The 72,089-nt window shown below is 41.8% G+C and overlaps 1 protein-coding gene across 1 annotated transcript; it reads left to right on the top strand.

Annotated features, from left to right (window-relative positions):
* Positions 1-30,169: 30,169 nt before the first annotated feature.
* FGF9 (fibroblast growth factor 9) lies at positions 30,170-63,707 on the top strand. Its single transcript, XM_032150665.2, has 3 exons — positions 30,170-31,283; positions 40,131-40,234; positions 60,241-63,707. The coding sequence occupies exons 1-3, from the start codon at positions 31,007-31,009 to the stop codon at positions 60,484-60,486; spliced, it is 627 nt and encodes a 208-aa protein (XP_032006556.1). The 5' UTR covers positions 30,170-31,006; the 3' UTR covers positions 60,487-63,707.
* Positions 63,708-72,089: the final 8,382 nt, after the last annotated feature.

Genomic DNA, 72,089 nt, shown 5'->3' with positions numbered 1-72,089 from the left:
ACATAATATGGACACATATAGAGACTATATCTTCTGTGTAGAAAGATATAGGTATTGAATGAGTTGCAAAATGTGTGTGTGTGTGTGTGTGTGTGTGTGTGTGTGTGTTTTTTTTTTTTTTTTTTTTTTTTGAGGCAAGATTTCTCTCTGTCACCCAGGCTGGAGTACAGTGGCGCAATCTCGGCTCACTGGAACTTCCACCTCCCCGGGTTCAAGGTATTCTCTTGCCTCAGCCTCCTGAGTAGCTGGAACTACAGGGTGCACCACTATGTTTGGCTAATTTTTGTATTTTTTTGGTGGAGATGGGGTTTTGCCATGTTGGCCAGGCTGTTCTCGAACTCCTGACCTTAAGTAATCTGCCTGCATTGGCTTCCCAAAGTGCTGGGATTATAGGCGTGAGCCACTGCTCCTGGCCAAGTTGCAAAATAGTTTTAATATAAGAAAACAAAACTTAAGACAACAACTAAGTGGGCTCAAAGATAAGCTAGGTCTTTCCCACCATAATAATTTTCTCTCCTTGAGCATAATTGACTGACACATCTGGTTACTTTTGTTCAGAAAAAGAAGAATGAGAAAGTTGGGATGTGGTTTAGATTTGTTTGGATTTGTGTATGTATGATAGCTGTTGCTTTATCATCTTAGAAAAGAGATCATGAAGGATGAGATAAAATCACAAATATGTCTAGTGTACTAAGTTTTAAAAGAGTCGTGATTGGCATTTTTAGGGTTAAGCATTTGTCTCAACTGTAGCATGCAGACACAGAAATTGCTCATGGAATATGATTTCTCCAGATCATCCCTTATTCAGTCAGAATGAGGAGCCAGTGCTGAATTCAGCTCCCAAATGACCAACTTCACTTCTGTTATTTGTGCATGAAAATAATTGTAGGTGCAAAAAGGGAGGGGAGCTTCCAAGCGACTGGCCTTAGGTGTGCTGTGCTAATAATGTCCAGGCAAGCTGGGGCCTGCAACAGTCATTCTCAACTTTGGTTTGAGTCATTTCAGTGACTTGTAGCTTTAAAGAGGAGGCGGTGCAAAGACAAACAGCAGACCTAATGGTGTTTAAAAGAAGAGCTTTCTATGGACTGAATTTTATTCTTTTCATTGCAGAATTGAGAGATGGCAAGCAATTCACGAAGCAGCTATTTCTGGTTTGAAATACAAGTATGGTTTCCCATTGGTTAAACAGTTGATGTATTTTTTCAACACTTTGCCTAAGAGTTCATAATGTGCTTATAAAGTAATGGTTATTGAGGGAGTTTTTAAATTCCCCAAGGAGCCAATTTTTTGTTGTTATTCTCCAAACAGAATGGGAATTTGCTTAAGACAGCAGTGGTTACCTGCACTGATTCCTAAATCAGAAGTAGGGGTAGCACAGGAAGTCACATTTGCACGTGATCTTTGGGTTAAGAAGCAAATTCCTCAACTTCAAAAGCTCAACTGAATCCTTTCCTTTGGAGAAATAGAAAAAAAATCCAATAGGCTTCATAAACCTTCTTGTCCCACACTGACTCAATCCATAGAATGGAACTGATCCATAATTTAGGGGTACCAAGGTGAGGTGATGGCGTTAGGTGCAGTTTTTGGTCCACAGAAAACCTCAAGCACGTGAGCAGAATGGTGACCCCTGGCAGCCACAGGACTGTGAGGACGACGTGCCAATTACTGAAGAAAACAAACAGCCTCAGTCTCTACATACCCATCAGGAGATATGAAAAACACAGTGCATATATTTTTTAATTTAGTGCATTTTTGCTGCTCAATAAATGTATAATAATAATAATCATTGCATTTTTATTAGACACTGTGCATTTATGAGCAAGCTTGGTGGTCTCTTTGGGCCTCTGCCAAGGTCTAATGGAGCCTTCATAGTTTCTCAGATTCCTCTTTTTAAGTTTTTCTCTCCTTTTTGCATAGTCTAAGGAAAAACAGCAAAACTCCTTAGCATAAAGAAGTGAAGAAGGTAGTTTTTAGTTTATCTGAGAGTCAATCTACCCCAGCTTTTCCAAGCCAAGGAGCTTCTTAGAGAAATCACAGTGCTCTATAGCAAAAGTTGAACAGAAAATAATCACCCACAAAGGAAAAGAAGAATGTTAGCATTAGCCTTTTGTTCCAAAATTGGTTTCTACTCCCAGTCTCAATATTCATTGACCTATAATGCCAAACAGTATGCATTCTTATCAATAATTGCACAGCTGGAACTTGGCACAGAAACACCTCTTTGCTTTTTAGAAACCAGAAATGAAACATGGGTGAAAGCCAGTTAATGCTGTAACATCAAGGCTGAAGAATATAAAATGCCTTGAGTGAGTGATAGAAGTTTGGAAAGTAGTCACTTTCCAATAGTATGTCTATCTTCCAGATAGACATACTATTTGGCATTATAGGTCACAAAAATAATTTTATAGAACTTAAAAACTTCTCCCCTTATATTCAAGCAGATGGCTTTAAGGTCTAATCAAACATCCTGATAACCAGTACAATCATGATCAGGAGGGGAGAACTTAATTTTTTGGCACATAACCTTAATTGGTACACTTGTCAGATACCATCAGACCTAGGACGTAGAAGGGAGAGACAGGGAGATTCATTTAGCCAGACAACAAATCGTCATTGAGTGCTTAATATGGACCAGCCCGCTTTCTTAAGACTTGGATACATCAGCAAACAGGACAAAGAGTTACACTTGGGTGGGCATGGGGAAACATATTCTACTGAACAGAGAGTTCGAGGAACTCTAATATATAGTGTAAGGTTGGAAGGTGAGGAAAATGAAAATGAAATGAGATCAGTGTTACTCAGTTTGGGAAGACACAGTTAGAATGAGACTTATTGATGGTATTCACATATAGGAAGAATTGTTATCTTGGTGACCATCTCCATTGGAGGATAGTACAGAATGAACCAGGCCAAATGCTAGGAAAGAAATCTAAACTCGAAGATGTGGAAGAGCAACAATGAGAACTAGCATGCAACGTTGATGCAAGGAAAAACAAGAGCTAAATTATATGTAGTCTTCCTGAAACTGGAAGAGGTCTGGGTTCTCCAGAGAAACCGAAATATATATAAAGACATTTGCTGTAGTGAATTGGCTCATTTGATCATGGAGGCCCATAAGCCCCAAGATCTGCAGTTGGCAAGCTGGAGACCCAGGAGAGACTGAGATATAGTTCCAGTCTGAGTTTGAAAGCCTGAGGACCAAGAAAAGTGATGGTGTCCATGTCTGAGTCCTAAGGAGAAGACCAATGTCCCAACTTGTAGGCAGTCAGGCAGACAGAGAATTCTTTCTTCCTCAACCTTGGTATTCTATTCAGGCCTTCAATGAATTGGATGAGGCTGCATTAGGGAGGGCCATCTGCTTTACTCAGTTCACTCATTCAAATGCTAAGCTCATCCAGAAACATCCCCACAGACATACTCATTCATAATATTTGATTGAATATCTGGGCACCTTGTGGCCCAGTCAAGTTGACACATTAGATTAATCATCACAGTCATGAAGAATCTTTTTTTGAAACAAAGTCTCGCTCTGTAGACCAGGCTGGAGTGCAGTGGTGCGATCTCTGCTCACCACAACCTCTGCCTCCTGGGTTCAAGTGATTCTCCTGCCTCAGCCTCCCGAGTAGCTGGGATTACAGGTGTGTGCCACTGCACTCGGCTAATTTTTTGTATTTTTAGTAGAGGTGGGGTTTCACCATGTTGGCCAGGCTGGTCTTGAACTCTCAACCTCAGGTAATCTGCCTGCCTCAGCCTCCCAAAGTGCTAGGGTTACAGGTGTGAGCCACTGCACCCAGCCCATGAAGAATATTTAAGCTTTATTTATTCTATCTTAAAAACTTGAAACAGCTGTAAGCTTATTGAACATAAATTAATACTGAATCATTGTTTCAGAGAGATACATACAAAATAGTAAACCATACATAGTTCTGTGCATCTAGAGAACAAATACATTTTGTGTCTAACTTGTAGGTAGATGAATGGGATTATACAGAGGGAAAAGTTTTTTCCGTCTGAGGTAATGAGTACTGTAACATCCATGCACGAGGCTGGTTTATCACTTCTAGTGTGTTGTATGCACACACATAATGTATATATGTGTGAGTGTGATATAATTTATCGGTTTTTGCAAGATGTACAGTCAACACATCTTCCACAGGAGAAATGTTTGAGATGTTCTTAGAGTGATGCCATCTCTTGAAAGTTAGACAGGTATTGAGATAGCAGCTGGGTTATTCTGGGAGCATAATTAGTAAACGTTTGAGCAGAGGTTCAGATCAGGGGCTGGTGAGGCCATTCTGTCCACCTTGCCTCTCCCTTTGCAGCTGTTTCTATTACTAGATTGGAACTTGACACCTGGCATTATGGCAGAGCTTCTTGAGGGCAGAGACCACGTCCCACATAGTGTTGGATCCCTAGCATCTAGCACGGGGCTGAGCACTTAATGGGCGCTCAGTCCAGGTTTATTGGTCTGAGCCGAATTCTACAAAGTGGCAAGGAAAGCCTCCTCAAGGAGAACTGTAAGACCAAGAACTATGCTAAAGGAGCCGTCATTTGGGGCAGGCCTTTCAGCTCAACTCCACGGCATATCTTTTGTCTTCTCCAAGCCCCACTCCCTGCAGTTGTGCAAAGAGGGGTGTTCACGTCAGGAGGGAACTGTGCTCAGTTTTTAAGGATGTTCATCATGGCATTGTCTGGAAGACTGAAAAACTGTTGACAATCCAGAAATCCACCAGTAGGAGAAGTTCTTAAATCATGGTACATGGATACTGTGGAGAATGAAGTGGCCATTAACAAAGAATGAGACAAGCCTGAAGGTTCTGACGGAGGAGGATATCCAGGGAATAGTATTAATTTTTAAAGATCATGCTGAATATCAATATGTACACTTTGTTCCTAGTTAAAGGAGCAACCCTATGCATATATGTCAGTACTTCAAAAAAGTTCTGGGAGGATCTGCACCAAGTACTAGTGAGTGCCTTTGAGACAATGGGAGGGGTTGTTTAATTTTACTTCCCACACTTCTGAGTTGAGTGTTTTAAAACAAGCTTGCATTACTTTTGCAATACCCTATATATTTTGTATGTGTATTTTATATATATATATATATACACACAAATATGTATATATTCCTAGATAAGGAGGGTCCCTCAGCCTTATGAAAACTTCTATTTTAGTAGCCAAGAATAAATATATACATAAATATCTTAAGCATTTATTAAATATTTAATAAATATTTAGTAATATATATAACTTAATAAATAAATACTTAAGTATTTATTATTTCTTTCTTTGCTTTTGGCTAAAGCAGAAGAGTTCTCATGAGGGAGCAGCACCCTCGTTCACTAGTGGAAAAATCCTATTTTCTCTGACTGAAAGCCCTCTTATTTGACTAGGCTTGGATTTCTTTTGGTGGAGAGTAAAGAGCAGTGTCCCCAAAGGGCCTCTCTGGGATTGTGTCCAGGATGGGGAGGCTTCAGTTCAGAAGGGCCACTCTCTGTTTAGCACGAAGGTCTGTAATGTCTGTGATTTTGTTGTCCCCTGAAGTTAGGGTCTTGGCCCTGGGCACCCTAACATGCAGTTGGCTCAGGTACTTACAACTTGGTGATGAGGCTGGCAGAGTGTGCCAGGGGGCCAGTTACAGCTGGTTTGCAGACTACTGATGACGTTCTCAAACTAGACTGACACCTGGGGAGCTTTACAAAAATTCATGGAGGTGGGGTCCCCCTGGACCAATTTACTCAGGATCTTTGAGGGTAAGGTCTGGCTCCCACATGATTCCAACACTCAGCCAAGTTTTTGAACCACTAGGTTAAGAAGGAAGCCAAGTAAGAGAATGCAAGTCAATCAGCAAAAATCACAACAGGTGAAACAAGTCAAAGGCTACACTGTATAGCACAGTCTCTCCAAGTATGCGTTTCCTAGTCACCATTCCGAATCACTTAGGGTATGCATTAAAAATGCAGCTGTTTCGCTCCCCCTACCCCCGACCCCGCCCAGAGAAGTTGAATTGGAATCTCTGCGAGGTTGATCTTAGGAACATGCATTTAAACAAGGATCCCATGTGATTTCCAGGTAAAGCTCTAGAGTGCTCTGTCCCCAGAGAGTGGTTCAGTAGCAGCATCCTCATTTGGCAGCCAATTAGTTATAGAAGGCTGTTGACTGTGAGAAAGAGGGCGTTTGATAAACTATTGAATTAAGCTTAAGAATAATTAGTTCATCAACTTTTTCAATAGAGGAAACTTATTTCAGTAACTGATTTTGCAAAACGAAAGAAAAATTTTCTGATTATGTTGGTTACTGCAGTTGTAATAATGCTGTGGCTTCAGAGTTTGTCTTTATGTGGCACCTTTTATCTAATGATCTTAATGTGTTTTATAGTCATTCTTCTTATAATAGTTCTGTTGGAGTTTGTACTGTCCTCACTTCTCAGTACAAAAGTAACAGATTCATAATTTTTTTATTCTGTATTTATTTATTTAGTATACTTTAAGTTCTAGGGTACATGTGCACAATGTGCAGGTTTTTTACATTTGTATACATGTGCCATGCTGGTGTGCTGCTACGCCCATTAACTCGTCATTTACATTTACACCAGTAGGAGAAGTTCTTATCCCCTCCCCCTCCCCCCACCCCACGACAGGCCCCGGTGTGAACACCTGTGTCCAAGTGTTCTCATTGTTCAATTCCCACCTATGAGTGAGAACATGTGGTGTTTGGTTTTCTGTCCTTGGGATAGTTTGCTCAGAATGATGGTTTCCAGCTTCATCCATGTCCCTACAGAGGACATGAACTCATCCTTTTTTATGGCTGCATAGTATTCCATGGTGTATATGTGCCACATTTTCTTCAGATTCATAATTAAAAGTCATATCTTGGCAATAAGAACCAGTGTTTCCTCGGAGTTTGTTGCAGTTCATGCATGCCATATGGTACAGGAAGAATATTTTTGTCAATATCAGAGCTTTAGACTCCAATGGGGTGGCATTTAGACATATAAGTATTGTGAACAGATAGATGTATTGTAGGTTTATAACTGAATTCTGAAAGGTTGGTCCCAGACATGGATAAACTTAAAATCAATACTCTGTATTTTTACTTTTTGGTGATTATCTTCAGAAGTGACTTTATAAAGACTTTCTCTGATCAAAACTTTATTTTACAGGTGGAGAAAAGTAGTTCTGAAAACATGGCTTTTGAACTTGTAGGCCTTTAAAAAAATTGTAATTTGCAGGTCCAGTGTTATTTTTTTCTGCTTTTTGCTTTGGAAGATCTAAATAAAGCAAGCCAAAAGTTTGAGTGAATTCTCAATTAGCATTCTCTACTAAAGGGGAGGGAAATCCCAGCAGTAAGTCTGACATGAGTCCCAAGCAACTGTAATGTTATGTCACTCCACACATAGTCCTGAGGTACACCCAAGCGTAAGACCTACTCCTGGAATTTCCTTTGGATGCTAGCAACAGTCTCTACAGAGTGTCAACTGGTCTCCCTATGCCATCTTGACTTTCAGAAAAAATAGCAATAGTGGAACATTATTTACCAACACAGGTCTGTACTTTCCCTATTCATTTTGTGGTCAGCATCAGATCCTGATTTCATATTTAAATGCTTATTAGTTTAGAAGTGTCTGGAATCAAGTTTCCATCAATAATTTAAGATTAATTGAAAGCACTGCCTTACTGTTCCTCAAGTCACTCTTAGGGGGGATTTGGATGAGATGATCACAAAGTTTCCTTCCAGCCATATGATTCTATTTTATGGTTTAGTAAGTGAGGACCTGAGCACTCTAACTGGGTTCAAATTTATAGGCTGGGATGAGTTATATCTCAAGGTACTATAAACATTCATGTCTGTGATTGCAGAGACCTGGTCAATAGTATTTAAGAAACCTTTCCATGGCACTAAACAATCTTCTACCACACTAAAATGCAATCATTTATAATATATCTGTGTGGCCGAATTGCGGGCCTGATGGCCTTTGGATTGAGACATGGCCGCTTCCTGGTTCTACAGCAGCTTCTGGCCTTTGGCCTTGAAGTGGGAAATCTGTTCTGCAGATCTTGGACTTGCCAGTCTGCATAATCATGTGAACCAATTCTTTATAAGAAAATCACTCTAGCTTTATATATATCTTTATATATCTCCTATTGATTCTGTCTCTGTGGAGAATTCTGACTAATATCATGAGCAATGAAAAACACATGTGCTTTTCAGTGTATTTTCAGCCTTTTATTCTCTCAAGCAACAAACGTATTGTTAGCAGAAAATATGTGCTGTGTTCATTGTACATTGGATACATGGGGTGTGAGGATGCTACTGTTACAATCTAAAAAAACTTCCTCTTATTCCTCTTTTGAGACAAAATAGATTTTGAAATGAGCAAATGGTGTTTAATGTGTAAGTTCAATTCAAAAATGTTAAGTGAAAATTGAATAAATCTCCAGATATATGTAACTTTAAAAATTAATAACATAGGCCGGGCATGGTGGCTGACGCCTGTAATCCCAGCTCTTTGGGAGGCCGAGGCCGGTGGATCACGAGGTCAGAAGATCAAGGCCATACTGGCTAACATGGTGAAACCCCGTCTCTACTAAAAATACAAAAACAATTAGCCTGGTGTGGTGGCGGGCGCCTGTAGTCCCAGCTACTCGGGAGGCTGAGGCAGGAGAATGGCGTGAACCCGGGAGGCGGAGTTTGCAGTGAGCCGAGATCACGCCACTGCACTCCAGCCTGGGCGACAGATGGAGACTCCATCTCAAAAAAAAAAAAAAAAATTAATAACATAAGTTATGTTTCCTGATAAACTAATTAATGGCAGGTTGGTAGACATGTTATACATGTGATTGTATTTAAAGTTTTAATAGTTTTACTATAGGCAGTAACAATAACTTTCACTAATTCAGGAAATTAGTATTTTCACCTGTTTTAAAAAAGGACACATTTTCTTCCTCTTATCCTTCCAAAATCACTCAAAACTTTGACACAAAAGGCACTTTCAGCAAAGCCAGCAAACTAAAGGTTAAGAAAATTTAACGTTTATTTTCTTTTTCTTTTTTTTTTTTGATACGGAGTCTCGCTCTGTCACCCAGGCGGGAGTCCAGTGGCGCGATCTTGGCTCACTGCAAGCTCCGCCTCCCGGGTTCACGCCATTTTGCTGCCAGCCAGGATGGTCTCGATTTCCCGACCTCGTGATCTGCCCGCCTCAGCCTCCCAAAGTGCTGGGATTACAGGCGTGAGCCACCGCGCCCGGCTAGTTTATTTTCTTTACAGACCTGTTTTTTGAGGAACGAGACTGAAATTTGTGGCAGAACTCCTACTAGGATGGTGTAGACTAGGGTGTCTCAACCTCAGAGCTAATGATGCAAAGTCAACTGATTGTAAATGTTGATCGCATCTGCTGAGATAGAGATGAGTGTTCGTTTGACTTTAGTAAGGGAGACGATCCTAGATAAACTGGGTGAGCTTCATCAAATCAGTTAAAAGACCTTAAAAACAGAATCAAGTTTTCCCTGAGGAAAGAAAAATTCCGCCTGTGGACTGCAGGGTTAGCTTCTGTCCCAGAACTGCCAGCCTGCAGCCTGCCCTACAGATTTCGGTAAGTCAATTAATTTCTTGTAATAAACCTCCCTCTCCCTCTCCTTTCTTCTCCTTTTCCCCTCTCTCTCTCCCTCCTCCTCCCCAGACCCCTCCTTCTTCCTCTTTCTCTGTTTCCCTGGTGGCATCCTGACTGATACAGTGACCCTTAATGCTCACACTGATTTACAATGGGAGAACCACCGCCATTGTTATTATTAAGGGACATAATGAGGACAGGACTTTATCTCATTTATTTTGTTTCCCCCTGGAGGCTGGCGTATGGCTCTCAATAAATGATGAATTGAATGAAATCATTGTTAGCAATAATTGCAAACAGCTCTGGAGCATATAAAACACTATCTGCTAGAAAGTAGGTAATTTGTTTTAAAAAGGCATTATTTAACTTCATATATGTGTATAGACATATATATATATATATAAAGTCCTGTGATTCTGTTCTATTTTGCCCTGTTTTCCAGAGTTTCAGTAGTGTGATTCTATTACTTAAATGATTCTATTACTTAAATAATGAAATACACACATATATACACATATATTTGTATTTCATATGTATGTATTGAATATATGTATATATGTATTGAATATGTGTGTAAATATATATGTGTATTTCATTATTTGAGTAATAGAATCACACAGGTGAAACTCTGGAAAACAAAGCAAAAACACCAGTAAATTCATGATCTTGACATCACTAGTGCCAGTATTTTGGGGTATTTCCTTCAGGTTTCCCTCCTGAACCCCTACCTTATTATGCATTTATTTTTGTATAGTGGTAATCATACTATACTTATATTTTTTCCCTGCTTTTCCCCCTCGTTATTAGTCTTCATATACATCATTTTTTCTCTCTTTTTTTCCTGTTGAAAATATATTTACTGTTTAGATAAAATTAGTTTATGCTTATTAATAAGATGTAGCTAGGCCGAGGGGGGGCAGATCATCTGAGGTCAGGAGTTCGAGACCAGCCTGGCTAATATGGCGAAACCCCGTCTCTACTAAAAATACAAAAATTAGCCGGGCATGGTGGTGGGCGCCTGTAGTCCCAGCTACTCAGGAGGCTGAGGCAGGATAATTGCTTGAACCCGAGAGGCAGAGGTTGCAGTGAGCCGAGATCACGGGCATTGCACTGCAGCCTGGGCGACAAGATCGAAACTCTGCCTGAAACAAAACAAAACAAAAGGAAACAAAAAAAAAAACAAACCAAAAAAAAGATGTAGGCGTATTGAGCTGTGTTTGGATGCCATACGCTAAACTATGCATTTCGCATGGTCTATCTCTTTTTATCCTCAAAACAAGTATGTGGTGAGCGTTACTGCCATCCCCAGTGTGCAGATGAGGAAATTGGTCTCGGAACGATTAAAGAGCTCCCTCAATCTGCCGGATGGGAGAACCTCTGAAGAATACGCTCCGCTCCTTCCACCTTGCTGTACTGTCTCTTTTTGCTAATTTTACGTTATATTTTCTTTTTTCTTTTTTTTGAGAAGGTGTCTCGCTCTTTCACCCAGGCTGGAGTGCAGTGGCGCGATCTCGGCTCACTGCAGGCTCCGCCCCCCCGGGGTTCACGCCATTCCCCTGCCTCAGCCTCCCGTGTAGCTGGGACTACAGGCGCCCGCCACCTCGCCCGGCTAATTTTTTGTATTTTTAATAGAGACGGGGTTTCACCGTGTTAGCCAGGATGGTCTTGATTTCCTGACTTCGTGATCCGCCCGCTTCCGCCTCCCAAAGTGCTGGGATTACAGGCGTGAGCCACCGCGCCCGGCCTTACGTTGTTTTCTTTTGTGGATGAAGGGATATATGAACTATGGGAGAGCATTCCTTTTCATCTTGTTCTGTGAAAAAGAATATGTGCCAAGACTCAACATCTGGCTTCATCTTTTACCATCTAGTTTATGTGTGTTTCTTAAACTGAGCAAAGTGAACCATACCTTTTTTCTTTTAGGTGCATGACTATTGATGTTTCACTTCTATTCATGTTTTCAAATTTAGTTCACATTTCAATAATTTTTACTGAGGATAAAGCCATGGAGTCTGTAGGCTTGGAGTCCGTCACTGGTAATTATACCATTTGAAATCCACATAATCAGGTACGTATTTGAAGCCAACAGAAAAAGTACTACAGGGTCATGTAATCCAAGTGGAAGGATGCAAAATCAATGAATACATACATTTTGGTTATTGTTAAGGAAATGTTCAAAGATTAATATTGGGCACCATCAGGGGAGTTCTTATGTTTCAGGTGAGAAGTGATTCAAAATACAGATTTCCCTCCCTGTTTGGTTCTGCTTAGAAATACTAAGAAATTTTCATTGTCTTTTCACTGTGTGTTCAACACATTGAAACAAACAAACACTAAAGTCAACAATCCCAGATATGGGCGATAATTAAAATATGTACATGATCAGATTATAGCACTGCAGAGAAGGAAGGATTACCATTACTGGCATTTTTAAACACAGTTTCACTTCCTTTGTCCTCAAGTAGCTCCTGTGTATTGCAAGAGTGGCCATATTTTCCTATTTTGCTTGGTACCCATGCTATTCAATGATTCTTTAAAGGCTTATATATAACTTGAAATTAACTGTGTGTCTTCTGGGTCTGGCTAGTTCGTGAACAAAATTTGCTCTCCTCTCCCCTCTGATTTTTTAAAAAATTGTGCTAGTGCTGATGGAGAAGTTTTGAGCATTGAGACGTTTTGGCACTCCTTCAGAGGACAATACATAAGGGCTGCTGATCGCTATGCCAAAGACTAGCTCAGCTGAGTAGCAACTACCCTGCACAACGAAAGGAGCTTTGCTGGATTACAAAAGCTATCTAGAAGATACGTAAGGATGTTTTCCATTCCACTTCTTTGAAACATCAGCTTGGAAAGGCTCTCTGGAGAGGTAGTAAGCACAAACAGATCCTCTGAGTTCTATGTAATATTGAGAAGCCAGGATAGATGTTAAGAGGTGAGCCTACACACCAGCATAAGTCACAGAGTTAACGTGCCAGAAGGTTCATATAGGGTACAATTGTAGCCTTAGAAAAATCTGGAATGCTATTTTTGATTTCCTGTTCTCTCCAGTCAGCAACCAAGTGGAAAATGCTGCCTGAGGTGATGGTTTCATAAATATTATGAACTTGCCTTTACCAAGATCTAGGAGAATGATTCAGGAGTAAGTTTAAATCTCAGCTTGAATCTGCATTCATGCAGTCTTATAAACAAAGACTAATAAGTGCAACTCTGGGCCGGGCACGGTGGCTCACGCCTGTAATCCCAGCACTTTGGGAGGCTGAGGCGGATGGATCACGAGGTCAGGAGACCGAGACTATCCTGGATAACACGGTGAAACCCCGTCTCTACTAAAAATACAAAAAAAATTAGCCGGGCGTGGTGGCGGGCGCCTGTAGTCCCAGCTGCTCGGGAGGCTGAGGCAAGAGAATGGCGTGAACCTGGGAGGCGGAGCTGGCAGTGAGTCGAGATTGCGCCACTGCACTCCAGCCTGGGCGACAGAGCGAGACTCTGTCTCAAAAAAAAAAAAAAAAGCAACTCTGTTGAAGATTTTGGCCTAGTGCATTTCTTCCATTTATGTGTATGTCCTTAAATTAGAGAGAGTGTAGACAAGCTAGGCCTCAGAAGAACCTGGAAAAACCCTCCTTGCCTTTCACATGGACAGTTGTGCTCAGGTGGTGTGACTTCAGAGACTCCCTGCTGACTCAGAAACCCTGGTTTACCTACATCACAGACTTAGTAAAAGGTTTTGTTGAGATAGTGAAGGTGCAAGACCTTTGAAAACTATAAAACACTATGAAATATAGGGTAGAATACTTGATATAATAATTTTCTCATTTTCAAAAATAAAATATGAGACTACTACTTTTGGACAGAATATAGCTGGTCCTACTGCAGCAACTAGAAAAAACTGGAGAAATTACAAAAATCATATTTTTTAAAACCTGAGAGTTGTGAAAGAAACGAGTACTAGATGAGCTAAAATTACAGAGGGGGTAAACTGTTCCAAGGTAAGCTGATGATTGACAGTTTTATTTGGCCCTAGGGGCATTTGTTGATTCTGGACACAGGATGAGGATTGGACTTGGTTCAGGCAGAGGGTCCTTGTGAAGGAAAGACAAACCAGCAAAGCTTTAACCAACATGAGGCTAGTGTGATGAGTTGGAAACTTGGAGTGGTTCAAACTCAGAACTGATTTTCTTCACAAGATATTTGCTGAGTTCTTAGACTTTACAGGATACCGAGCAGTGAGTCTGAAAATGTCTAAAGTAAAATGAAACCTCCCACAGGCTTATGCTCTTAAGAAACAAGAAGCATCTAGAGGGTAGAGCCTGCTATAAGCAATGACTGTTTTCCCCATTAAGATCTTTGCCAGATGTTGAAATTTTCTAGGGCCAGGAGACTGGTGAGCTTGTTTGAAAACCTCTGAAGGGTAGAGATAGATTTCTCACAATCTTTCATGATTGAGGAACTTGATACCCACCAGACTCTCCATCAAAGGTCTGAGAGGGGTATACCCAAGGGACAGGGATGAACCAAAGATCTATGAAGTCTTACTAAAACTGTAACCAAGCCCCACCTCAATTCAATTCCTGATTGGATTAAGGTGCACAGCCTCTCACTCAGTCTGTCTAAAAGAAGGAAAAAAAAGACATATTCTCTGGTGGAATATAACGTGGTTTGGTGGCTCCACTTTTATGCACAATGTCTGGCATAACAATTAACAATATATAGACATACAAAAGGACAAGAAAATGTGAATGATAATAAAGAGACAAAAAGACAGCAGAACTAGACCACGTGATAAAACTATTAGAATTAGTAGATAGGAACTTTTAAAATAATGTTCAAGAAAAGAAAGAGAGAGATGGAAACAACAGATGAAAATATGGAAAATTTCACCAGAGAATGAGAATGTATTAAAAATTCAAATAGTCTAGAATTGAAAAAAGCCAATATCTGATATTAAGAGCTAAGTGAATTGGTTTAACAGCAGAAGGGACAAAATAGAGACTAAGGTTAGTGAATTGGAAGACAGGTCAATAGAAAATACACAAACTGAAGTCCAAACTGAAGCACAGTGAGAAAAACTAATAGAAAAAAAGGTCAAACATATACATAATTACAGTCCCAGAAAAAGAGAAGAGAGAGAATAAGGAAGAAGCAATATTTAAAAACATGATTAAAATTTTCCAAATTGAGAGGACGTTAATTATAGATTTAAGAAGCTCAGAAAACTCCTAGGAAAGTAAACACAAATTTTATCTAGGGACAACACATTAAACCTGCTGAAAAGTTAAATACTAAAAAAGAAAAATCTTAAAAGCATCCAGAGATAAAAGAACACATCACCTGCAAAGTACAACAATAAGACTTGCAGCTGACATCTCATCCAAAGATACAGAAGTTAAAGACAATAAGATGACAACTTTAAAATGGTAAAGTAAAATAACTGTCAACCAAGAATTCTATTCCTGGTGAAAATGTCCTTAAAAGGTGAAATGAACACATTTCAGACTAGCAAAAATGGAGGGAATTTGTGGCTGGTAGGCCTCACTAAAAGAAAAACCACAAAGAGTTTTTTAAATAGAAGAAAAAAAAATGATTCCAGATGAAAATAGGGAAATTCAGGATAGAATAAAAGAAAGCACAAATGTAAGTAAATACAGGCCATAACAAATAAAAGTTGAGGTTCAGAACCATGTTTTATATGTAGTATGCATGTCCCAAACAAACTCTAGCACAATGTCTTACACAAAGTATGTGCTCAGAAAATTTTTTCTGGATATTTTCTCCTGAAGAAATTCTGATCTAATTATAAAGGCAATTATTTAATGATATGAAATTTTTGTTGGCAGAGAGATAATAGGAGTTAGATGCTCTTCTTTAATAATTTTCTTTTTACCATTTTTCTTTCTTTTTCACTCATCCTTCATCATATTTGATATATGACTTCTATTTAAATCACATCTGATATTATTTTATTCTTAATATCCATTGTATTAGTCCATTTTCATACTGCTATGAAGAGATACCTGAGATTGGATAATTAATAAAGAAAAGGAGGCTTAATGGAGTCACAGTTCCACATGGCTGGAGAGGCCTCACAATCACGGTGGAAGGTGAAGGAGAAGCAAAGGCACATCTTACATGGCGGCAGGCAAGGGAGCATGTGCCGGGGAACTGCACATTTATAAAACCTTTATAAAACCATCAGATCTCATGAGACTTATTCACTATTATGAGAATAGCATGGGAAAAAACTGCCCCCATGATTCAATTACCTCCTGCTGGGTCCCTGTCATAATATATGGGGATTATGGGAGCTACAATTCAAGATGAGACTTGGGTGGGGCACAGCCAAACCATATCAATATAATTTATACTTTTATAGTTTTCCTGTTCTTCCTATGTCTTATGTTTTAAGGTCATACTTACTACAAAAATGGTAACTTGGTAATTATTCATTGAATCACAAAAAAACATAGAACTATAAGAAGTAAAGCAGACCAATGCTCCATTATTCTTAGTATCCTCATTAATGAGGATAACAAAGGCAGGAGTTGGAAACAAATGGAGAAGAGAATATAGGCAGATAACTCAGTGAGAGTCGGAGTATAAATTAGGTTTAAGTTGGAGAGAAGTAGAAGCAGAGGAACAAGGTGTGTGTGTGGGGTGTTGGGAGGGAGATAGGGTTTTGGAAAAGGATAATTAGTGATAGAAAGTATTGGGAAAGGTAAAGACTGTGATTCTAATGAGAGTTACTTAAGTTCCAGGCAGAGGATTTCATAACTGTTATTCAACACTGCTTGGCATTTGTTCTGTTTGAAAAGTGAAGAAACTGCATTGTGCAGCCTGTGGATTCTTTTAAGGGAATCGTTATCCATCACAAGGGTTGCTCACCATGCTTAGAGTAACACTCAACTCCTGAGCAAGGCTTATATGGCACGATGAGATATGGTCCATGTTTATCTCCGACTCATTTCACACGTCTGGGCTCCTCACTTATTCTGCCACTGCTATTTCTTTCTACGATCATTTCAAGCTCATTCCTGCCTCATGGTCTTTGTGCTCAGTAATCCCTCCACTAGAATTCCCTTTACAAAGTTTCCCCCGTTATCCATGGGCTATACGTTTCAAGACCCCCAGTGGATGCCTGACCCCGTGGATAGTACCAAACCCTACGTATACTCATGTTTTCTGATAACCAAGATGGCTACGAGTGACTAATGGGTGGCGAGTGTATACAGCATGCATCTGCTGGGCAAGGGGATGACTCATGTCTCGGGCAGAATGGAGCAGGACAGCACAAGAGTTCATCATGCTACTCAGAATGGTGCATGCAATTTAAAACTCATGAATTGTTTATTTCTGGATTTTTCCATTTAATATTTTCAGACTTCAGATGTCAGTGGGTGGTGGAAACTGCAGAAAGTGAAACCTGGGATAAGGGTGGATGACTATACCGAAATCTTAGCAAGGCCAGCTCCTTTTTGTCATTCAAGTCTCAATTTAAGTGTCATCTTCTTAGAAAGCCCTAGAAAGCAGAGCTTCAGCCCCTTCCACAGCACAGTTTTATTTTCCTAATAGCACTCAGTACTATCTAGAATTATCCTGTTGACTTGCTTATTGTTTCTCTCCACAGAATGTAAGCTCCACAACAGCGAGGTGCTTGCCTGTCTTATCATTGTAAATATGTCAGCCAGTAAAAATCATTATAACTAATTAAATATATAATCATTATATTACAATTAATTAAATATATAATAATTATAATATTATGAAGGAAAATAGTGATAGTAGGTGATAGGTGAAGGATTATTTTAGAGTGATCAAAGCAAACTTCTCTGAGCAGTCACAATTCCATAGAGAGCTTACTGAAGCCAGGGAACAAGGCATGGACAGTTGAGGGAGAAGCAATCCCCCAGTAGGTCTGCTAGCAGATGGGAACGTGCCAGATCTTGAGAAAAAACAGGGAGAACCATTTTGCAGGAGTAGTGTGAACACGTGAGATGGTGGTAGGCAATGGAATGATAGCGGGAGGTGGAGTCAGCTAGTGAATGCTCTTGTAGGTAATCTGGTATGAGGGTAACAGAGCGACGCGACTGGGCTTATGTTGTGTGGCACATGGGTTTAACGCCTATCCAGGGAGACTGTGAGGAAGTCACTGCAGTAATCCACAAGGGGAGATGCTGGTGGCTAGAGCCACCATGGGATCGGAGAAGATGGCAGAACATGGTTGGACTTTGGATCGTCTTTGAAAGCAGAACTGTTAGGGTTTGCATGGGTGGCTGAGTGGATGCAGTGCTGTTTGCTGAGACAGGGAACACCTGCAGCCCAGGTTTCTGGGGAGAGAGGCTGTGGAGACGCAAGAGCTCCAGGTATGTATTGTTGGGTTTTGCAGGTCTCCTAGAATATGGAGCGGAGGTGCCAGGGAAGCAGCTGGGTAAACACTGGAGTAGGGAAGGGCTAGAGATGTAGTTTGGGAAGCCTCAGTGAGTGGATGGCATGTAAAGCTTTGGGAGTAGATGAAATCTGGGAAGTGAGTATAGGGAAAAGAAGAACTCTGAGAACAGAGCTGTTGGATACTCCAAATGCTGGATATCGAGAAGAAGACGCAGCCAAGGAAACAGAAAAAACGATCTGTGATGTAGGAGTAAAACCTAGAATGTGTTCATCTGTCATAAATGACAGACGAAAAAATAAGCATATGAAAGCCAAGAGAGTGATTAAGTCTGCCAAATTCTGCTGAGAGGTCTATTGAGTAGGTTGAGAACTGACCCTGGATGTACGTAGTTGGACATTAATTTCAGGAGATGATGGCAGTACCAGTGAAAAGCAGTTTGTTCCTACTCATTCTTGGAGAATACTGGGAGCATCCCACTAACTTCAAGAAAGAAGCAAATGTTAAAGATGTCTTTGAAAAAAAGTAAGAAAGTCATCTCCGCTCACACGTTCAATGGAAGCTAGCTATGTAATAGATTAAAAAAAAAACTGTTTTAACTCATTCTTACATTCCAGTGGACTAAGTAGCAGAGAACACAGGCTATGGTGTTGAAAGGTCTGTGTTAGAATGCTGCCCATTGCTTCCTAGCTGTGTGACTTTGGTCAAGCATCTTAACCTCTCAAAGCCCCAGTTTCCTCAACTTTAACTAATAGAGATAACAATGTTGAACTTGTAGTGTAATGAAGTTAAATGAAATATGTGAAGTTCTTTTACATAGTGTGTATTTGAATTGTTGTTAATATTATTATTTATGCCCCGTCTATATTATGAAAGTAGGAAAAGTTCAAATGGGTTATGCTGGAGTGAGACCAAAAGAAGAGTGAAGTGCAATGGAAATGAAGAGGGAAATGAACAGGAGGAGGTCACATCAGGAAGCTGGGCAGATTTACTGGCCATAAGGCTGGACTCAGAGAGGGAGATGGGACAGTTTGAACCAGCAATGTGATGTAATGTGGGGACAGTGATAAGTGAAGAAAATCCCAGAGCTTTGTCAGCCATCTTTTTTGACAGGAGAAATAGAGAGAGGCTGAAAAGTAAAATGACCAGGAAAAAAAGCCAGGCATGGCTAAGGAAAGACAAGAGTTATAGTGGAAAGCTGGAAAGCAGCAGACCTTGCCAAGCTCCCCAAAGGCCTGATGAGTCTGTCTTTTCACATTTTTGGAGATGTATCCATGCACACATCTGGGGTGTGTGGGGGAAAGTGGTCCCTAATTATGTCGTTTTCTGCGGTTGCTCACAAGATCTTTGCATCAGACACGGTACTTCCATGCCTTTCAGACAGGAATATGTAATTATAGTGAAAAGTTAAACTTTATTATATTTGTAAATAAATAACACATTCAATAAAGTGTATTAGTGAAAATTCTCCCTCCCACCCCTTGTCCCCCAGCTATGCAATTTTCTTTTCCAAAGGTAGCCAATGCTGTTGTAATTGTTTCTTGTATATATTTCTGGAGATATTACTGGTACATGTAAATATAAAAAGTTTCTCCTTAGGACACAAATAAGGCATACCATATACACTCTTCTGGAATGTATTTTTTCCTTAATATTCTTTGACAATTAGTCCCTACCAGTATCCAAAAAGCTTCCCTATTTTTTCTTTTAACAAGCTACATAAGATTCTATTTTATAGGTTTACTGTAATTCACTTAATCAGTCATTCTGGATGGACACACAGCAGTTTGCAATCTTTTGCTACTGCATAGAGTGCCACAGTGTGGAATCTTTGGCACACAAAAGTCTGCATATGCATGCATAGACATATATAAGGTAAATTATAGAAGAGAAATTGCTGAGTCCAAGGGTCCATGTACTTGGAATTTTAATAGATTTTACCAAAGTGCCCTTCATAAAGACTGCATCAATTTAATCTCCATTAGTAATATATGACAGTGCCTGATTTCCCAAACTCTAATACACATTGTTTTATATAACTTTTTAATATTTGTCAAATTTATAGGCTAAAAATGGTATACTGACATAATTTTATTTTGCATTTCTTTTATTATGAACAGAGTTAAGCATAGATATTAATGTTTAAGAAACATTGCATTTCCATTTCTGTAAACTGATTATTCTATTCGATTGTTGACATATTTTTCTTTCAACACTTTAAATATTTCATTCCACTCTTTTCTTGCTTGCATGGTTTCTGAAGATAAGTCCGATGTAATTCTTACCCTTGTTCTTCTATAGGTGTCCACTTTCTGTTGCTATAACAGAATACCTGAGACTGAGTAATTTATAAAGAAAAGAGGTTTATTTAGCTCATGATTCTGGAGGCTGGGAGGTCCAAGATTGGGCATCTAGATCTGGTCAGTTTCTGATGAGGGCTTCGTGCTTCAGAGTGTTATTACATACACTCTATGTAATAACATGGTGGACTATGGGTGCATGCAAAGAGAAAGATGAAGCCAGCTGACCTGCTTTGTAACAACCTGCTCTTGAAAGAACTAATCCAGTCTCTTGAGAACTGCATTAATCCCTTCATGAGGGCAGAGCCGCCATGACTCAAACACCTCTTAATGGCTCCATTACCTCTCAGTACTGTTATGCTGGGAATTTAATTTCAGCATTAATTTTAGAGGGGACAAACCACATCCATAGTATTCTGCCCCTAGACCCCCAAAACTCACATACTTCTCACATGCAAAATACAATCATTCCACCTCAATAGTACCATAAATCTTAATGTGTTCCAGCATTAACTCAAAAGACCAAAGTCTCATCTGAGACTAAAGCAAACTGCTTCCAGCTGTGAGCCTGTTTTTACAAAACAAATTATCTTTTTTTGTTTTTTTTTTACAAAAAATTTTACAAATTTTACAAAACAAATTTTTACAAAACAAATTATCTACTTCCAAACTACAATGGTGAGAGATAGGCATGGGGTAGACATTCCCATTCTAAAAGGAAGAGGTAGGTAGGAAGAAGGGAGTAACAGGCCCCAAGCAAGCCCCAAATCCAGCAGGGAAGACATTAAATTTTTAAAGCTCCAGAATAGTCTTTCACACCATATGTCACCTCTTGGACACACTGGGGTTGGGGTAAACTCCTGAGTCTTCAGGCAGCCCCACCACTATGGCTTCGCTGGGTACAGACTATGTGGCCACTCTCCCAGTGCCTGTAACTATCTCAGGCAGGTGTTGCATGCTGCTGATGGCTCAACAGTTCTGGGGTCCCAGTGGCAGCCCCACTCCCATGGTTCCACTAGGCATTGACATGGTGGGGACTCTGTGGCAGCTCTACCTCTGTGGCAAGTTTCTGCTGGTCCCGTAGGCTTTCGGTGACATCCTTTGAGATCTAGGTGGAGAAAATCATGCCTCCAAAGCTCTTGTATTCTGCACACCTGCAGAGTTAGCATCACATGGACACCACCAAGGCTTACGGTGGGTGCCCTCTTGAGCAGTGGCTCGAATTACACCTGGTGTCACGTGAGCCTTGCCAGGGCAAGGACTGCTTCCCTGGGATGTGGGGAACAGTCTGGAGGTGGCCCTAGGCAGCAAGCCTTTTCTGCCCTCAAGGCCCTAAGGTTCTGAGTCCTCGATGAGAGGAGCAGCCTCAAAGATCTTCATAATGCCTTCAGGACCATTCTCCCATTGTCCTGATGAACAAAACCTAGCTTCTTTCTGTCTGTGCTAATCTCTTTAGCAAACAATTGTCTGGCTGCATCTTTGTACTGACTTTTTGCTCCCTACATGGCCACACTGAATTTTCCAAATCTTTACCCTCTGCTTCCCGCTGCTCCTGTAAGTCACTGTAAGTGGCCAGAAGTAACCGTGCAGTATCTTGAGCACTTCCGTGCTTAGCTATTTCTTCCACCAGATATTCTAGTTGTCTCTCTTAAATTCCGCCTTCCATAAAGCCCTAGGGCATAAACACAATGCAGCCAAGTTCTTTGCAACTGAATAACAAGGATGCCTTTATTCCAGGTTCCAATACCCTGTTCCTCATTTCCATCTGAGACCTCATCAGAATGGTTCTTCCTGTCCATATTTCTATCAGAATTCTGGTCACAACCACTTAAGTAATCTCTAAGAAGTTCCAGACTTTCCTTAGTCTTTGTCTTCTTCTGATCCCTCACTAGAATCTCCCTCAATGCTCTGCTCACAGTATGGGGTTTTTCTAACCGACTCCTTCAAATTCTAGACACTACCCATTACCTGGTTCCAAAGCTGCTTTTACATTTCCAGGCATTTGTAATAGCATCAACCCCAATGTTGCTACCAATTTTCTGTCTTAGTTTGTTTTCTGTTGCCGTAACAGAATACCACAGACTGAGTACTTTACAAAGGAAAAAGGGTTCTTTAGTTTATAATTTTAGAGGTTAGGCAGCTAAATTTGGTCACCTTCTGGTGTGGGCCACACGCTGCATCATACGTGGTGGAGAAGTGAAGGGGGAGGCAGGTGCGTGCAAAGAGAAAGACGAAGTGGGCCAACCCATCTTATAACAACCTACTCTTGAGAGAACTAACCCAGTCCCATGAGAACTGCATTAATCCCTTTGTGAGGGCGAAGTCCCTATGACTCACCTCTTAAAGGTCCTATTACCTCTCAATACTGTTGACATTGGCAATTAAATTTCAACATGAGTTTTGGTGGAGACAAACCACATCCAAACCGTAGCAATAGTAAAGGTGTCCCCTGCTCCCCTCCTCCACCTTAGCTTCTTTCAAGATATTCTCTTTATTTTTGACTGTCTGCAGTTTGAATATATGCCTGGGTGTAGATTTTTTTTGGTATTTATCCTGCTTAGAGGTCTCTGAGCTTCCTAGTTGATGGTTTGGAGTCTATAATTACTTTTGAAAAATTCTCAACTATTATTACTTCCAATTTTCTTCCATTTATTTTTCTTTTCTTTCTGGCATACCCATTAGAATATTTATACTTTTTATAATTGTCTCACAGTTCTTTCATATTCTGATCTATTTTTTCAATCTTTAAAAAAACTTTGGATTTTAGCTTGAGAAGTTTCTGTTGACATATCTTCAGGCTTCGTAATCACTTAATCACTTCTTCAGCTGCGTCCAGTTTACTGACAATCTCATCAAAGGCATTCTTCATTTCTGTTACAGTCATTTTGATTTCTACCACTTCTTTTAGATTCTTCCCTTTAGTTTCCATCTCTCTGTTGACCTTACCTATCTCTTCTTGCATATTGTCCACTGTTTCCATTAGAGACTTTAGCAAATTAATCATTGTTATTTAAGTTTTCAGTGTGATAATTCCAAAATCTCTGCCGTTTTTGAGTCTAGTTCTTGTTTTGTCTCTTCAGACTGTACTTTTTTGCCGTTTAGCATGTCTTGTAATTTTTTGTTGAAAGCTAAACATGATATATTGAATAAAAGTGACTGAGGTAGATAGGTCTTTAGTGTAAGGTTTTATATTTGTCTGGCTAGGGGTTAGGCTGTATTTACTCTTTGCTGTAGCTGTAGGTGTCAGAGGCTAAAATGTCCTCTGATGTCCTTGTTTCAGTCTGCCCTGTTGTCTTTGGGATTCCCTAGAGATTCCTGGTGTCTGAGTCTTGCAGTTCTTTTAGTTCTAGTGTAGTGTAGTTCTAGTGATGTAGTGGTAAGGTGTGGGGAGATGCGTTATAGATTACTATGATTAGGGCGCAGTCTGTTAGTGAGCCTGGGCTGGGTGTTTCCCTGTCTCCATGCTGAAGTCTAGAAGGGGCTGGGGTTGTGTATTTCCCCTTCTCCAGGTTGGTTAGGCTCTGCTCAAATAATTTTCCTTGAGGGCAGGCCTTGCTAAGAAGAGAGAACCCTGGGCATATTTCGAAATGGTCACTTTTCCTCTCTTCTTGAGGAAAGTAGAAGAGGATTTTTCTCAGATCTTCACAGGGAGAACCTGGTAGGGTTCCTGAAGGTAAAACTCAGGAAAGTGTGGGGACTTCTGTAAGAAAATTCATAGGAGAGCTTTTCAATGAATTCTTAACTCTCAAGCTTGTCACAATGAGCCTCCAGCAATTACAGTTTAAAGTGTTCCTACTGATACCAGCTCCAGCTGTGGGCTCCTACTCTTCTGCTTCTGCTCTGGTAAGCTGTGATTCTCTGTATCTGCCTGTCTGCCTTTCCAATTTTCAGGGCAGCAGTTTTTCCTATGACCTTAATTCTTGATGGATCTAAGAAGAGTTCTTGATTTTCAGTTCATTCATCTTTTTCCTTGTGTGCATGGGAATGATGACTTCCAAGCACTTAACTTGTTGGATCAGACACCAACTTTTCTTATTGATTTGTAGGAGCTTTATATAAACAGGGTCAGATGAGTGCACATATAAAAATGTATATACGCTCACGTACACACAGACACAGATACACACACACATATATCCCCATCACTCAAACTGGAGTGCAGTGGCGTGATCACAGCTCATTGCAGCCTTGACCTCCTGGGCTCAAGAAATCCTCCCACTTCAGCTTCCCAAGTAGCTGGGACTACAGGTGTGTGCCACCACACCCAGCTAATTTTTTAATTTTTTTGTAGAGACAGGGTCTTGCTATGTTGCCCAGGCTGGTCTCAAACTCCTGGACTCAAGTAATCCTCATGCCTCTGCCTCCCAAAGTGTTGGGATTACAGGCATGAGCCATCGTGCCAGCCAGCTTTTTTTTTTCTTTTTTGAGACAGAGTCTTGCTGTGTTGCCCAAGCTGGAGTCCAGTGGCACAATCTCAGCTTACTGCAAGCTCCGCCTCCCAGGTTCATGCCATTCTCCTGCCTCAGCCTCCCAAGTAGCTGAGACTACAGGTGCCTGCCACCATGCCTTGCTAATTTTTTTGTATTTTTAGTAGAGATGGGGTTTCACCGTGTTAGCCAGGATGATTTTGATCTCCTGACCACATGATCCGCCCGCCTCGGCCTCCCAAAGTGCTGGGATTACAAGCGTGAGCCACCGCGCCCGGCCATCATTTATCTTTTGAATTCATGTTTTTCTCCCATGCAGTTAAAAAATTTTTTTTTGTGTGTGGTTGCATTTATCAATATTCTCTTTTAGGCATTTGGATTCTATGATATATTTAAAAAGGCCTTCACAATTCAGATCATAAGGAAATTCTTCCATTGTTTCCTTTAGGACTTGTTATAGTTTTATTTTTTACATTTAAAATATTTGCATTTGGGTTTTATCCTCATGTAAGTATGAAGAATAAACACTTTGTGCTTTTTAGTTGTTTATTCTTTTGTTTCAAAACCATTTACTCAGAGTTCACTTTTTCCCCATTAGTTGATCATCATATATAAAATTCTAATATGTATTTGGATCTATATAATTTCTATTCTGTTATTGCTTTATCTGTTTATTCATAGGCTAATATAAATAATTCATATGACACTTCTAATTATTATAGCTTTAAAAATATTTTAAAATATTGTATGGCTAGTTACTCCTTAATTTTTCTTGTTAAAAAAATTTCTTGTCAATTTAAATTTATTTTTCCATATTACCTGTAGCATCAATGTATCTAATTTTAAACATCTTGGCATTTTTATTGTTATTGTTTTTAGATTAATATAGGAAGGATTATATATTTATGAAATTGAATTTTTCTAAGAACATGATATGCCTTTCAATTTGTTCAGGGCATCTTTTGTATTCCAAGAAATATCTTAAAATATTTCTTGATCAGGCCGGGCCTGGTGGCTCATGACTGTAATCCCAGAACTTTAGGAGGCCGAGGCGGGCAGATCACCTGAGGTTAGGAGTTCAAGACCAGCCTGGCCAAAATGGCAAACCCCATCTCTACTAAAAATACAAAAATTAGCCAGGCTTGGTGGCACATGCCTGTAATCCTAGCTACTGGAGAGGCCGAGACAGGAGAATCACTTGAACCCGGGAGGCAGAGGTTGCAGTGAGCCAAAATCAGGCTACTGCACTCCAGCCTGGGCGACAAAGTGAGACTCTGTCTCAAACAAAAAAACAAACAAGAAAACCAAAAAAACCACATATATATATGTATTTCTTGGTCGGGAGCAGTGGCTTATGCCTGTAATCCAAGCACTTTGGGAGGCCAAGGTGGGAGGATCTCTTGAGCCCAGGAGTTCGAGACCAGCCTAAGCAACATAGTAAGACCTTGTCTCAAAAAAAAAAAAAAAAATTTTTTTTTCTTCATATAGATCTTGTACATTTTTTTGTTGTTGTTAATTCTACTCCTGGGGATCTTATGTCTCCTTTCCTTCCTTCCTTCACTTTCCTTTCCTTTTTTAAAAATCTATTGTAACTGGGGTCTTTTCCTTCCTTCATTTTGTCTTCTAACTGGTTGTTGTTCATATACACTCAGTGTAACTGGTTGTTGATATATACAAGTATATATGCCCATCATTTATTTGTGTATTTTGAGAAGACATGCTATTAAAAAATTTAAAAGTATATACCTGTTATAATTGAGGGCAGTGTTATACAATGAGGGTCTGATCTCTATGAACTTGGCTCCACCATTTATTGGCACTGTGGCAATAGGCATGCTACTTAATTTCTATAAGCCACAGTTTCCTCATTTATAATATGGGATAAAATAATACCTCATAGGACAGTTTTCAATATTAAGAAGATAAAGCACAAATGCACTTAGCAGGGTATTGGAAACACAGTAAGCAATCAATAAATGGTGGCTACAAAGGTTCTATCCCCTCACCATGAAACTCAAACCTAGTTCCTGGGGGTCACATTGGGAATAGACTTCAACCTTCCCAAGCCATTCCCCTCCATCCCATGCTCCTTACAGCTCCTAAACAAAAGCCCATAAGTAGATTGAAGGGCTGTGGAGTGGGGAGGAGGAAAATGAAGGAAACAGATGGAAGGGCAGAGGCCCAGTGACACCTTTATTGTAGAGAAGGAATGAAATGACTCTGTACTGATTTGCATCTGGGGGTCCAGGGAAACTGAAGGAAGACAAGCTAATGAACAAAGCGGGGAAGGTGGACCTTTTCCAAAGGGCCACTTCAAATTTGCAGAGGACTTTATAGCTGACAGGCCACTTTAACCTACACAAACCAGTCTTCACAGCAAAGAGCTGGGACCTGTGAGGAGAGGGCCCGTAGCCACACATGGAGTAGGCAGAGGGTCAGATGATGTGTTTCAGATCTGCGGACTCCCATTCCAGCGCTCATTCCTCTTCATAGCCCTCTTTTACTTCTCTTGTCATTTATTCCCATTTGGGCCTAAGTACTAAATTGACAACAGAAAAGACAGATGACAAACATGATAGAAAACACAGGAAAGGGGAAGAAAGGAAAGTAAGAGGAGTTAAAACGTTTTGAGAAGAGCGAGCCTCAGGGAGCTTTGGGATTAAAATCAATAACAGTATTTGCTGAATACTCCTGGGAACTATATAAGGAATAGTGTAATGATAGCGACTATGTCTTGAGGGTCTATTGGTGTGCTGCTTGTTTTATGTGCATTTTTTTTTCCCTTTTACTCCTAACAACAGTCTTTGGAGGCAGGAGTTATTAACCCAATTACACCAAGTGTCTCTAGAAGGCAAGGCCTCAGTCTTCTTTGAGTACTAACATCTATATACTCACTGAAGAAGACTTGTAAAACATACGCATAGTCCTGGACATGGGAGTTCATGGTTTTGCCAGAGCTGTGAAGGAACCTTGAGGATGTCAGCCCTAACGAGTGGGGTGAGTACAGGAAAAATGTGATGTGGCCAGTGCAAGGAAGGACATTGTTTCTCTTACTACAATGAGAAAAACAACCAGACCAAATCAACCAACAAAACCAAGCAAGAGAAATCTGATGGGGAAGGCAAACGGGCGAGGAAGCAGCAAAAGCTTCTTGCAGCTGGAGTTAGGGATGCGGCTGAAATGTGGATCAAGCCAACTGCAGTGGGGGAGGCTGCTCAACCTGGGAAAGTGCTCCATCAGCTACTTCGCCCTCTCTCCCACTGCTGCAACGCTTTTTAAAGCGACAGTCACACGCTGCAGGATTCGGAAGCGGAAATGGTCTTTGCTCATTGGATGACAATCTAAATTCAGACCGAAAGAATGTGGTTGGACACAGCTGGTGGAAATGGTCCCAGTCTTGTCTTCACTGGAAATGTCCAATGTCCACGTGCTGCTCGTTTCTCTTCTTATGAAGCGTCTCCCTGTCTCTGGGCCTGTCTCTGTTTCTTCCATCGCTTTTTTCCCCACTAAGTAACCATCCCGGCGCATTGTACCCAACTGGTCGAGGAACGCCCCTGCTGTACCTATCGCTGCTAGCTGCCTCGGAGATTAATGCGAGCGACTCGGGTGGTTTATGAGAAGTGACACTTCCTACCCAGCTGCTTGTATCTGCCGCCGAGCAGTTAACGTTAAAGCCCGCTCTGTACCACCGCGGATGTGACTGCTGTAAATACCATGGGGCAGGGCTCTCATGCTTCAGAAACACGTAAGCAAGACGCACCGAGCCAGCCCCGGACACCCAATGACCCTGGACTGCGGCAAAGGGGGGTGGGAAAGGAAGAGGGGAGGACCACCTCGCTCTTCTCTCCTTCCTCCTCGCTCGGGCCGGAGCACGCCTTCCTCCCCGGAGGGCAGGGGAAGGTCGCTCCAGGTCGCTGGCACCTCCAGCGCTCCCGAAATCTGCAAATTCATCGCTCCCTTTCGTCTTCAGGCGAAGCCCTCCCGTCCGGAGTAGGGCCAGCCCCAGTTATGCATTTCCAGCCTTTAGCTGACTACTAAGGCGGATCCGACTTCTCCCCCATAGACAGGTTTTGATTCGCTTCCCCACCGCAGGGGTTCAGTCTCTGCTTTCGACTTTGCTTCTCAGTTGCACGCCCCGCAGTCTGGAGCTGCGCTCAAGTCTCGGCAACTTTCACCATCTTGACCTGAGAGTCGGGCCGTTTCTAAGACAATGTGAACAAAGAGGAGCAAGGGAGGGAAGGGGGGGCCCGCGGGAGGGCTGTGGGCGAGTGTGTGTGTGTGTGTGTGTGTGTGTCGGGGGGCGCCGCGCTCCGCGCCCGCCGCCACTGGGGATCCGGGCACAGGCAGGCTGTCCCGGGCGCAAAGCGCGCCGCCTCCAGTCTCTCGGGCGGGCCCGGCCCGGCAGGGCCCCTGGCGGCCCCCGGAGGCGGGTTTCTTTGTCCCTGACTCCCGCTGGGCGCGAAGGCCGCCGGCGGCTAGCAGAAACCCGAGCCCGCGCAACGGAGCTCAGGCTTCCACGTGCGGCCCCGCAGGGCAGAGCAGGAAGGAGCGGCTGCGGCCCCGGGGCGCCCCGCAAGCATCCAGTGGCCGGCCCTCCCAGCTCCGCGGCGGGCTTCGGACGGTGGAGTGAAACACTAGAACTCGCCTTTCGCTTTCCCGAGCCGATGCAGGGCTTGGGATGGCGCCGCTCGTCCTAAGCAGCGTGGTTTGGGGGCGAGAGGAAGCCTACAGGAGCGCTCCCCGAAGACGCGCGCCCGAGTCGAAGTCGGGGACAGAGAAGGTTCTCTGGCGCCCCCCTGCCGACTGCTTTGCGGCCGCCGGGACCCGAGCAGCGGGGCAGGACCTAAACATAGCCCCAACCTAAAGATGCCCAGCAGAACGCTCCAAACAAAACCGAAACGGTGCCCGCATCTGCGTGTGTGTGTGTGTGTGTGTGTGTGTGTGTGTGTGTGTGACGGGGGAGAGGAGTTGATCTTACCTGCAACATAGTTTGCGCTTCTGTGTGTGTGTGGCCGAAGAATGGAAGAGAAACTGCCATGGCCATCCAAGCCCATTAAATCAACTCCCCTTCCCTCCGACTCTCTCAACTCAGTCATATTCTATAATACAACGCAAGGTTACAGAGCCCCAGTGAAAACTAGTTTCCCAGTTTCACTCTGACCCTCCATCAATGTAGCCAGCTAGATTGTAGGTTACCGGCTTCTATCCTGCAGGAGAACTTTGAGTCTCGGGAGACTCAGGGTTTCTTCCTCCCGCCTCTCTCAGTGCATCTTTCATTTGCTTTTCTTTGTAAAGCCAGGGCTCCTCGGCTGCCTCCCAGAAAGTCCTGCGCTCTGGCGCGCCGCACCTCGCCTGCCGCAGAGCGGAGCGGGCTGTAGGCCGGGCGCTAGGACCGCGGGGAGCCCGGGCGGCCGCGGCGCTACCTTAAACCCAGCCCAATGCCGCTGCCTGCGCCACTCTGCGCGCCGGCGGGGGCTGCGCAGGAGGAGCGCTCCGCCCGGCTACAACGCTCCGCGAGCCGGCGCGGCAACACCTGTTCGCGGCAGCCTGGGCGGCACGCGAGCTCCCGGACGCGGCTCTCCTCGCTCGCCGCTCGCCACCCGTTCTAAGCCAATGGACATCTGCCGAGCCTATGGAGAATCCTGGATACTAGCTTTGGACGCCTAAAGTTTCTTTTTCTTTTTGTTTTATTATTATTATTTTTTGGACGGGGGACCGGGAGGGGAGATTTGTCGCCGCCACCAACGTGAGATTTTTTTTTCCCCTTGAAGGATTCATGCTGATGTCTGCAGAGTCGGTTAGAGAGTAAAAACAGCGCATGCCTTCCTGGAGTCAGGATCCGTAAATTCTGACGTAGCCCGTGCATCTTAAAAATCCCTATAATAACGCCTAGGCATTTAAGTTGCTATGGTCATTCTGATCTCAAACCAAATGGAGAAACTACGGATTTTTTTTCCTTATTACGGTCGGATGGGATGAAGACCTTCCTGCCTGCTAAGAGCTGGGGATCTACCTATAGAGATACATAGATATGTTTATCAGTATGTCAGTGTGTGAGTATAAAGTGGTGGTTTCTTAGACTATCAGTGGTTTGACCTTGAACCTGTGCCAGTGAAACAGCAGATTACTTTTATTTATGCATTTAATGGATTGAAGAGAAGAACCTTTTCTCTCTCTCTCTCTCTGCAACTGCAGTAAGGGAGGGGAGTTGGATATACCTCGCCTAATATCTCCTGGGTTGACACCATCATTATTGTTTATTCTTGTGCTCCAAAAGCCGAGTCCTCTGATGGCTCCCTTAGGTGAAGTTGGGAACTATTTCGGTGTGCAGGATGCGGTACCGTTTGGGAATGTGCCCGTGTTGCCGGTGGACAGCCCGGTTTTGTTAAGTGACCACCTGGGTCAGTCCGAAGCAGGGGGGCTCCCCAGGGGACCCGCAGTCACGGACTTGGATCATTTAAAGGGGATTCTCAGGCGGAGGCAGCTATACTGCAGGACTGGATTTCACTTAGAAATCTTCCCTAATGGTACTATCCAGGGAACCAGGAAAGACCACAGCCGATTTGGTAGGTATATCATTAACCCTTTAGTGTCCATGAGATGACATGTTGAAATTATAACTACCAAGAAGGTGGTGGCCGGGTGGGGGACGTGGAAAGGGTTCTCCCCTCCTCCCCTCTTTCTCTGTGTCTCTGTCTCTCTCTCTCTGTCTTGCCAGCTCCGAAAAAAAAATGCCTCCGGAATTGCAGATCTGCTGTTGGCACTGATGCAAGTATACACTGAAAGGCCCCCTACTTTTAATTTAAAGGGGGGCATAATTTATAAATATAATACAAGCTTCCAGTTCTTTTGCATCAGATATACGGGTTTAGGAAGTTTCTTTTGAATGGACTGATTGCACGAGTTTAAAGCTTTAATCATTAACTACTAAGAACTTAATGCAATTTCTTGAAGGCAGTGGGTATCTTGTGCCCAAATTAAGGTTTTTTTCTTTCCCCCTTTCCTCTAGTAAGTATACTGCTTGAATTGTATATTAAGCGCATTGTTTATTCCCCCCTGTGAGGGTCTGAAAGCCCCATAGACGAAGGTTGCTGACGGATTGTCCTGTTGGGAGGACTAAAGTCATATTTTAGGCTCCGTGAAAAGCAGGGGCAGAGGCTTGGGGAAAATGACTTGGGAAGAGGCAGGACGCTCAGGGGTTTTTGTCTTTCCAGCTATCAAGTGATAACCTCTGCTTTTAAATTTCCATAGTGTGCAGCCCTGTGTAGGTCTCCTGCGTGGCTCTCTGGTGTGAGTGTGTGCGCGCGTGCAAACGCTGCGAGCTAATTTTAAAGGGCATTCCGAGGATTTCATTTTTCAGCGGAGGGTATTTGTGACTCAGCACTGAGGGCTGCAGACTCGAGGGCTGGTGGCTCTGCCCACTTTATGCCTGCACACACGTGCTTGCCGGGGCACTCTGAGCCCAACGGCACGAAGTCAACTACACAGTCCCAATTGGGTAGACTCTTGAGTTTTTTCCTTACTTAAAAAAAAAAAAAAATTAAGCGCCAGTTTGGGCAACTAGACTGTTGGAAGGAGTTAACTTCTGAGTGAACCCACCTGACAACACTTAAACTAGGTCGTAAAAAACAAAGTCCTGTGGTGATTTTTCTTCCTCATGCTTTAGTGCCAGATGTTGAACACAATCTAAACTGTATGTTTAGCTTCGTGCGGCTGCGGATGATGCCAGAAGGTGAGGAGGACTTAGGCCTGGGCTGGGGATGGTCCCAGATCCACGAGGCCCAGGATTTGCTCCTCGTGCTCACCCCTGAGCCCAAGCCCACAGCTGAGCCTAGTAGTGTGAAATTGCTCTGGCCGTCTCCACTCGCTGCTTAAAAAAAAGTTATAGCTCTTTGCTTTGCAATTATTCAGTTGAAATATAACTATCCCCTCCCCACCCCAGAAGTAAAGGTAGATTCTGGTTGTTGCAAAGAGAAGACTAAACTTTACTAAAAGTGCCGTTTCCATCTGGCCTCTTTAAGGGCTGCCACCCTGCCTAGCGTTCGATAGCAGAACAACAGGCAGTGGGCGGCCCTGGGTGGGCGAGCGAGTGTGTCCGGGGCCGCGGCGGCCACCCGCAGGATGTCGGGGCCGCGCCGACCAAGGCGAGCGGCGTGGGCGGCCGGCCTAGGTGTGCCAGGCGGCCGGAGCTCCAGCCCTCCCGCGCTCGCGGCCGGCAGGTGCCCGCTCGGCCGCCCGGGCCCCGCGGCGCACTTAGCGGCTGCCCGGCCGGCTCCGCGCGGTCCTAAACGCGCTCGCGTTCCGGCTCCCTTTCCGCCTGGCTCGGGTGCGCCCTTCAGTGCTGCGGGGACCACGGGGGCCGGGGGGCGGCAGGCAGGGGCTGACACACTTCTGGCCGCGTTTAGGGAATCCGGTTTTTCATTTTGGCCCAAGTTGAGCCCCTTCGCTTTCTCTTTGTGTGTGAGAGTGGGTCTGGCGGGGCTGACAGCCGCCGCCTCGGGCTGCGCGGTGGTTTGCGGTGTGGGAACGGCTGGAGGCGCGCGCAGCGGCAGGAGAGTTGGTGGCGGGGACAGAGGACGGGCTGGAGGTCTGACCCCTGAGCTCCCCTGTCCCATTCCGTGTCGTTCTTCTGAAGCACGCAGCCGGGTTTTGGAGACTCGAAGGGCTCCCTGGTGCCCGGGAGGTGGGTCGGGGGCCCCTGGCCGGAGCCGCAGGGGAAGGAGTGGGGGTGGGGGGGACAAAGGGCCGCGGAGGCGGGCGGAGGGGGCGGCGTGCTATTGTTAACCGCTTTCCGAGAGCAGAGCTCGCGAGCTCGCCGATCGCGATCTGGCTTTCCCGCGCCCCCGCCTCCGCTCCGGCTTCACAGCCGGGGGAGCCTGGGGTGTGCGCGGGAGCGCGGCGGGGGCGCACGGCTGCAGGGGCGCCGCGGCGGGCCCGAGCCGGTTTTATTGTCTGGATCAGCCGAGCCTGTCTTTGAGAGACCCTGTTAGAACTCCGGTGCAGCACGACTGGGCCCTGGCGTGCAGAGATTATGGGATGTTCTAGTTGGGGCTCCTCCACGTACCCCTTCCCTCCATGAGCATTTTTTTTTTTTTTTGATGCAGTCACCTTTAGGATAGGACGTTTGCCACATGCAATCGAGTCATTAGAAATCCCGTAACTCTGCCACTGGGGAGAGCGCGGATGCAAGGGCGGGGGCCACGCGGGAGGGGAGGGCAGGAGAGGCGCATTCTAGGGTGAGCGGATGAGGACCGAGGCGGGCTACAGTGGCTCAATAGAGACCGTTAAACAAAAAGCTAGACCCCTCACCCCTAGAGGTCAGAGAAAGGTGTTGTCAAGGAAGTGGCATCTCCACTCCTTAGACGCTCTCGGTACAGTGTTGGGGGGGATGTGGGGGCTGGGGGGAGGGGCGAGGGGTAGTGTTGGATGGGAGGGGAGCGGAAGCCCCGGCCCAGGTCGGGGACAGGGGGCGCCGAGCCGCTAGCTAGCCCGTCCGCCTGGCGTCGGCCGAGGGGGAAGGGCGCCCTGGCCCTCCGCTGTGCCACTCACTCTGGCTGGGATAGAGTTGAGTGGGTGGCTGTGCGCAGTGGGGGTGGGGAAGCAGGGTGAGGCAGGAGGGTTATTTAAGTCTTTCATCCGGTTGCAGTGAGAAGCGGGCCCCGGGGGTGACAGCAGTGCCGCGGTCTCCTGCTGCTGCCGCTGCGGCAGGTCCCAATATTAGCAACCTCCGCAGAGCGGTGGTGCGTGTGCCGGCAGCCTCCTACCCTCGCCTTCTCAGCCCCGCCCGGAACGAGGCCGCGGCGGCGCTAGGACCCCGCAGCGCGCGCGGGGAGGGCGGAGGGAGGGCACAGGCGCCAGGAGGGGGCGAGGGGGCTGCGGCGCCCCGGCTGTGGCACACCTGGAGCTCCCGCGCGCCGCGGCGGCCTCACCTTGGGCCCTTCTCCTCCTCCGGCAGCAGCCTCTCCTCCGCAGCCCGGCTCCCCTCTGGGGACTTCATCCTCACACTCAGTTTCTCTAGAAAAGAGTAACTGTAGGTCGGGGGTGGGGCGGGTTTACACCTTGATTAAAATAGAAGATGCATTTTCTACCTGAAATCAAACAGCAGAAGGAAACGTGCTGGAAGAAGGACTTTTGCCGCCCCCATGCAGCCGCAGCTGACTGCAGCTGCTGGCAAGCTTGGCAGTGACACAGCAGCGGCAGTGCAGAGGACGTGGGGGTGGGGGAGTCTTACTGTTCCAGCAGGAGCTGCAGAGGTGACAACTTAGGTGGGACCTTGAAGGAGCCTTTTTTTTTTTTTTTTTTTTTCCCTCGGGTTGGTAGTGTGGAGATAAGATTGAACAAGGAGAAAAGGAACTTGGCAATTGTATCTCTGTGCAGTAGGCTGGGGGAGCGAGATGTCTTGTTTCATCTGTATATCTATATACCTATATATATAGCTCACTTTTAAAGCACTCCAGCTTTGCTAGATGGACAAAAATGTGAGCAGAAAATCATTTGGGGAAATAGTAATGTAAAATAATAAAAACACGAACGCTGGGCCTGATCTGCTATTTAACTTGCTTGGGAAACCTAAATCTGCTCCCTTTTTGGCTGGGGTTAGGTAGCTCTGAAAGGCCGGTCTTCATCAGGACCTCAGATGAGCACCCAAACTGGGGCTTCCATTCAAAGGGGGGTCAGGTGAAGATTTTACTAGAGGGGAGAAATATGATAGTATGATTTTTTTAAACAGGTGTTTAAAACTTATTTCCAGGGTTTTGAACTTTAATTCTGTTCTATGTATTTGACTCTTCAGTGTCTCAGGAAAACACTGGGTGTTTAAGGAGATGGTTTTAGGATTGCTTCAGGTTCTGGAAAAATTGGTGGAGTTATAACTCCCATTCAGTTAGTCATTTCCTATATAAACTCTATGAGATGTGCTCAAGTTGCTACGGATCCGAACTTACCCCGGTGCAGGATCTGAGATGGTTGATCTGGCAGCCCTGGTTCGAGCTTCTCTGGGTGAGCAGGAAGCTCTGCAGTTCCGGAAGAGGCTTAATCATGAATTTTCTGCAGCCTCATGCCCTGCCCCTCTCGACAGTCTGCATACATTTGCGTGGTCTGAAGAGTGCAGTTCTGTAATGCGTTGGGGGCTCTTAGGTCAGAGAACCATGTCATGAGGGCCAGAGTAGAGCAGCTCTGACTGCCTTGCCCTCCCGCTGCTGGCCTTGCATGGCCTTGGAGGTGAGGCCCAGCACAGATGGGCTCTAGGGGGCGGTGCCAGCTTTGGGATAATGGTCCATGTGCACAGAACTGGGGCAGCCCATCAGCTCTGGGGATAGTCACTAATAGTGAGTCTGGGGCAACGAGGAAGGTCCGGTGTGGTGATTTTCCTGAAATAGTCCAGGCATTGACCTGGTCTCTCATGGACCATGGATAATCTCACACCTCATCAAATCCAATGGGGTCCCAATGAGCATGTCCTCATTTGGAACTGTTGACTGCTGTGGAAGAGAACAAAGAAATGACAGCAGTCACCGACCCTGTGCTTCCCATGTCACCCTATCACTACCCATTATTGTGGGCCTTCTGAGCTAACGATGTCAAGGCTGTGTCTGCCCAAAATGAGCGACAGGCTGTCATGGTACACATGTGTGTGCCACAGTTCTAATTTTAGACACAATCTCATCATTCCCTCCCTTCCTCCTCCCCTCTTCCTTCCTTTTTTTCTTTGCTCTTTCCTTCTTTCCTTTCTCTCTCCTTGATCATTAAACATTCAGATGTCTCTGCACAGAAGGCTTCTCCTGGCTGTTATTGATCCAGCCCCCTCTGCTGCCCAGTCATGTGAGCAGATAACATGTGGAGTGGGTTGTACTCAGGGAGTGTAGTTGGAAGCACTTACCTGGCACCAGCTCCACCCCAGAGAGAGGTGAATGGACCTGGTTGAGGTTATAGAATTTATTGTGGACAAGAGGGTACCAGGAATGATGAGGTTTCTGGTCTGGTTGGGGTGGGATCCTGTTGCGGGGTTGCCAGATCTTCCTGACCTAACAACAGTGGAATTCTTTGCATGGGGGAGAATGACTGTGACTCCTACGTTCAGGTGGTCTGCTTGTCCTTGCATCACTGAGGTGACCATAAAAAGCTGGGCTGTTCTTTTGAGGTCTCTATTTTTAAGGAACTGCAGAGAAATGGGTGGTGGTTTGAGGTGGTGAAATCTTTTCCACCTGGGGTCACTAGGTAGTTCCTCCTCGCTTGGATAGCTTTTTGGAGACTTATCTCAGTTATTTATTTTCTTGGGAAGCCTCTGACTTGCCTTCAGAAACCCAGATGAGCTGCCCGTCTTTGGACTGCCCATACCCTGAACAGCTCCCTCTCAACTGCATTCGCCACACTGTTGTTATATTTATCTGTTTATGTGTCCTTCTTCCCAACAGATGGTGAGCAAAAATTTGAGGGTAATAGGACCTAGGCTATATCTGGTTCATCTTTATATACTCAATAAATGGCATAGTGCTTGGCTTATAATAATCCCTCAATAATAGCTTCTTGAATGAAAAAGTGAGCGAATATGAATTGCAGCTGTCTTGTCAATGCCAGAAAAAGAAACTAGATAGATATCTTAATATCTTCATTTCTAAATTATATAATAATAATACTTTCAGAACTCAGCTATATGAAAATGGTACGGAAATCACAGAAACATTAAAAAAGGTAAAACCAAATGTAAGATGTGCATAATAGTTAAGGAAATAGGTTTTGGAGTCCAATTGCTTGGGGGCTAATTATTAACCTCCTTAAACCTCAATTTCCCCATTTGTACACTGGGGATTAGAATATTGTAATGCCTAGAGTTGTTCTGAGGATTAAATGAGAGAAGGCCTCTCATTTGGCATAGACTAAATGCTCAAGAATTTTCACCATTACAATGATCATTGCTGCTGCTGTTATTTTTTTTTTCTTGATGTTCTGCAGACCAGCCAGTGAAAAGCTTTTGTGAAATCATATACATCTTTTTCTTTGTTGGACCTCATGGGCAACATTGGCTAATATTCATTATTAGTCCTCAGCTACTCCGTGTGCAGGGAAAACAGAAAGATCATCACGTGCTCCCTTAGAAGCTGCAAATATTTTTTAGTTTTATGATTAAACCTTTCTGTATTGACCTGGTAAATTAAATCATTCAGACCTCAAAAGGGGCCAAATGTTTTCTGCATTTCATCTTACGACGAAAATTGAACATTAATTAACTCCTTACATTAATTTCAGGGTATGTATGACCCACATTTTGGTGTGCTTTCAGGTAACTAAGAAGAGATTCACATACATGTGACTGCTAATAATAAAAAAATGCCACAATTTTAATTATTTTGACTCAGAAGAATAGTACAATGAAATAAAATGCATCAAAAAGGGAGTGCATCTCATGAAAAATGAATCTCATGGAAATATTGCCTTATTCCCATTTGCTTTGGAAGTAGGGAAGGCTAGTAATAAACTGGCTTCTTTTAGATGTATTTTCCATCATAGTCCTAGATTATCAGATTCAAAACACAGTTTGTAATTTCACTTTTTTAAATATACTGTTTAACATCCTATTAAAATAATTAAATTAAGCACAAGATAAATTTGTTACATTTTGTCCTTATAAAAGAATTAGGAATACCCCTTTAGAAGAAATAGCTCTTCTTTTTTACATCACCTTGGAATGGTTTCCTCCTGGGTTGATCCTTTATTAGATTTATGCTGTTCATGTCTTCTTTTGATTGCAGTACCAGTGTATTTTGTGAGAGTTGCAAAATTAATTGTTGAAAAATTCATGTAAGTGCTTTTTTATTAGTCACATGAGACTGACTATAGCACATTGTTACCCTAAGTTTTTTTCTGAACTCTTAAATGTAAGTAAAATTTTTAATATTTGAAAGTATTTTTAAAACAAGAACTCAATATTTGATATGCATTAATGTAAGGTTTACATAAAATGTAGCACTTTAATTTACAATAAAAAGGAAAAAATGGCTGAGTACAAATAATATTAGCAGTGTCTGGCTGGGCACGGTGGCTCACGCCTGTAATCCTAGCACTTTGGGAGGCTGAGGCGGGTGGATCACGAGGTCAGGAGATCGAGACCATCCTGGCTAACATGGTGAAACCCCGTCTCTACTAAAAATACAAAAAAAAAAAAAAAAAAAAAAAATTAGCCCAGCATGGTGGCTGTCCCAGCCTGAAGTCCCAGCTACTCGGGAGGCTAAGGCAGGAGAATGACGTGAACCCGGGAGGCGGAGCTTGCAGTGAGCCAAGATCGCGCCACTGCCCTCCAGCCTGGGCAACAGAGCGAGACTCCATCTCAAAAAAAAAAAAAAAAAATTAGCAGTGTCCTAAATATACTGTGGGCTAATCATCTTATAACCACACTATAGTTACAGAAATTGAAACTGCTGTTGTGTGGCCATAAAATTGTGGATTTATGCCCAGCTTAGGTGTTATTCTTAGTGAGGTAAGCAAGGGGAAAGAAGGAAGTAAAATAAGATCATTGTGTTGATTTGATTTTGGAATACAGCATTCCATGCCTACTTTAAATCAAGAGCAGTATTTATTTCTTCAGAATATTATTATTTTAATTGCTTAAGTATCTCTTTGAGGTTTAGATAAGTATAGCAAAAACCAATACTTTGTTTAAGCAAAAATATTTGGGATGTATTTGGGCAGTTTTAGTTTTCTAGATAGAGTTAAAAAAAAAGTTACACAATAGAGAGCTGGATAATTTTCTGTATAAACCAATCAAGGCTTTAGTTAGCACTTCATTCTCTTATTTTGAGAGACCATTCTCTAAACAGAATATATATATATATATTTTTTTTTTTTTGCTACTTTAACAGGTATTTATTTCTCCCAGTTCTAAAGGCTGGGAAGTCCAAAAGCAAGATACTCACACACATATACTTCATGTTTCTAAAGTGGAAATAGGTTGTCTTTTTTAAAAAAAGTATTCTGTTTAGTGAATGGTCTCATGTCTCTCAAAATAAGAGAATCACAGACAGATGCTTAACTTCATGTTTACAAAGTGGGTGTAGATTGTCTTTGTCTTAAAGTCTACTCTTTTAAGTTAATTAGATTATGTACACACTGGTTTTTCTGTCCTATTACTTCTTAGCATATCGATCTAGATACTAACTTTTTAATTTTTAAAATGTTTTGTTTATTGTGTAAGTCATGTTGGTAAGTATTTTTGTATCATTATGATAAGATAGAATTTAGTTGAAAATCAATTCTTTTACACAGTGATTTTCAAAGAGAAGACACTTCTTTAACTAGCGTGGGGTTATCCAAGTGGGGAGCTGGGCTCAGTGTCCTCTCCAAAATCCCAGGGATGCCGGGACTCTGAGGACATGCTCCGTGATCTGACCTGTCCTCTGCCTTCTACGCTTTGTCTACAGGCATTCTGGAATTTATCAGTATAGCAGTGGGCCTGGTCAGCATTCGAGGCGTGGACAGCGGACTCTACCTCGGGATGAATGAGAAGGGGGAGCTGTATGGATCAGTAAGTACTGGAGGGACTTCATCCAGCTTTATGCTCCATGTTTGATTTGAACAGCTGTCTTTTCTCTGGATTAAAAAGGGCCAGAAATGCAACTGAGTCTGTTTGGAAGGCGAGTGTAAGTTTTTACTTTTTGAGGAAAGCCATTTTATTTTTATTAATAGATAAACAGCTCTGCATCCTCACTAGACCAAAGTTGCTAAGAAAATGCTTTATTTATATGCCAAACCATTTTAATTATCAAGTAAATAAAAAAATTTACAAGTGTGAAAAATCCCATCTCCTTGTATTGAATGAGTGTTATTTTTGAAATGAATTGAAATGAACTCCTCCTAAACTTTGCCAAGCATTGTAATTAAAACTAGAAATAGACCATGCAGTGAATCTAAACTCTCTGTGAGCTACATCCAAGATTTTCATTATGCAGAGAAGAAGGGAGATGGAAATTGTTGTCAGATATTTTTGTATGTGAATAAGAAGATTACGCTATTGTAATTATTTGCAAATGTTATGAATTTCTTTTTTTCCCACTCACCATCCCCACTAGGTTGTAAGGTCCTCATGGGAGACAGTGAAGAAGTATTTATTGTGCTCTGCCAGGTGCCAGACAGGCACTGTTCTAGGTGCTGAGGTGTGAATGAGACAAAGTCTACTCTTCCACTCTGTGGCGGGGACTAACTTTCCATCATGGTATCACTTTACTCCTATTAATGCAGTACCTAAAACACAGTGCATGGTACACAGCAGGGACTTAATAAATTTTTGCTGAATGTATAAGTATGAATAATATATACTAACTTGGGTTTTCAACATTCAAACTTGTAATGAAATTAATCTTAAGTGTTTCTCTCTTTTTCTTTTCTTTCTTTTCTTTTTCTTTTCTTTTCTTTTCTTTTTTTTTTGAGATAGGGTATTGCTGTTGCCCAGGCTGGAGTGCAGTGGTGTAATCATTGCTCACTGCAGCCTGGAACTCATGGGCTCAGAAGATCCTCCTGCCTCAGCCTCCTGTGTAGCTGGGACTATGGGTGTGCATCACCACATGTGGTTAATGAAAATTTTTTTGTAGAGACAAGGTCGCACTATGTTGCTCAGGCTGGTCTTGAACTCCTGGCCTCAAGTGATCCTCTTGCCTTGGTCTCCCAAAGTAATTTATCATTGCAGTTACTGGTGGTCAAATGAGAATTTAATCCATGTTTTCTGAAATATGGAACTTTAGTTTACAAAAAGTTGAAAATGAGAAGAAGCTTAGAATGAGAAAAGTTTTGGAGTTCTCAATACACAGAAATGAAGGGCAAAAATTTTTCTAGATATAATTTTCTACCATTAGGCTTGTAAAAATATGTATATATAGATACACAGATACATATATATAAAATGCTAAAATGTATTTGTAAGTATAGGATTGACTTTAGCTTTGTAAACACAGTGGATGGTTTAGGCAAAATTATTAACTCCCTACACAACTTTTGTGAATACCTTTAAGTGTGAAGAAAGGTAAGATACAAGATAAAGGAAACTTCCATTAAAAAAATAGAAAATGATGTTCCTTTTTGTCACAACTTCAGTGTTTTTTTTTTTTTCTTTTAGGTATGTTATGTGGGTTTGATTGGGTCACAGTTGAACTCAATAAAATGCTTTTTTTGTGTGTGTAGAAGAGAAGTTCTGATTTTTAGTATGTAGATGGAACTTTATCACAGTGGCCTCCAAATTTTTTGATCACGTATCCCCACCAAAAAGATTTTTTTGAATATGCACCTCAACATATGCATTTCAAATAAATATACTTAATTTGAGTATGCATCTCAAATATTAAATTATTTTAAAATTGTAAATCTCAAAGTATAGTTTATGTATGTTATTTTGTAAGAGATACAGCAAAGTAAACAATTTTAAAGAATAGAATGAATGAGGAAACCTAAATAGGGGCCCCACTCCAAGGATCACCTTGCACACCCCTCTGAATTTTTCCCGGTTGAGAGCTGACCAGTCTTTCAGATGAAATCACCAGCATGATTCAGACTCCTGTGGTTTATTGGTTGACAAGGAGGGCATGTCTAATTTTGTGTTCAGTAAAGCTGCTGGTAGGATTGTTGCCCGGGCTGAGTCTCATCTCTCCTTCTGGATGATTTAAATGGTTTCTTACTCATGCCTTCCTGCCTGGCACACCCCAGTTCCTAGCACAGTGCCTGGGGCAGCATGAGAGGGACACTGAGTGTAGACCCACGGAGTGCCAGTGACAATACGGTGGGAAACGGCAGCCAGGTAGACAGCTGGAGAACACCATCTTTCCCCTTTTCTGGGAAGCCCAGCTGTCGTCTTAGGTTTTCTGTGGCTCCTGGCTGCCTCACGTTGGGCTTTTTGAGCACACACACAGTGCGTGGGCAGGAGTAGACTTGTCACCACTGCCATACAGCTGCACATCTTGCCGACAGTCCAGTCATGAAGTCCCAGCCAGGCAAAGGGCAATGAAAGAAAGGGTAAAATGGCTCTTCTTCCGCGTGTGCTTGAGAAGCGCACACCTTCTCTCATGAAGAGTGCCCAGGCATGGAAACTGCTCTGAGGAAAGGTGGCTGCGATAGACACTTTTCCGTATTATGCTTTCCTTGTGGAAACGTCTTCAGCTGCTTCCCTGCATCCCTAGTCTTCTATCTCCAATCCATTCTCCACACTGATGGCAGAAGTACCTTCAAAACCCAGACAGGAGTGTCACTTGTGCGCAGAGATCCCTTCAAATACTTGCTTTTGAAGGATACTGCCCACATTCTTTAATGTGGCATCCAATGCTTAGGATGAACCCCTGCTTGGATCTGCTTTGCCAGGAGCACCCCGTGTGCCTCTTTGCCTATGCAACCCGAGTCTGTCTATTTGCTGTTTTCCAAACACATCATGCAGTCTGATTTATACTTGTGGTCAAGTGGATTTCTCTCTCAGATGCCTTTCTTTTGCCTTCTCCACCTGAAGAAGCGGGACTCTTTATTTAAAATTCAATGGAAATATTACTTCTTCTGCAAAACCTTCATTACACCCCCAGTTCTAATCCTATTTATTCTAGTTAGCATTTCTTGTGTTTTCCTTTGGGCCCTAGGAATACCTTGTTCCCATTATTACATAAGTCACAGTACAGTTTACAGTGTGGTCAATTGTATTTCTCTATTCCCTAATGTATCTAAAGGGCATGGACCACATTTTTTTTTTTTTTTTGAAGGTTTCCTAACACACAGCAATGGCTCTTGTACATAGTAGGTGCTTGACGAACGCTCATTGGGTTGAACTGAATTAAAAATTATGATTATTTCTGTCCCTCATTGGATGCATAGATGTGGCCTTGCAGTATCTCCCTTGTATGGCTACTGTGTATTTAGGTCTCCAGTTGAAGGAGGAATCACCATCTTCCATTTCTATGCATAATTGGCCCGTGTGTGCCTGTGTTGTCTCTGGTGTGTGTGGCCCAAGGGGGATGAGGCTGAAGCTGGAGGAAAGATAATGTAGTGTCAAGAGCATGGTTAACTCTCATTCTGTATCTGCTACGAAGTAGGCACCAGGCCCTCTTTCTCCTCTTCTGTAAAATGAAGAGCTCGAGTTAGACATCTGGAATGTCTCTTCGCAGTCTGGATGGATCCCAAGAATTCTGTAGTTTGAATTTCTCAGCCTTCTTTCTCAAGTCTTCTCTGTCTGACCCATGATGTTCTCTGTGCACACAAAATGTTTGTGCAGTGAGACCTTTTTGTCTCTTTTGTAAGGAGCTTGGTGGGAGGCTCCTGAGCAGCAGGTTATTTCCCTTTGGTCTGTTCCTCTGCAGGTGAGGGGGAAGGCGAGAGTGAAAGTCTTGTTCCTCAGGGGCTGGAATCTCATATTTCCCATTGGGTTTGCAGTTATCATGCCTCGTGTGGCAGTGAGAATGAGGTGATGAGACTGAGAGAAGGAAAGAAACGGGCAATGGTTGTGTTACTAAATACACTACATTTGGAGCCTCCAGGAATCTTTATCTGTGTGAAGTTGCATGAAGCTCAGTAAACTAAATTGGAGATTTTTTTTTTTTTTCTAAATGGTTAGAAACTGATCTCATTATGAAGGAAGGTGAATAGGAGATTTGGGGAAATCACTTTTATAAAGTAAATGTGTAAATGTGAAACTCATTTAAAGTGTATTTTCCTATTTTGGGATTTTCTCTTTTCATCTATGTAGTTTTTGTTTGTTTGTTTTTGTCTTCAGGTTTACCTTGAGAGTAGATCTAAAAGGTCAGAGGTAAATGGGTTAATATGTCTTCAGAAAAATATACAGGATTCTGATACTCTATTAGAATGTGGAAATAAGAAAAACGATATTGCTAATGGGTATAATGATTTGATTAGAAGGAGAACATGAATAATTTTAACTTGGGGATGGTGTTTGATTATTGTATTCATATGATAATTTGTCCATGTATCCATTCATTCATTTGCTTATTTATTTCATATTTATAGCTTTGACTCATCCAACACTGTGATGAGTGCAAAACAATGAAACAGATAGCTATGCTTGTAAATAATTCAGGGCAGTGTGAAATTTCCCATAGTAGAGGAATGGACAGATGTTTCGGCATCCCAGAGGAATGTTTAAATAACTGCTTGGGGAGGTCGAGCGGTAGCATTTAAAATGGGTCTTGAGGGATAAATAGGAGCCTCAGAAAAGGAAGGGCAGGCAAGTTAGGTCACATGACCCTTCAAATGTCACGATTAAAGTATGCTGCCAGGTTGAAATTTCGAGAGGATGTTAGATTACACATGTACACAACACACTTGGCCAGGGGATTAGAGTATTCATTAACATTGGTCACTTTTGTTCTTATCAAAAAGATTAGAGGCATGGCTCTGATAATTCCTTTTAGAGTCTTAATCTAAACTGTTTGAGTATTATAAAAATACTTAAAAAAGTTTTCTGATGGAGTCTCACTCTGTGGCCCAGGCTGGAGTGTAGTGGCGTGATCTCAGCTCACTGCAACCTCCTGCCTCAGCCTCCCGAGTAGCGGGGATTATAGTGCGCACCACCAAGCCTGGCTAATTTTTGTATTTTTAGTAGAGACAGGGTTTCACCATGTTGACTAGGCTGATCTTGAATTCCTGACATCAAGTGATCTGCCCGCCTCACCCTTCCAAAGTGTCGGGATTACCGGCGTGAGCCACCATGCCCGGCTTTCAAGATACTTTAAAACATCAAGAATAATTGACCATAATAAATGCCTCCTTAAAAAAGAATGCCATGAAAAAATTAATCTCCTTCAAGAAGCTTGCATTTAACAAAAGGAATTGACCTTTTCATTAAAAAAGGTAGCTGGCACAGGTACTAACATTGTAAGGATGTTGGAACATACAGCATGGAGTCTGCAAAAGTGACACTGGAGGATGGTGCAGAGATGGGGGAGGTGCTAACATTTCTGGTTTGTATCCCTTTGTAGCACTTACATTATTTTGCCCAGAATTGTGTAATTCCTGCTGGTCTCTTTGTTAGATGAAATTTTTTGGAGTCAGAGTCTTTGGCTTTATAATTTTTCTATTTCTTGAAGGCCAGGCAGAGCAATTTATGTGCAGTTGGCACGTGGTAAATGTTTGTTGACCCAATTATTCACTCCATCATGAACACGCACATGCAGTGTCTACTGTACATGAGCATCAAATAGTGATAGCACTGATACAGGGTTGTGAACTTGTAGAGTCAGGGTGTTTCCACAGGAATTAGTCCGCTACTGAAACTGAAAATGAGAGAGGTTAAGTGACTTGCTCAAAGGCCCAAAACTTATAGATGCAGAGTGAGGACCAGCCTCGTGCTGACTGCCTCAGACCAGTGCTTTGCAGCCATTCCTAGCCTCATCCTGACAGGTGCTTCTTAAAACAGGTGTTTACTAGTAGGTTTGGTTATGTTTCCAAGGACACAACAGGGTCCTGGTTTATATGACTCCATGTAATCAGTAACCAAGGTGTGATGGGTTTCAACTCTGTTTCCAAAGCACAGAAAGTTTCCTTTAGTAAATACCTCATTTGGGGCAGTTTTTTCTGCTGGGCAGACACATATGAGTCACAGAAGTTTCTTGCATGGTGTTCCATATTGTGGGGCAGGTGGCAGAAGCCCTGTGGGTCCCTCTGTCCCAGAATTGAGGGACATATCCACCTCTTTAAAAGGAGACAATGAAGTATCTCAGATCATTATAATCCTATATTGACTTAGATTATTTTTATTATGTTATTTGAATATGTGCACACATTAAACTAGATAACTAGACATAAATTCCATATACCTCTTTGACAACTGTAATTCAAAACACTTATATGCCCAAATTCAAGTTAAACGGCAAGATCAGTAAAATGCACACTGACACAGTGGATTTCATATGAAGGAAGATGCTCCCTGACTGAGATGAAGATGCTGCCTCACTGTAAATCCAGCCTTGGCGCTTGGTGCAGCTTCCTGTGAGCTCAGGGTGCCTGTTCTGCAGAGCACCTCAGGATGACTTGTTCCCCTGCCCCACTTCTTCCTATGTGAGTTCCCAGGCCAACAAATGATCTCATCTGATCTTTTGTTGTAAATATATTTCAACAGACACACCACAGATGTACTCAGTGTGCCTTTTCTTTTTTCTGTTGGTCTTGATGGTGAAAGTATTGTAGCACTGTGTACCACTGACAGTAATTTTAAACCCCAGTCCATTCTTGGGGGACAGTTATGTGGTTGTGGTATGGTCATCTGTGGGCTCCTGGATACCCTTAAAACAATTCTAGTACTTTTTCATTGACATGGAAAGGCAAAGTAAAAACATTCTTGGAGAGAACTTGTGGCCCCGCAGATTATGCCGTTTGCCTTCTAGGTATCTGCAGTGCCAGTGTCGGAGAACACTGCATAGGCATGAAGCTCTGGGCAGGGTCAGAGTTGGGGATGGAGGCCAACCCATGTAATTCATCAGAGACCCCCTCGTCTCTCTATCAGGTGCGCTGTAGGAGCAATTTGGAGCCACTTTTGAACAAGGAGAATAATTGTGTGTGTTTGTGGAACAGGATACCACACCACATAGCAAGGACAACTCAGCTTCTGATTTGTCACTGTACTGGTTCAGTTCCGATTGCTTTGATGGGAGACATTCAGACACGTCCTGTACAAAGAATGCAGTTCACGCAAAGGAGATGAATAGGTTCATTTCCTTAGTAACCTACCTGATAACAGGCATGCTCTGGAGATGAGTGGTTTTCAACAGATATTTTGAGTAATTGAACATTGCCTTATGCTGTGTTTCATATGTGCGTGACCAATTTTCAAAGAATTGAATAATAATTCTTAGATGATATGGAGGGCAGCTTCTGCTGTATGACTGAGTCCATACATCAACTTGGTTTTAAAGACGAGGAGGTGAGATTTTAGTGGCTTAGTGACTTGTTGAAGGTCACATAGATGATGACAAGTCAGTGTTTGAATGTAGGTAAATTAGTAAATCTTGTCTGATACATATGCATGTTAAGAGTGGCCATCCATTTTTGTAAATAAAAATATATTTACTAGAATTAATCACTTGAATATTTTTAACTGGAATTAACCATCTAGTGGAGCAAGGTTTTAATATTTCTTACACAGATGTGATCTTGGAGGATTGTTTTGTTTTTTTTTTCCAGTAGCCTAGTTTTAACTTAGTGGTTCATTTGTTTCCTTAGCATCTATATTGCTGGCCATTAGTTAGTGGACATTCATCTTTTAAAATCATGTATCTATTTGATTTTAGTTGTGGTGTTGAGCATGGTAGCTACATTTACTAATTGTTTAAGGCATACTTACAACATCCCAAGCTAGTGTAGAACACAGGTCTGGAGATTTTCCAGGTGTGGGGAAGGATTATTTTAAATTATTAGTTGCTCAGCAGAGACATTCCCTGTCTGGGAAGAGAGTTTGGAGGAACACTGTCGTGGGTCCCCAGGAACATGCTCAGGAATCCCAGAGCAGAGTTTTCCTGAGGACAGGTGCAACTTTCACACACGAGCCCAACACCCCTCTTTCCCACGCTGGATTTTACTCTCTTCCCTGCTTCACACTGCGGCATTTTCTCAAGTCCCCCTGCCTCGGTCCCTGCCAGAGAAGCCTGCTAAGAGAGCCTGAGAGAGTAGTTTTGGGAAGCCCTGAGTCAGATGCCTATTAAACCTGCCCCATTTTGTAAAGCAGAGCTCTGTGAAGGCAGGGACTTGGTGGCTGTGGTTCCCATGGTCCTGCCAGTACTTAAAACTGAGTCTTGCATGCACTTGGCACCTAATGAATGTTGAACGAATGAATGTATCGTCAGTGGGATCCCAAATCATCCTTTTTTTTTTTCCTAAAAAAATGGACTAGGCAGACCCTAGTTGATGAGTACTTGAGTCATGAATAGGTATTTGAGAGCTGGAGGAGTTGACATATAGACCTGTGGTTCCTGATTTTGAGTATAATGTTGCTTTTTTGATAAAAAGTGTTAGGGAGCCCCACATCCTAGTAATTGCAATTCTAAGCGTCTTATGATTGAAAGAATGCCTTATGACAGCAACTCCTCTGAATTCATTAACACTTTCAAATGAATTCCTCACTGAGCAGTCTGTGTGAGGGTCTTTCTTGTCTGTGGCTTGCTGACAGTGCCGACTCCTGCTTCCCCTCATCCTGAGCCTTGAGGCACACTGGAGAAGTCTGATCAGCTTGTAAGTTAGGGTCTGCAAGGATAACCAGGTGACAGTGGCTTCAGGGACAACCGAGGCACAAGCTCAGCGTCTCCAGGCTCTTCCTGCTTCTTCCACCTCCTGGCCTCCTAAATCCTGGCACTCCTTGCTGTCACCTCTCCCACATCGCCCCTGTTTTCAGAATGGATTATTCATGGCATGGAACCCTGGAGAACCCCTCAACCAGAGCCTCAGTGGCATGGACAGTTCCTGAATTGCAGACCTTCCTGCTTCTCTCCAGGGTAGCGTAGTCTCCCTGGGTTCCCTGAGTTAATACCGTTGCACAGCCTGATTCAGAATAGGGCTCAAATTGGAAGCGCTCTCTAATCATTCGCACACTCGCTCACACACTCACGCACTCTTTCCATCCACACATACACGCTTACATGCTCATGTACGCATTAACTCTTCTGTTCACACACTCCCATTCACACAAGTACTCCCATGCTTACACACTTGCTTACACACATTCTTTTCACAGTTCACTCACACACTGACTTGCTCACTCTTCCATTCACAGACATACCCACGTGCTTACACACTCACTTGCTCACACCCACTCACACACCAGCATTCACCTACAACACACACACCCTCATACTCATGCACTACCTCACAACCCCTTCTTTCTTGTTTTCTTTCCCAAAGTCAACAAGTCTTATTGATTACCTACTAATAATGCATGCTGGGTGCTTTTTAGGTGCTGGAAATACGTTGATCCTCATTGTTCACAGATTCTGGTTTTTGTGAATTTGCCTACTTACTAAAACTTGCTTGTAACCCCCAAATCAATATTTGTCTGACTTTCATGGTTATTTGTGGTCACGGGCAAAAAACCTGAGTGGCATCCATGCACACGCCCCCAGCTGAGGTTGAAGAAGATGCTGTTCTCCTTGTCTCAGCTCTGCTGGAAGCAAGGGTCCTTTTTGGGATCTGTTTCATGCCATGTGTCACGTTTTGTGCTTTTTATTGGTGATTTGGCTGTAGAAAACATCCTCAGTGGAATACTGAAGTGCGGTCGAGTGTCGCTAAGCGCAAGAAGGCTGTAATGCGGCTTAAGGAGCAAATACGTGTGTTAGAGAAGCCGCTGGTTTTGAGTTTGATGTTAATTAATCAGCAACAGATATTAAATGAGGTGTCGTTCAACAGAAACACACATAAAACAAGGTTACGTATCTGTTGGCTGACAAACATGTTATGACCAGAGGTTCACAGGAACCCAACCCTGTATTTCCCCCAGGATCAATGGTTCAGTATTCTAGGAGACTTTATAGAACTTAAGTACCTCAAATAAGGAGAATCAGCTGTACCTACAAATGCAAATGTACTTCCTCGTGTGGGTGATCTTAGAGCTGATTCAGGAAGAACTTGCAACTTCGTTGAGGGAGTCAGACATGTAAACCAAGAATTATAATTTGGTGTGATGAATGTTATAATAGAATTATAAACAAAAAGGGCTTGGAGAGCTTGCAGGAGGGAGCTTAATTCTAGGAGTAGGAGAGAATGTCAGGATTATTCACAGAGGAGATGGAGAAAAACAGGCAGGTGTTCTCAGTAGAGAGAGCTTTTCAGCCAAGAAGGCAACTTTGCTGCAGGGTTTAGAAACATGGAGCTTCTGGATGTCCCCGGATTCTGTGGTCTTTCCTCTGTCCCTGCCTCATCTGCCTCATCTTGTCTCTGCTTCTGTTTATCCTAGTTGCTGCCAGAGGCATCTTTGCTGACATGTGGAGAGTCCTCCCCTGTCAGCATCAGCAGCCCCTCTGGGGCTGTTGTTCAGCGTCCTGGCCTGAGAGATGCCCTCCATCCTTACAAAGTGGAGTGGGAACCATCATCCTGGGCCAGCTTTGGCAGTAGCCTGGTCGCCTCACCCCTCCTGACTCCCCCTCACCAGGGACTGACTTGAACTTGCTCAGAAACATCATTTGTCAGCCTGCTGGCCTGGTGTGCCTCAGTGGCACTGTGACAACTGGCTGAGAAAAATGTCTGCATCCCTGGCACCCCTATTGCAGAGGGCTTCCCCCGAGGACTAAAAAGTTATGGTGCTTAGTGTAAGAGCCACACTCAGAGCTGTCTTTCTTCATGCTGTCTGTAAATGCTTACAGTCCTGACATTAGTTGATTCCCTTTTAGTCTTTTTTTTTTTTTTTGGTAATTCTTCACTGAAATCTCTGTTGAAGTTTGCTGCTGCTTTGTAATGAAATGCCCAAAGCTTAATGCAGTATTCTAAGAACAGACTTGCCAAGGTCATACCAAAGACATCCCTGTCCCCATGGTACATAGCGTGATTGTTTTGCTGTAGCCCTGAATTATTTTTGTCTATTTAGCTGCCATGTTGCATTGTGTGTTCACACATAATCAGCTGTCCGCTCTCAGCTTTAGGTTCTCCCGCTGTCTTCCTTCCTTTCTCCCTCTCCACTTTGCTTCCTCCCTTCCTTTTTCCCCCTTCTTTCGTTTTCTGTGTGAATTTCTGTGTTTCAGATATTTTTCTTCTGGTTGTGTTGACCTGGCTTGTATTCTTTTTCCTTTTCTCTCTCTCTCTTTCAAGCTGATTTTCATTTTGCTGTGTTTTGATGGGAGACTCTAGTCTATACTTGCATGCTGACCAGTTGTAACTTGGAGATGAAGCACGGTTAGTGGAAGCACAGGCCCCAGAATCGCCACTTTGTCACTCACTGGCCCTGCAGCCATGGGCAGTCTTCTCACTCTTTCTGAGCTGAGGCTATAGAACGGGCTAACGATAGACACTTCATAGCTGGGCGGTGAGGATTAGAGAAGATGACGCCTACAAAGTGGCCCATGTAGTGCTTGACTTTTGTGTCTGCTCAGCACGTGCTCGTGCTCCCAAGCGCGTGGGGGTGACGGAAATGCTCTACTCACACGAGAGACACACTGACACTGTGTTTCCTGCGAGTTTGAATTCTGAAATTAAAACCCATGACACAGCCTCCGAAGATAAATAAAAAATTTCCTCCAGATCCAAACATGACATTCCTCAAATTATATATTAAAATGCCAACAATAAAGCCTTATTTACCAAGATTAATTTTACATATTTATTCTCATGTGCTGCTCACGATTATTTTATCTGCTCAATTAAAGAAATTTCTTTTATGAGGGATTTAATTTACTTTGTGATTATACTTATTATTTTTTAAATGGTGAACTTACAGGCTGCCATAGCACCCAAAATGCTGTCATCAGAGACGGTCTCTCAGGGTTACGGCACAACTTTTAAAAAGGTCCATGCCAGCGTATTCATTTGGTGTCTTGGAGGAATGGAATGACCAGATGGTCAGGTCACCTTATCCTTGAGAGAATTAGACATAGCCCACCGCAGTATTGAGGAGGGGAAGGGCCATTTCTATTAATCTATCAAAAGGTGGGGTCAGCATAAGGGTTGAGTTCCCGAGAAATCGGGGCTGACGTGAGTATAGTGGGGGCTAGGAGTTAGGGCCCAAGGAGCAGGGAGGGTGCCGGGGACAGCTTCATCTCCCGTGCATTCTTGCTTAGGACTTCTCTGTGGGTATCGGGTGGACATGGGGGTGCTGAGGGGACATGGGCATCCGCTGTGGGTGTCTGAGAAATTCAAGAGCCACGTGGAAATATCATATAGTGCCCAGGGATCCCTGGCATCGTTGATCTTCAGGGTGCGTTTTCTCTGCCTTGTGCTCATGTCCAGCTGGTCCTATGACATTGCTAACTTTTTGTTTTCTTACGGGATTTGGCTTTTCTTCCCAGTAAGTTCTCTTTGGGCAGTTCATGGTGTAGGGTTTATTGGTCAAGCAGACAGTTCAGGAATGAGCCCTGTCTATTGAAGCCAACATTGGGAAGAGGATGCGGCAGGCCCCAAAATGCAAGGAAGCAGCGATGCCTTCGAGGACTGTGTCCTCCCAGTGGTCTCCCGGGGAAGAGAAGGAGAGCCCCTGGGGCCAAAGTGGCTGTCTTCTTCCCTGTCCTTTCCTCCTTGAAACAGCAGTCTCGCTCTCTGCCGCCTTCTGGAAGCGTGAACGCAGTCTGTGTTTTCCATCCTCTGCCCCTCCCTGCTGCCGTGGGCAAGTGATGCAGCCCATTTCATTTGGTTTCTTTCCCTGTTTTCCAACTGCACTGAGTCCCTTTTTTCATTTCCTGTTCAATACGTCCTTCCAGAGTTACTGTGGATAACTTTGCTTTCCACATTTTGATGTTTCCAAGACTGAATCACTAGAATCTTAGGCTTACAGGGACCTTGGACATCTTAGTGCCATTTCTTCATTTTTACAGAGGAGAAAATGCAGCCCTGGGAATGTTAATTGACTCGCCCACAGTTACCAGTTTATGTGTGTGTGTTGCTGGAAGGTCAGCATGCCTCTACTAGGGACACTCTGTGCATCTTTTAGTTTTTCGAAATCTGTCTCTGAGCTTATACTGTCATTATATTTGTTAATCTTTCATTTTCTGTCCTTTTATTTCTACAGATCATGTGCTGAATTGAGTCTGCTTTCTCTATCATAGAAAGTGTGGTACATTAAAAAAAAATTCCGCCCTTTCCAATATCTCCCATGATTATCATGGGAACAAAGTAGATGTAGTCAGTTGTCTTTGTAGAATGTGTTTCTTGAATCCTTATTTCCTTAATTTTACTTCTCAGCCTTTTAGCTTTCCATTTCTCCTCTGTTGTCTGCCAATCTGATCCTTCAAGAGCATTCTACTCTCAGCTTTTACTGAGTAATATTTAATTTGAAGTATTTTCAGCTTTTGCATATCTTTGATGTGCATTTTAAGTGATCATTGAATTATATTACTACTCTTACCAGACACTAGTCTATGGAGGAAAAATATTATATGTGATTTTTTTTTCAACTTGGTGTTGTAAGATGTTAAATTTGATGAATTTTTCCTGTAGGTTTGTTTATGGAATGATTAAATGTACATTGACTAAACATTAACACAAGCAAAAATACTTCTCAAAGTAAATATTAAACTTTGAAAACTTGAATTCTATTGAATTGCCCTGAGCAAGACTTTCTTTCCTCTGTGGGAGTACCCCTCTGAACATGTGTTAAAAGTTTATGAGCTAATATGATTTACTAAACAAACATTCATTTTTATAGGCAGCTTCCAAGGGACCTCTCAATTGTCTAGTTTGTCCTGTGGTATATTTGGCAGGTTCTGTCCTTGGCAGCAAACTGGGTACCACATGGTTGGTGAGCATGCAACACTGAAGATGTGTGCATGCGTGTGTGTGTGTGTGTGTGTGTGTGTGTGTGTATATGTGACAAGATTCAGCCTGGGACCCCTATCATTGAGTTCCCAAATACTGACGTAAGCAGCTTCTGGGAAAGGGTCTTTTCTGTTTTCCTTTTCATTTTTTATTTTAGGTGGAGGAGGATTGGAGAGAATTTAGGAATTCTTAGTTTCCTATATACTTTGACGAGACAAAATGAAAAATGGCCTGCCTACCTGGTTCATTTTGTTTATGTGGACCAGACACAACTGATTCAATTGTTCCCACAATTCTGGTGGCAATTTTGATGGCCAGGAATGTGGATATAAAAGCAGGCCCATCCGGAATACTGGGGAATTTAGAGGTTTTGGAAAACAGGGCTTAAGGTGAGCCATATTGGGTTGGGTCTGGGTCGGAGCTTCTCATGAAATAAATAGTGCCCTCTTGCCTCGTCTCTCTGTGTTTGTTGCTTTCGGTCTAGTTGGGGACTTCTCCCATGAGAGGAGAGTGAAAAGACCTGGCTTCTTATTAATGGTCCTTTAGTCATTATATTTAATCACCCTGATCCTTGCAACAACTCCCATTAAGGCTTTACTGCTAGATTATTAATGAGGAAGAGTACATCTGTACGAGTAATTGTGGTTAAGGGAGGTTTAAAATATCATGACTGTATTAAACAGTAGATATGAGAATGAATGATTACACTGAAGTCATTAACTTATGAAATGTTTGGGACCTCTACAGTGAACTCAATGTCTGTGCAGTCACTGATCATAAGTTGATGTGTTGTACTAGTTTATAACATAGCAGCAAGTAGGCTAAGCGGTCCATTGAGTAGAATAAATGCAACCATGTGGACAAAATGACACCACATGTTTATTAATATGAAAATTATGTTTTAAAATAACAGCATGGCATAAGTCTATACGTTTTCAATAACTATTACTAAGTCTTGACTTTTGAGACAACTCTGGCTTCATTTTTTAAGTGGGCATAGATATGAATTGAGCATAATGTTGCTCATGTGGATTACACATTTTCAAATTGTCTGATATTTTTAAATAGTGTCAGTATAAGTTTATGTCTTATAACATTCCTAAGCATTCCCTGGGCTGTACTATAATTTTCACATTATTATCTCATACTTTGGTTTTAATAGGATTTGGTAAAAGTTTTGAAGTTTTAATTTCAATTTTTCCCACCGCTTGGAATTTGATGATATAAAATGAAAAGAGGTTTCCATCGTTGCTAACATTCACCAGATTTTGTTCCAAAGCATGGACTTTAGTAGACTTTTGAATTAAATCCACATTCTCCACCCATGCCCAGTGATATAATCCAACAGTTCAAAGATAGGTATGCCATAAACAGCTATAGTTAAATAATCTAAAAAAAAATTAAAACATGGAAATACAATAAAACAAGAATTGATCACTTTATAGTGGAATACTCTATAAACTGTCTGCATTAGAAACATGTGGTGAGTTTTAAAACATCTGAGTTCTATAACTCTGGAGTGTATAGTTTATTTGAAGGCAGACACTCCCTCCCCCACCCCTTCCCTTCATCCGCACATCTATATAAGAATACAGGTTAATATTTTTTGCTATCCAGATTTGCGTTCATTTACTTATTTTTTATTTAGAGAAATGATTTTGGAGTAGAAATACATAACATAAATATTTTCACCTCAACTAAATATTGTATCACTAAGTACTGAAGTGTGGTCATAAAGAGATTATTTCTGTAGATCTTGCTACTGCGTCTAAAACAAAAATCACACATTGGCATAATCCCCAATAACAGGAAGAAATTATTTAAAAGCATATGTATGATTTAGATGAGTAACACAGTCTTTATAACTTTTCATGATAATTTTAATTTTTAAGGGATCTAAGCTGATCTGTGTGGCATAATTGGTGTAATTGCAGGAGCTTAAATGTACCAGTGATTTTGCAATGTCATGTTTGCACAATCTCATTTAACTTGTTGACTGAAGTTATATAACCCTCCTGTGTATGAGACAATTGGAATTGGACTCAGCCATCACAAAAAATGCTAGCTGTAGATTATACTGTTTTTCTTTTGTTTGATTTTGATTTTTAGAGACAGGGTCTCAGTCTGTTGCCCAAGCTATAGTGCAGTGTCACAATCATGGCTCACTGCAGCCTCGACTTAAGTGACCCTCCTGCCTCAGCCTCCTGCATAGCTTGGACTACAGGTGTGCACCACCATGCCCAGCTAATTTTTTGTTTTGTAGAGATGGGGGTCTCACTATGTTTTCCAGGCTGGTCTTGAACCCCTGGCCTCAAGTGATATTTCTGCCTGGGCCTTCCAAAGTGCTGGGGTTACAGGCATAAGCTGCTGTGCCTGGCCAATTATACTGTTTTAAATTGAATAATTGGCTTTATTTTCTAAGTTATGTGTGTGCGTGAAAGATGCTCTAATAGCCTGCTAGGGAAATAGGGAAGTGTTAACTGGCAGTGAAAAGGTCAGTTCAATTTCTTAGCATATTTATTTTTTTAAAAGGGGGGTTTTCTATTCTTTAAAAAAGTATAAAATGAGAATCTTTTCTTAAGCAGTGAAAACAATTTCATGTTTCATTCTTAGATAGTGATACCTGTACCACTGTGGCATTTTGTTCATGATTGCTATTTTCCTACTCTCTCCACTCATTCCTCCTGCAGATAAATAGAATTATTCAAAAATTACATTTTGAAATAGAGAGAGACACATAGGACTCTTTTTTTTTTTTTTTTTGAGACGGAGTCTCGCTCTGTCGCCCAGGCTGGAGTGCAGTGGCGCCGTCTTGGCTCACTGCAAGCTCCGCCCCCCGGGTTCACGCCATTCTCCCGCCTCAGCCTCCCGAGTAGCTGGGACTACAGGCGGCCGCCAACTCGCGCAGCTAATATTTTTGTATTTTTAGTAGAGACGGAGTTTCACCGTGTTAGCCAGGATGGTCTGGATCTCCTGACCTCGTGATCCGCCCGCCTCGGCCTCCCAAAGTGCTGGGATTACAGGCGTGAGCCACCGCGCCCGGCCCCCACGTAGGACTCTTTTTACTATGCTTAGTGAAAAGTGAAAAGTGGAAGGGCCTGGTCCCAAGAGTGTGGTGGCTGTGCTAGGGCTCCTGGAAACTTCTTGCTGTGGTGGCTTCATTACATAATAACAAGATCCTGTGGCACAGACCAGGCGCAAATTGCTTCACATCTGGGCCTTGCTGTCCCATGTATTTTAACTGGAAAAGTTGCATTTGCTGTTTTCTAAGGTTTATTCAGGTTCTAAGACGTTAAGATGTTAATGTGATATTAACAACACTGTTGTTGACTGGGAGCTTCCTTGGTGTTCAGCGCTGCTCTCTGATTGGACCTCTGCCACAACCCTGCCTCAAGACACTTATTACTAACCTGTTTTAAAGATGAGGTTACTGAGACTTGGAGAGGTAAGAGAATCAGGTGTAAAGCCCTGCAGCTAGTGACAGGTGAAGCTGGGATAGGAGCAGGCTTCTCACTCCAAAGTCAGGCTTTCCCGTCACATAAACTCATTATCTTCTGCTGGGATTTTTGTGTATCTGTTTCTGATCCAAGAAAAAGCATTGTGCTATGGGTGTGCTATGTCTGCAGAGGCAATATAAGCTAGCGCCTCACTCATGGCTCAAAAAGGAGGAGGAAGTGTTCTACATTTAAAATAAAGTTTAATTTCATAGTGTTTGTAGGTGATGTGATTTCCTGCTGCAAAAATGAAAGCTGACTTTTAATTAGTTTTTCTTGTCCCTTCTAGAACTAAAGGCTCATCTAATCCCATCTTTTGGTCTATTTTATTAATGATAAAATAAATGCACATATTTGTTTAGAAATTTCACTTAATTGCAGCAAACCGAAACCAGCTATTTTTAGCCAGGAATAATCTTGCCTGTGAGGAGACTATTATGCAAATGGAAGTAAGGACTAAAATAGCCATTAATGTCTTTAACACACTTAAACTTTTATCAGTTTCAATAGAGATGAGAGGGAAGTCACATTCAGCCCAATCCCCCCAGCATAGGAGGAGGTTGGGTTTCCCCAGAAGAGCACCCCTCTAGGCCCACATGCAGAGGAGGGTGCAGGAGTGCCTCTCTCCTGTGCATCCCTCCTGCGGGGTAGAGCTGCTTCTCCCGGCCACCCTCAGATGAGAGTATTCCAGTTTGGGGTGGGGCTTGGTTTCTGCGATTCATTCTGTACCCATGAACCCGGCACCAGAGGTCTAAAGTTTTCCCATCCTTTTTGTCCTTGCCTGACGCATTGTTTTTCCTTTCTGCTTCCCCGCATTTCAGCTCACTTAGCACAACTTGTCCAGTGAGATAGTATTTTGCTAAAAACCTACTCAGTGCTTCCAAACACGTAGAGCACCTGTCAGGGAAGTGACCTCTTGAGTGTGGTTTAAGCCTTTGGATTAGGGAAGGGACCTAGAGAAGGTGGCCTCATGATGGGCTATTGATTGATTTTGTCAAATTCTCTCCCCTTCTCTCCTTTGCTCTCCTGACTTACTCTGCAAGGAGTTGGGGATGATGGATTCTACCCAACTGATATCTATGAATTCATTTTATTAAATTGTGTTCTTAACTACATACATGGAAAGAGAACTGTCTGTATTTTGGTGATGTATAAAGTTTACTGTCTGTCCCCTGGGTCTGAATGACAGAAACGAATGTCCTTATCTGTATTTGCTTATTTGTTTTCTTATTTATATAAGGTGCCAGGTAGGTAAGAGAAAAGAAACTATTTCTAACAAGTTATTTTCGTGTTTACTGTTTTAAACACTAAAGGTATTGATTTTAAAAGTTTCAGTTGAACAGTGAGAAGAGCAAAAAGGCCAGTAAGTCCTGTCACCTTATTTCTCTAGGGGCCAGCTTCAATGCACACATTTTTACCTGGGGCGTGTTCATGGCTTTGGGATGTGGTGTGTGTGTGTGTGTGTGTGTGTGTGTGTGTGTGTTATTTTTGTTGTTACTGCCCATGAGTATTGCAACCTCAGGAGCCCTAGGTTGTGGGGTTCAATTGAACCCCAGCTTTCATAAACCTCGAGTGGAGAGGAAGTGCAGTTCATCTAGGAAGATGCAGAACCTTTCTGATCTGGATCAGTGCACGTTTCTTCTTGGTATCTGTGAACCTGAGAATGTAGCTTTTTCAGTTAGGGGTCTCTTGTTCTATCTAAATTCAAGGAAAAGGAAGGCCAGAATATATGCTTTTACTTTGGATTCAGGAAAACTCACTCAGTCATGATAGAAGCATTATGTTTTAAAATGTAGACTGAGAGGATTCTGCATTAGAATTCTCCCAGGGGCCTGTTAAAAATGCATATTTTGAGAATTGCTGAATGAGAGTTTTAAAGGTTTGGGGCTCAGAAGTCTGCATCTTGAAAAGGCATCTCAGATGATTCTGCTACACATGGAATGAAGTTTAAAAACCACTCATTGAGAGCAGTAAGTAAATGCTGCCGCTAAAAAGGGCAGAACATATCTGACATCACTGGTCGTGCTGCTAATGTTGATCTCTGCAGCAGGTACTTTATAAAATATATACTGGTGTTAAAGCTGTTATCTGAGCCTTGCCAAGGCACAGGTTCTCCCTCCCGGTGTGGTCACCACATAGCTGCTCTAGGAAAAATGGCAACAACGTATGACATTAGGTGTTCCTTGCATTTGACTCATTCAAATGATTGGTATGTGCAAGAGTTTAGAAAACGTTTAGACTCTTTTGTGTTTTAGTCATTATGAGTTAGAAATTAGAATGTAGTTAAATTTGTAGGGTTAGGCAGTCTTTGCAAAATGCATTAAAATGGTTAAAATGGACTAAAACATCCGTATTTTCTCATGGAGGTTATATTGTGTAGCAACGGAATGTTACTTTTAATATTGAATGTAGCTAATTTTGCAACATATTTATTTACCTCTTTAAAAAATTTTAATTTTAATTTTTAGTTCTGGGGTACATGTGCAGGATGTGCAGGTTTGTTAAATAGGTAAACGTGTGCCAAGGTGGTTTGCTGCACCTATCAATCCATCACCTAGGTATTAAGCCCAGCATGCATTAGCTGTTTTTCCTAATGTTCTCCCTCTTTTTCTTTTTACAGGAAAAACTAACCCAAGAGTGTGTATTCAGAGAACAGTTCGAAGAAAACTGGTATAATACGTACTCATCAAACCTATATAAGCACGTGGACACTGGAAGGCGATACTATGTTGCATTAAATAAAGATGGGACTCCGAGAGAAGGGACTAGGACTAAACGGCACCAGAAGTTCACACATTTTTTACCTAGACCAGTGGACCCCGACAAAGTACCTGAACTGTATAAGGATATTCTAAGCCAAAGTTGACAAAGACAATTTCTTCACTTGAGCCCTTAAAAAAGTAACCACTATAAAGGTTTCACGCGGTGGGTTCTTATTGATTAGCTGTGTCATCACATCAGCTCCACTGTTGCCAAACTTTGTCGCATGCATAATGTATGATGGAGGCTTGGATGGGAATATGCTGATTTTGTTCTGCACTTAAAGGCTCCTCCTCCTGGAGGGCTGCCTAGGGCCACTTGCTTGATTTATCATGAGAGAAGAGAGAGAGAGAGAGAGACTGAGCGCTAGGAGTGTGTGTGCGTGTGTGTGTGCGTGTGTGTAGCGGGAGATGCGGGCGGAGCGAGAGCAAAAGGACTGCGGCCTGATGCATGCTGGAAATAGACACGCTTTTACATTTCTGATCAGTTGTACTTCATCCTATATCAGCACAGCTGCCATACTTCGACTTATCAGGATTCTGGCTGGTGGCCTGCGCGAGGGTGCAGTCTTACTTAAAAGACTTTCAGTTAATTCTCACTGGTATCATCCCAGTGAACTTAAAGCAAAGACCTCTTAGTAAAAAATAAAAAAAAATAAAAAATAAAAATAAAAAAAGTTAAATTTATTTATAGAAATTCCAAAGGCAACATTTTATTTATTTTATATATTTATTTATTATATAGAGTTTATTTTTAATGAAACATGTACAGGCCAGATAGGCATTTTGGAAGCTTTAGGCTCTGTAAGCATTAAATGGCAAAGTCTGCTATGAACCTGTGGTAAATTCATGCAAGTAGATATAACGGTGCATGGATATGAGAAATTCTAATGACCCTAATGTACTAAAGGCGACAATCTCTTTTGTGCCCATATTATTGTAAACTTATGCACATCGCTCATGACACTGAGTATTCACTCTTCAGACTGCTTGTTTCATAGCTTATCCCAGAGGATTAAAGATAAACTGGGTCTCAAACTTTGATTCTGTGTCTGCAATATTTCCTCTCTCATAAGTGACTCCACTATTGTAACTTTATGGTTGGAAAATATGAGGGTTGGTATATGTCTTACTTGTTTAAATCTATCACAGAATATACCAAAGCTAAGTAATAACTATGCTTTTATTTTAGCCAATCCCCAGAATGACAGTATTAACATCAAACATTGTATTGATTTAGAATTCTCAAAAAAGGAGAAAAAAGTACGTAGCACAGACTATTTTTTTTAAAGACGTAAGAATCAGATTAACAGGATCATACTTGTAAACTTTTTTTGGTTCACTTGGCTATCAAATATGAAATTATAGAAGTATCATAGGGGTCATTGTAACATCTTTTAGAGAAAATGGCTATCAGTGTGAACTGTCATAATTACGTGGTAATAGCACCCTTAGTAAAACTTGCAAAATGAAACTAATAAATCGTTATCAGTAATGACAGTGAGGGGGAAAGTATTATACTTGCTGACTGTGTTTTGTTTTTTAAAATGGTCTCCACAAGCGCTCAATTTTTTTAGAGGTGATGTTACTATATAGAATATCTTTTACAAGGCTTTTATAACATTTTATGCTGAAAAGCATAAGAATACGTATTTCTTTAGTAGCAATAATTTTGGAACTTGCCCTTGGGCAAGCGAGACTATTTCTTACTATATACTAAGGAGAAAAGAGCCAAATTCTTAAAGCAATATTTAAAAAAAAAGGAATTTATAACAAATTCTCATCTACATATGACACTTTCTAGCCAGTTGTGTTGAGAAGTAGAAAGTGACAGTTTAAACATGTGTTGGGATTTATGGAACTAATTTTAAAATTTACTATTCAAACTTTGTTTTGCTCTGATGCACATTCTCTATGAAAAATAAAAGTGTGTCACTGGTGAGTGACAGCTGTTATGAGCTAGAAGCGCATGACTTATTGTTGTGATGACGTCTTGCCTTTCTGTGGTCCAAGTTGGAGTACATGGCAATGCCCTCCTGCTGATGTGCATTAAGGAAAATCTAAGTCTAATATTTGGAATTAAGAGATATTTTAGGGGGAGGGGACAGAAGCAGTGTAAAATAGTTGATTTATGATAAAACTCAGAATGTCCTCTTCATTTATTTTCTTGTTTTATTTTCCTTTCTAAACAGAAACTGCATTTAATTCCAAAAAGTAGTATTCTTATTTATTATTTAACCCTTTGCTGCTGCTAAAATGTGCACATATTCAGGCTTTAGTTTTTCCAAAAGGCATTTTTTTTTGGCTGAAAAATATTAAACATTTGACCACAGGGAAGAATCAAGTTTCTAGGATGTCATAGGTATACTATGTAGCACTGAAAAAATTGATTTTAGGTGACAGCCAAAAGTAGTCTTAAAGTAGCAGGAGACCTTAGATAATCGACCTAAAAGAAAGAATATTGTGAAAAAGACTCAAATCTTCATGCATTCCTGTAAAATGCTACTTTAAGGTCTACTTTTGGAGTTAATTTTGTTTTGGTACTTTTTTTTTTTTTAAGACAAGCAAATTGTTATATGCTTTTGGCAATTGATACAATAAACTGTAATGGTCTGTAAATAAATAAATATTGACTCATGCGATTTATGTAAATAGTCGAACTGGGAGAGTGGATGGATGGCTCAGGGTTTCGACGTGGGCATTGTCTGTTGGGGCGGTAGAGTGAGTCATCCCCAGCTCACGGGTTTGCATCCAGTTCTTGTCTTATGAGACCCAAAGCCTGGTGAATGGCAGCCCTGAGCCACTGTGGAATGGGGGTTCTGGATTCACAAACAGATGCTTAGATAGCCAAACCACTGTCTTGTTGGTGCCAACACTTGCACTGTGGTCGAAGACTTACCGAGCATGGGCTGAACAACCTTCCCATCTGTCATGCGAATGTCCCCAAGCAGTGGTGAAGGACATGCCAGGTCAGTGTTGGGGAACCTGCCCTGCCAGGTCCTGTTTTGTAGATAAACAAATGGCTGCCTTCTGGTGTTTTTATTCTATTTCATCTCATTAACACTACAACCTTGTGTTATTTACTTGATAATCTGTAATTGTATGTAAATACATACAGGATTATGTAATTTGTGTAAATACATAATTACAGAGTTTTGAAAACTGGTATTTTTTACTTGATGTCCATTTTGGAGCTGCTTCAGATTCTGTGCCTACATGAGCCAATGGAATTTAAAAAGCATATTCTCCTTGCTCTTACAGCTGTGCTATGTGTTGAGGGGTGGAGGGTTATGGGGGATGGAGGGGAAGGAACAAACATATCCAGATGTGTTCTCTCTGTAAGTGTTCGATGAAGAAGCAAGTAATGTTCTGGGATGAAGATTTATGAACTTGGAGCAAGCGAAGCTAAGTGTGTGTGCACATTTACGTGGACGGGTGAATGGACAAAGGCATATTGTTTGAGGTCAGATTCTGTTTTGCTGCATCACTTGACCTTGAAATGTGCCAAATTTAGATCCACTGTGGTCACTTTGCACGAAAAAGCAATGAAATGGTGGGGGTGGGGGAGTATGCTAGATGAATTAGAAAGAAATATTAGCCACCAAGGCCCTCTCAAGTGTACGTGTGTATACATGTGGCCTACATGCTCTATGATACCCACATGTATCCATAGACATTTCACATTTTAAAACTTATATTTTATTAAAAGTGGAATGGGGAGGAATTATAACAATAAATTGTGTTTACTTCTTTAGGACACAGTCCAAAATTCAGGGCTTCAGGTTTGTAGGATGGACCCTGGCCACAGAATGTTTGGCCACAAATGTGTGAATAAACGGCTCAAAGTGTGATTTGTACCTTTTACTTGCAGCATGCTTCTATCATTGCCCTGAGGTCTTTAGAAAAAATTTTTGAAGTACCCTTCATTAGAGAGGAACATGCAGAAATAAGAAATAGACACTTCTGTAATTTTCTTTTGGAAGAAATTGAAAATGAATATTCTTAATGTGTATTCTCCACCAGCTTAGTCACCAGGTTCCTAGACAGACATCTGGCTCTTAGGTCAGCCAGTTATGAGGCCTCTTTGCTGTTTGGGTTCATAGGAAAAGAAAATTCTTACTTATTCTCCAACCATATTCCAGCTTATATATTGGAAAATATTTTTTTAAATTTAATTTTAATTAAAAAATTTGGGCCAGGCGCGGTGGCTTTTGGAGGTGCAGTGGATTTGAGGTCGAGTGAGACCATCCTGGAAACAGGGTGCCTGTCTTTGTAAAATACAAAAAAAAAAAATAGGCATAACTGGATATCTGAATAGCTTTTGGCAAGCTGTGCTCTTGCTATTTTTTTTTTTTCTGTCCCTTTCTGAAGGTCCTTCTAGCTATGCTGTTTTGGTTATTATTCCCATTGATATTAGTAGACTTAGGAAAATCTGGAATTAAAAGGAGTTAAAAGAAAAAGTTGTGTATGAGCATTCAGAGCTGAACAACCAGTGCTGCCCTCCTCACACTGGGAAAGGGCAAGCATTATTGACGATGTTCATGGCCCAGCTTGGAGAAACTTATTTTTGGAAACACTCATGCAGGCTTTTTCGTTACCATTTTGTGGGATGTTGCAAAACATTCTCTAAGTTCCTCCTAGCTGTCGCCTCTAGCTCCTAGTGTATGCACAGGCACAGGGTTGCAGTCTGGTGAGATTTCTGTTTCTTACCACTCAATAATAAGAGGGCTCTTCCTAGTCTGTGAAGATATTAGAATTACGACTCCTGTTTCAGAGGGAAGCAATACTCCAGATGTCCCCTTGCTCTGTGATTGACCACACTTGTCCTCCCTCTTTCCTGTCTATTTTTCTTCTCAGTCCCTTCCCTCCTTCCTTAATTTCATTATGTGGAGCTGGAGTCAGGATGAAGAAGACAGACATGTCACTGGTGGCACACACACAGTTTAGACAAATAGACATCGTGGTGCATCGTGATGAATACTGGGTTAAGGAAGGTACTGGGGGCTGTGGAAAGTAAGTTGCGCGCAATCCGTACTTACAAGGGCCCAGGGGTGTGATGTTTATGGTGAAATGCAAAGAATGAGAAGGGTTATGGAAAAGACAGCTATAGATTCTCTGGAGTTCTATATGTGTCAAGAAAGTGCTTTCTCCCCTGTGAACTGGGGCTTATTCTATCTTTGATGTTTCCCAGATAACCGTGGCTGAGTCTGACATAGAAAGCCTGAGGTAAAAAGTGCTGGCTGATGGGCCAGCTTTGGTCTTGCAGGGTTTCCTAAGCCTTGTGTGGGGGTGTTGGTTCATGGAGACAATCAGAACACAGTCTTTGCGTCAGAACACAGTCTTTGCGTCATATCAGCTTTGTTGCCCTGGGCTCACCTGTGGCCTCCTTCAGAATGCTCTTGTGTTGTTCTTGGTTTCTTTCCAGAGAGGGGTTACCCTACTCATTTTTGTTTTAATTTAATTTAATTTAATTTTTTAAGGCAGGGTCTCACTCTGTCACCCAGGCTGGAGTGCAGTGACACGATCGCCACTTGCTGCAGTTTCCCTCTCCCAGGCTTAAGCGATTCTCCCACCTCAGCATCATGAGTAGCTAGGATTACAGGCACGCACCACCACACCCGGCTAATTTTGTGTGTGTGTTTTTAGTAGAGATGGGGTTTCACCATGTTGGCTAGGCTGGTCTCGAACTCCTGGGCTCAAGCGATCTGGCTGCCTTAGCCTTCCAAAGTGCTGGGATCACAAACATGTGCCACTGCGCCACTACCTGTTTTTATTAACGTTACTTATTTTAACTATCCCTCTCACATTTACCTCATGTCACAGGCAATATCTACAGTGTAAAAATAATTAAAATACAGGAAAATAAAAGAGGCAAAAACATAATCTTTAAAATATCCAGTTCATTCTTTCAATAAATTTTTATTGAGCAACTGCTATATGATATGAAACAGGGCTGGGGATAGAGTAGTAAGAAATAAGACAACATTCTGATCTTGTTACTTAAATACCAAGCTGAGTTCTATGTCAATGAATCTATAGACACATGATACCTGCTCAAGAAACTGTAGGACTGGGATGCCCACATCCAAAGGAAATTAGGACACCTCGGCAATTTTTCATGAACTTTGCTCTTCTTCAACTATGTATTTAATTTACCTTAATATGTAAGAACTCAGTTCAAAGCAGCGCTATTCAAGTTCTGTTGGGTTAAGTAGGATGGCATGGAAAGAATGTCCTCAAATTTGATGATACAGATTGTTTCGGTAGATGAGCGACTGCTTGGCAGAAAATGAGTTTCTTTTGAAATAAACAGAATGTAGGCCAGCCTGTTCCCTGACCTCCCCTCCTTGGGAAAATTCAGAGGAAAAGGCAATGGAATTCCAAGTTTTTCAGTTGTAGATTTGTGATGTCTTTTAAGGGTATGAGAGCTCAGTGAAGACATCACTTAGTGGGCTGAAAGGACTGATGGAGCTTGGAAAATGCCTCCTCTCCTCCCATTAAACCCTTCTCATTGGAATATCAATGGGCATCTAATATATAGTCATAGGTTTAATGCCAGAGAGGTGAAATTGTACATCTTGATTAGAGAGATGAAACCTTTCATTTTGCTCATCTTCACCAAATGACAAATCTGTAATTAATCTGTCTCTGGATTCCTTGTGGCTTGCTTTGATTTCCTTTCCTAGTTGAGAGGGTGGACCATGAATTCCTACTCTCTTGGGTCTCCCTCTCCCTATCCCATGTTTAAAGAGTAGAAATGTTTAGGTTCATATTACAGAATAAGTAGAATGGACAGTGTGATGGATGGTCTTTAGAATTTTCTCAGAAGAGTCTTACGATCTTAAATTTGGCTTAGGAAATAAGAGCGAATTGAATCAGAGCAGTATTCAAAGCAGGGCATCTTGGGAAGCAAAGAAACTCTCCATCCTTCAGGAGATACTTCATGACTCACACTGGCTGAGTAAAGCCTAAACATTTCCACGATGCTGCCATTCACCTAGCATCTGAAGTGCCATCTGGAGATAGATGGGGGTTATGAATGACTCTTGGTAAGTGGGCACAAAATTAGAAATCAGGCCATTTCTTCTGATTATTTGCTTCAAAGAAGGAACTTAAAATTTGTAGTGACTCTAAAGTGCCTAATGTATGCTTCCTCTTTCTTCCTCTTGGCATATTTCCTATGCAAGCAGGCTGAATTCTACTATTTTCATCTCAGAGCATTCATTTTGTTCCAGATGCAAAATGCTTATTTCTTTTAAAATATAGATTATTGGGTGGAAGAGTTGTATTGAATTAACAATGCTTTTTGTTGAAGTGGATAAATTCACCTGCCTGAAAATATAGTCTAGTCACCTCTAGTCCATATCCACCAGCCCAAAAGCAGATTTCTGTGTTTTGGCCCCATTCTGTATTCCATGTGGTCCTAAATGTGTTTCAAAAGTATCAGTACCTTGAAATGGCCAAATTACATCTCCGATGAGTTGTTTTATGTCCCAATGAACTGATTTTAATAGACACTTGGGTTGTATATATTTTTTCAAATATCAAAATGTCAGCTTATAGGAGAATTAAAATATAAATAGCAAATATTATAGTATGAATAATAAAGGTTATTTTTGTAGTCATGAATCATATTTTGTGCCTTTCTAAAAAACAACAACAACAAACCTTTAAAAACTGGCCAACAGTTGAGGTTTAGTCTTAGGTAAACCCACGATTTTTCAACATGTCTATAATTCCTATATAGCTTAGAATCTGACCAAAATTCAAGTGAAGGGAACTTCTCATCGAAACTTATTAATATATTCAGCAAGCAATTATTGATAAATACTATGTTCTAAGATTAAAGTAAAAACAATTATTAAAATCTGTTTTCATGTACAATATGAATGTATATTGATCCGTATGGTTTTTGCATGCCTCTTGTAGAAGTGAGGTGAACTAATTTTCATGAGCTTTTTTTTCTTGTCTTCCTTATGGAAAATACCACTTCTTGGTGGGGAAAGGGACTGGGATATGACTTAAAGTAGAGACTATCTCTTTAAAGTAAGTACTTTAAATGACAGACCTAGGCCATTTGGAAATATTTTGTTTCTCATTCATCTGGGTGCTTAAAATTGTTCCCAAAAGAATTCCTTCTTGGTTTGATTTTGAATTGTGCTTCTGAAAAATAAAACATACATAAAGTCAATATGTGGTAATTTAACATAACTTTTTGGCATGTTTTATAATGATTAGTTCTATATTTTTAGTTCAGGACAGTAGTTAAGATTCAAAATTCCTATGTGACTGTTTTTATCTCAGAAACATGTGACAGCTTGTCATGAGGCTATCTTATTTGGGAACCACACCCAGTAGTTCTGAGCACGCTCAAGGAACTATATTAAGGAGCATGTGGCAAATGTATGAACAATTTATAAATATATTTGATTAGCCACTACTCTCTAGAAAGGGGCTGTGAACTGACTAGTGCATGAGTTTCAGGAAACTTCTTAAGGACAGGGAAAGAACCACCCTAAAACATGAGAGGTAACAGTGCTTGGCACTTAAAAAGGGCCAGGAATAGTGCTTGTTCCTGCAGCCAGACTAGAAAACGTCAAGATTTATAGAGACCTGGGTAGAGTACAGAGAAGGGTTTTGCCTCGGTTATGGAGAACAATTAGTCCTGAACACTTTTCCAGCCCCACCTAACATATTTTAAAAGCAACACCAAAAAGGATAAAACTATATTCAAGAAGCTCATCCCAGAGCAAAGCTCAATAATATGTATAGAATTAAAAAAATCCAGCACCCAAGAAGATAAACAATGCCTGGCATCCAACCAAAAGCCACCAGACATGCAAAGAGGCAGGAAAATGTAACTCATACTAAGGAGAAAAAGAATCAATCAGTTCAACCTGACTGTATTAGGTCATTCTTGTATGGCTATAAAGAAATACTTAAGACTGGGTAACTTATGAAGAAAAGAGGCTTATTTGGCTCACAGTTCCGCAGGCTATACAAGAAGCATGGTGCTGGCATCTGCTTGGCTTCTGGTGAGGGCCTCAGGAAGCTGACAGTCATGGCAGAAGGTGAAGGGGGAGTGGGCGTCTCACATGGTGAGAGCGGGAGCAAGAGAGAGAAAGTGGGGAGGGGAGGTGCTACACACTTTTAAACAACCAGATCTCATGAGAACTCATTATCACGAGGACAGCACCAAGTCATGAGGGGTCCACCCCCATGACCCAAACACCTCCCACCAGGCCCCATCTCCAACGCTGGGGACTACATTTCAACATCAGATTTGGGGGAACAAACCAAATTATATCACTGACCTAGAAATAGAAAGATGTTAGAATGAGTAGAAAAATACATGGAAACAGTTTTTATAACTGTGTTCTACATTTTCAAAAAGAGACATGGAAGATACAAGAACAGATTAAGATTTGACTTCTAGAGACGAAAACTACAATGTGTGAGATGAAAAATACACTAGAATGAATGTATTTTAAAAATGGCAATTTAGACAAATTTAGGCAAAAGAAAAGATAAATTCTCTTGAAATTACAGCAATAGAGACTAAAATGAAAAGCAGAGAAAAGAGAATTTAAAAATATTGAACTGTGGGACAACTTCAAGTAGCTCAATATGTATGTAATTGGAGTCTCCAAAAGAGAGGAGATGGAGAAGAGGAGGAAAAAAAAATTTGGATAAATAATGGTCAGAAAATTTCTAAGTTTGAAAAAATTGTAGACATACAGATCTGGAATGCTCAATAAACCTCATGTATAAGGAAAATAAAAAAATCCAACTATACCAATGCACATAATAATCAAACTGCTGACAACCATTGATAAGAGAAAATCTGAAAAGCAGCCCCTTAAAAAACACACTGCTTACAGAGGAACAAAGTTAAGGATGAGAGATGATTTATTATCAGAGACAATATAAGAAAGAAAACAGAGTAATAACTTTAATATCTTTATTAAAGGAGTAATATCTTTTTTTTTTTTTTTTGAGACAGAGTCTCGCTCTGTCACCCAGGCTGGAGTGCAGTGGCGCAATCTCGGCTCACTGCAAGCTCCACCTCCCGGGTTCATGCCATTCTCCTGCCTCAGCCTCCCGAGTAGCTGGGACTACAAGCACCCACCACCATGCCTGGCTAATTTTTTTGTATTTTTAGTAGAGATGGGGTTTTACTGTGTTAGCCAGGAGAAATATCTTAAAAGTACTGAAAGAACAAAGCTGTGAAACTAGAATTATATACCTAGCAACAATATATTTTAAAAACAAAGGTGAAGATTTTTTCTGACCTACAAAAACGGAAAGAATTCATCAGCTGACCCTGACATGCTGTAAGAAATGTTAAAATTGTAAATGTTGGCCAGGCGTGGTGGCTCACACCTGTAATCCCAGCACTTTGGGAGGCTGAGGCGGGCGGATCATGAGGTCAGGAGATCGAGACCATCCTGGCTAACATGGTAAAACCCCGTCTCTACTAAAAATACAAAAAATTAGCTGGCATGGTGGTGGGTGCCTGTGGTCCAAGCTACTCAGGAGGCCGAGGCAGGAGAATGGCGTGAACCCAGAAGGCAGAGCTTGCAATGAGCCGAGATCGCGCCACTGCACTCCAGCCTGGGTGACAGAGTGAGACTCTGTCTCAAAAAAATAAAAAATTTTTTTAACGTTAATTGTTGATGTTAAAAATGTTAAAATGTTAAAATACTTCAGGAAGAAGGACAAAAATACCACATGAAAATATAGATCTATACAAAGGACTGAAGAATACCAGGAATGATAACTATGTGAATAAATGTATAATATTTTTTTCTTTTTATTCAAATCATTTAAAAAGATAATTGATTGTTTAAAAATAATAACAATGTGGTGTGAAATTTATTGCCTATGTAAAAGTAAAATAGATGACAGCAATAGTACAAACCTGGGAGGGTGTAAATGAAAACTTATTATTGTAAGGTTCTCATATTACACCTGAAGTGGCATATTACAATAAGTTAAAAGATGTGTGGTATCAATCCTAAATCAATCACTAAAATAATAAAGAGTTATAACAAGATGCTATAGTTAAACCTACCCATACTAATAATCACATTAAATGTAAATAGCCTAAACACCCAAAGGCAGAGATTGTCAGATTTTCAAAAGCAAGACCCAACTATATGCTGCCTACAAGACAGACATGTTAAACATAAAGACACAGATAGGATAAAAGTAAAAGAATGAAAAAATATACACCATGCTAACAATAATTAAAAGAAAGCAGGAATGGCTATGTTAATACCAGACAAGATGATCTCACAGAAGAGAATATTATCAGGGATAAAGAAGATCATGTCAAAATAATAAAGGGGTCAATTCATCAATAAAACATAAAAATCCAAAATGTTTGTGTACCTAATAAACAGAGCTTTAATGTACATGAAGCAACATGTGATAAAACCTCAAGGAGAAATAGACAAATTCACAATTATAATTTCAGATTTCAATAACCTTCTTCCAATAATTGATAGAACAAGTAAAAACACATTATTATGAATACAGAATGTTTATACAATACTATCAAACAATATGATCTAATTGATATTTATAGAAGACTCCATCCAACAATAGTGTATTACATAGTGTTTTCAAGCACACAAGGAACATTTACCAAGGTATTCTGAGCCATAAAACATATCTCTTGTAAATTTGTTTAAGTTCTTTGTAGATT

The sequence above is a fragment of the Hylobates moloch genome, unplaced genomic scaffold, assembly GCF_009828535.3.
Source record: "Hylobates moloch isolate HMO894 unplaced genomic scaffold, HMol_V3 SCAFFOLD_4, whole genome shotgun sequence".
NCBI classification, from domain to species: domain Eukaryota; kingdom Metazoa; phylum Chordata; class Mammalia; order Primates; family Hylobatidae; genus Hylobates; species Hylobates moloch.
Note: the sequence above shows the minus strand (reverse complement) of the source record. Positions and strands in the feature narration are given on the sequence as shown.

What these genes read in the sequence shown, in the direction of transcription:
- FGF9 (XM_032150665.2), top strand. Translation starts at nt 31,007, where the DNA reads ATGGCTCCCTTAGGTGAAGTTGGGAACTATTTCGGTGTGCAGGATGCG. An exon ending in GAAAGACCACAGCCGATTTG is followed by an intron (nt 31,284 to 40,130) that starts GTAGGTATATCA and finishes CTTTGTCTACAG; the next exon opens with GCATTCTGGAATTTATCAGT. An exon ending in AGGGGGAGCTGTATGGATCA is followed by an intron (nt 40,235 to 60,240) that starts GTAAGTACTGGA and finishes TTCTTTTTACAG; the next exon opens with GAAAAACTAACCCAAGAGTG.